The sequence below is a fragment of the Sycon ciliatum genome, chromosome 13, assembly GCF_964019385.1.
Source record: "Sycon ciliatum chromosome 13, ocSycCili1.1, whole genome shotgun sequence".
In the NCBI taxonomy this organism is placed as follows: Eukaryota; Metazoa; Porifera; class Calcarea; order Leucosolenida; family Sycettidae; genus Sycon; species Sycon ciliatum.
The window spans coordinates 20298444-20370532 of record NC_088655.1 but is presented as its reverse complement, the minus strand read 5'-3'; the positions used below and the strand labels follow the sequence as shown (position 1 = coordinate 20370532).

The 72089-nt window shown below is 48.4% G+C and overlaps 3 protein-coding genes across 3 annotated transcripts; all 3 read left to right on the top strand.

Moving 5' to 3' along the window:
• The first annotated feature begins 16713 nt into the window (after nt 1–16713).
• Nucleotides 16714–17652, top strand: LOC135829260 (antifreeze protein Maxi-like). The gene has a single exon (XM_065341663.1). The coding sequence runs from the start codon at nt 16714–16716 to the stop codon at nt 17650–17652; it is 939 nt and encodes a 312-aa protein (XP_065197735.1).
• Nucleotides 17653–24418: 6766 nt separating this feature from the next.
• Nucleotides 24419–63659, top strand: LOC135829740 (uncharacterized). The gene is made up of 10 exons (XM_065342130.1): nt 24419–24432; nt 24994–25182; nt 25868–26170; nt 29768–30034; nt 35287–35387; nt 51357–51482; nt 52042–52143; nt 59640–59735; nt 60224–60322; nt 63463–63659. Exons 2-10 carry the CDS (start codon nt 25038–25040, stop codon nt 63574–63576), a joined length of 1353 nt encoding a protein of 450 aa, XP_065198202.1. The 5' UTR covers nt 24419–24432; nt 24994–25037; the 3' UTR covers nt 63577–63659.
• On the top strand, nt 63658–67095 carry LOC135829259 (actin-binding protein Smlt3054-like). Its single transcript, XM_065341662.1, has 4 exons — nt 63658–63717; nt 64049–64147; nt 65435–65533; nt 66934–67095. The coding sequence occupies exons 1-4, from the start codon at nt 63658–63660 to the stop codon at nt 67093–67095; spliced, it is 420 nt and encodes a 139-aa protein (XP_065197734.1).
• Nucleotides 67096–72089: the final 4994 nt, after the last annotated feature.

The window sequence follows — 72089 nt, the reverse complement described above, 5'->3', positions numbered from 1 at the left end:
TCGCAAGATTTAACGAAGTCCTTCACAGTACTTCTCATGCCTGGCCAATAGAAGTATCTGCTCAGCTTCAGGTAGGTCCTGTCTCTCCCCGGATGGCCGGCCGTCAGGCAATCATGATTCTGTTTGAGCAGTTGCAGCCGTACCGGACCGCGAGGAATGCAGAGGCGAGCATCGCCCGATGTTACTAGGTACAGCCGCCGGTCCACACTGTTCCAGACGTATCGCTCATGCATGGCGTCTTCGCTGCAAGCCATCAAGCGCTTGATTACTGGCAAAAGCTCTGGGTCACTATCATACCCTGCTGAGATCTGATTCGCAATTCCTTGATTCACATCCAGAGAGAACTCGATTCCATTCAGTTCCAAGTCTGGTCGACGTGACAACGGGTCTGCTATGTTACACTTCCCTGGCTTGTGATGTACCGTGTAGTCATAGTCGGCCAGGAATTCAATCCATCGAGCCTCTCTCTTGGTTAAGTTTGGTTTGGTCCTGAGGTAGACAACTCCCATGTTGTCGGTGTAGAGTTGAAAGTGGCGAAATAGGTAGACTCGCCAGCACTGCAGGGCGTACACTACAGCCAAAGTTTCTCGCTCGGCGGCCGTGTAATTCCGTTCGGCAGAAGACAGCTTTCGGCTCACGTAAGCCACAGGATGCCAGGACTGGTCCTCTGCTTGCTGCGTTAAGACTCCTGCCACAGCAAAGTCACTTGCGTCAGTCTCAACGCGGAAATCCTGACTGACGTTTGCTAGTCGCAACACTGGTGCATCCAGCAGAGCAGACTTCAATCGCTCAAATGCCTCCTGTCGAGTCTGATTCCACTCGAAGCGCACATGTTTCCCTGTCAGTTCCTCCAGGGGTTTGGAGATGGCCGAGAAATGGTTAATGAACCTTCGAAAGTAATTAGCGAATCCCAGAAACTGTCTTACGTGCGTGACCGTCGTCGGGACAGGCCAGTTATGCACGGCCTTGATCTTCTCTGGATCTGGAGAAATGCATTGGCCGTCTATCCGGTGCCCAAGAAACAGAACGTCTGTCCGGCCGAATTCACATTTAGACGGTTTGCAATATAGCTCATTCCTCCTGAGGGCGTTTAAGATGGTTCTGACATGATCGAGGTGCTCCTCCCATGATTTGCTGAATATGAGGATATCGTCTAGAAACACCACAACGAATTTACGCAGGTATGGCTGGAGGACACTGTTCATCAAGGTTTGGAATGTTGCCGGGGCATTTGTTAGGCCGAAACCCATCACTGTGAACTGAAAGTGACCGAATGGGGTATTTATTGCTGTCTTCGGAATATCTGTTTCTTCTATTCGAATCTGATTGTAACCGGACCTCAGATCTAGCTTGGTGAAATACGCACTGCCTTGGACGGTATCAAAGAGGTCGTCAATATTCGGTAGGCATGCCTTGTTCTTAATGGTTATGCGGTTTAGCTCACGCCAGTCGCATACCATTCGAAGTGTTCCATCCGCCTTCTTTACGAAGAACACAGGGGCTCCGTATGGGGATTTGCTGGGCTGGATGAATCCTCTACGGAGCAGCTCGGTGAGCTGAGCTTGAAGCTCATCCATCTCTGGTTTTGGTAAACGATATGCTGCACGAGATGGCGGTTTAGCTCCTTCTTCCGTTTTTATCTCGTGATCTGCGCCTCTTCTGGGTGGCAGCTTGTTTGGAAACAAAGCATGAAAAATATTCTAGAGCCTTTCAACGTACAATAGTACTCCGGCCTCCTGACCTCACACAGCTTTCCAAACGGCTTGAAAGCAAAAAACCTCGTAGAAGAGGGTTCCGTTTCCGCTTAAACCTTTCAAGCGGCTTTCAAGGGCTTTTTTCATTTTCGCAACCGTCACCGTGGCAACATTCACACGTAAGTCACTTGTATGCGGTTTTTCAAGTAGTGTGAGTACAGCCTGGCAATGCAAATATGCATTTGAATAGAGAAAGGCGGCGAAATGCCATTCGTTGTATGAATTGCGACCTTGCCGAAATGGCAGAAGATGTAACAGATTCACTGTTACTACTAACACTAGGAATAGGATACACTTATCACCTGCTATTATCACGCTGCTGCTGTTAGGTGTTATGTCCATCATTGCTTGTTCATGTATATAAGAATGCATTATGGCAAGGATCATTGCTTATTCCAAGAATGACTACTGAAGTTAGTTGGACTGTTACACTGGTAGCGAGAGGATGGTTTTTCTTTTCGTCATGTTCGGGCTATGCGCAGTGGCCGCATTAGTCGCCTACGGTATATTCGAGATTCAGAAGCGTCTGAATCACCTTATCGCACTCGGTCAGTGCGATGGATCAGATCAAACGCCAAGACGTGCTCAAGCTCCCAGCGGAGAGAGGCCACGGATGCGCCATGTTAAGTCTCCGCCTGTGTTTCGTGGAGATACAAGAGAGTTCAAGAAGTGGGCCTTCGCCATCGAACTCGCCATGAAGTCCCTGCAGCTGGACAACGCGGAGGAGCGCTTGAGCTACGCGGCGAGTTTTGTACCGACATCATGCCTCGCGTAGTGTTTTCTGACGACTTGGAGAAGAAGCTCATCGAGCTATGGAGAGAAACCTCTTCATCCGTCGACGTCCACGATGTGCTACTTCTTTGCGAGGCATGGCGAATGAACTCCACGATCCAAGCAAGATATAACTGTTTCTATTTTTTTCTGTTTCTAAATTTCAAATAAGTTGATCGAGCGCAAAAAAATTGAAGGAACGTAGCCTCGGGATTTGCAAAACTACCACATGACAATCATGTTTCTCCATGGTAATTTGCTGACAAAAATGTTTCAAGTCGTCACTGGAGTGCAGTGTGCTTGGAAAGGCTTTTTCAAGTACTTTTTGTCTAGTTTTGAACGCGACATTCGCGTCAAACTTTCAAGTAGTGTGAGTACAGCCTTAAAAGCCAACGCCTGCTGGCATGCTTTCACCGTGGCTTGTACGGTGAGAGTCTCTTTCCCAGCTTCCTCTAGTACGTAGGTCAAAGGACCTACGGCGTCCAAAAGCCTGTTGTTTCGACAGGGCCTTGTCTCGCGACTTGGTCGCAGGGTGTAATCGGGACTTCGACATCTTGTCCATGATGGGCGCAGAGGCCACATCTACTTTGGGGCGCCCAAAACGACTACGCCATTGGCGCCGAACTTCGTTCGAGGTAGTTGTTGTAAATTTCTCCCGAAAGAATTCCAAAGTATCCGAGGACACTTTGAAATCCTGAGACGATTTGTCAAGCAAGCTTGACTCGTCCATTTCCTCTTCTGACTCACAGTCCGAGGGGTTGGGGATCTCACGGGTTTTACCCGGTGTTGAAGAAGCTCTTGGCGCCAGAGCGGAAAACGAAATAGAGGCACGTCGTGCCGGGTCAGGGCGGGATTGAGCCGCTTCCAGAGCAGACAATCGTTCCGCAATACTTGAAACGTCTGAGCCGATTTGCTCCATCACCTGCGAGACCTTTCTAAACTGGCTCATCATGTCCGCCATGATCCTCGGTGACTGACCAGCAGCATCGGGAGAGGTAAAGGAGCTTGCAGACGAGTCCATCCTTGAGAGTGGACTTGACAGTTTGATGATTGAAAGGCGGTCTACAGTAAGCACAGAGACACACCAAGTTAGAAATACAACCAAGAGGAAGTACTGTACAAGACAACAGTCGATAACGAGATCGAACAGCTTGCCAAGAAACTTACTTCGAGCGAGCTAGAAAAAAGGCCGAAGAACATAGAGGGAACAAGGGCTTTTATCAACGAAACCTGGTGCTCCACGCATGCGTTAACACCAAGGATTCAAATAAAATCACACAAAATTCATGAATTTTCACTACAAAAAAAGCTATCAAGAGTTAGGAAACTAGGCCAAACACATTGATATGGAGACAGAGCATTCTGAAGTATAATCGTAAACCTACGACTTCCTGGTGCGTCTACTTGTACTTGTACTCGTAGAACATGCACCACTGTATGGGATTTGATGCGAACAGGCGGATTATTCCAATTTATGCGATTCATATGCAATTTGCCTCGAATTATGCGAGTATTCGATTTTGGTAGGAATTATGCGAAAAATTATGCTAGCATAATCCGTCAAGGCCTAATGCAGTGGTCCTGAGTGCACGTGCGATTCACGATTTCTGTGCTGAGTTTCCCAGGTGTTTTCTTGCACTTTTTTACGACTCGTACTTTTTTTGCAAAATAATAATAATAATGGATTTCCACAGGTGTGCGTCATGACCAAAAATTTTCTTGCACTTCCAAGTGCAAGAAACTGTTAAAACTAGGTTGTACGGGATCTATGGTCAAAATGAGAATTTGTCCACAATAGGTCCAGGCCACGGCTGATGTTATGTATAGTCATGTACAATGTGCATTGCATCACTAAGATTAGTACTTCAGTAATATATTTAAGATGATGTCAACTCTGAATTCTGTCGGCACATCGAATGTGACGGACCCGTACTCATTATTTGCGCCTTCAAGTGTACATGATAGATACAGCAGGGTTGTATTCAACCCTGCTTTGGGTTCAACTCTCTTGGGGTCACTTTGCACTGTTTTCCAGCATAACTTATTGGCATGTTATGCAGGGGCGCGTTGGGCGTCGGAACCTGTGCGGCAGGTGCGGCTTTGGCCGCACCAATCAACTTAAGGGGGCAGCCTACCCATAAATTTCATATGGCATTCAATTGACCGTAACTTTGGTGTTTCTCAATGGATTTGAGTGAAATTTTGACCACACACTCCTGCCACTATGCTGGCCCTCAGGACATGATTTACAAGTTCTTGCGCCTCACTGACAGGCTTTTCAGGCCGGAAAAACTTCCGGCATAGTGCCACGGTGTGCGAGCCACCCAGGAGCCAAACAAATGCATTTGTTATGTTGTTGTTATTTCTTTATTTTACTTCACCAGAATTACAGGCAGTAGAATGCCTTCTCACTAGACCAGGTCTAGTTCTCACAAATGATGAAGAATGTGAATGAACATGCTAAAGCTAATGAAAAACAAGAAATAGAAAAAGATGAGAAAATCTTGTGTTTTATATTTTATGACGGTATTTGTATGTGAGTGACAGTGATTAAATGACAAGGGAAAGAAAAGAAAAAGATAGAAAGAAAAGAGTAAGGAATAAACGAAGCAGATGTATGAAATAGAAATAGAGAAGTTGAGGTATTTGAGGAGAAAAGTCAGTTTGTCGATTAGAGACCAAACCAAAAGATCAAAATGCACATGTCTGACGAATGAGTCAAGACAGAGAAAGCGTGTCAAGAACATTTGGGCACAGCAGGGCTTTGAAACCCAGAATATCTTCATGGCAACGAATATTTGCCGGAAGCCTGTTCCAATACACGCTGCCCACGAATTGCATGGACGCTCGAGATGCTGGTCCACGAACGAATGGAATTTGGAGAAGACGTGAGATCTGGCCACGTGTAACACGGCGTGTGCTTTGCTCAAGACCAGGTTCAGCGATCAACAGAAAGAAAGGCGAAAATAGCATGTTTGCATTGGAGGCAAGACATCTACGGACAAAAACAACAATCTTGAGCTTAAAATGGTGGATCAGTGGGGAAATATTTAATCTAGAAATAAGAGGTGCGGTCGGTGTTTGACGAGGGAGCTGAAACACAGCTCTGACTCCAGCCTTGCTGATCTTGCCCAAACGGTCGAGAAGCTGAGCTGTGAGGCTTGGGTAGAATGCTGCTGAAGCATAACACAGCTGGCTGTTTACCATACTGGTGTACCACGGCCGTCGAGCTCTAAGCGTTAGTGAACGCCCGTGTCTCCACAATTGCCCTATGGTTTGTGCAGTTCTACGTGACACGTAGTCGACATGTGGCCTCCATGACAATTGGTCGTCAACGATCACACCAAGGTATTTTGCGGTGGCCGTCACCTCCAGTTGCTCGTTGTTGCAGAAAACATCGGGTGTGGCAATGGCTGCGCTACGAGGCTGAACGAACATGACCTGAGTCTTGCTGGCATTGATGACGAGGCCGATGTCATTTACAATTTTTTTCACATTTTCGTGCTCATTCTGTTCGTGCGCGGGACTCAAACCTAGAACAAGTCCAGAAGCAGCCATGGGTGATGGGGTAGGGCCCCTCAACGAGGCCCTGGAATCTGTCACAACGGAACGAGTGGGCGTTCTCTCACACACTCCCACAGACCCAAGTCAATTTTTGAATTTGTTTAGGTTTAGGGTGTGCTACGAGGTCGTACCTTTGATACAACATCCACTGCTGGGACCTCCACAGCAAGTCATTTCCACAGCGCTGCACACCAAATCCAGGATACCCTCAGAAACCGGCAAAGACTACCACTCACGTTTCACTACTGCCTAGTACTGAATCCTACCTGACTTCCTGACACGACTCAAACTTGCCAAAGTCACTAAATCAATGTCAACTACAATAATCAAGCCACATATCTGCAACGTCACGAGGGTGCTGGCAAAAGTCCTGCTGCGAAGCCCGCCGCCGTGCAGCCCAATACGTGGCTCAAAAACCTGATTTTTTTGACTTGGAGCAAAATTCTGCACACTTTCACGTGTTTCCATGATACGACAAGTTGCGCACGGTCTGCTCACATTCAAATACAGTGCTGCCAACAAATGACAGCGTGCAACAAAAAAATCTTTCCTTGCAAGGGTACATTTTCGGCCATAACTCTTGAACGGCAGGTCAGATCGGGACACAATTTTCAGAGAATTTGCAGCTATTCATGCTCTTTCAACTGACGTAGCACTCAATATGAATTTACAAATTCGATTTTTCAGCGAATTTTTGGGTAGTCTGCCACCTTAAGACTTTTCTGAAGCAATAAAATATGGCCTATTGGGACCAATGTCCCTAAAATAATTCACGAAGGAGGACGCCGGACCCTCCACCTATTCATATTGCCGCACCAATGTCGAATACGTTCCGATGCCCCTGTTATGTGATCTGATGTGAAGTTCTGCCGTTGCAGCACTGAGGCTGTTATGCAGACAGTTGCATGCTCCCTGGGGGTTATGTACTCTCGGCTTGACGATACCCATTTCTGCGTTGCACATGACATTGTATTCCTGCAAAATTGTATTGTGTGGATGCGCAAAACTTCGGAGTTCAAATTTAACTTATATAAGAATTACCGAAGGATGTACCCAGAGTGCTGACTTATATAAGAATTATTAATTTTCGTGAACTGCATTCTGCATAAAATGCAGTTCGCATTATGTGCAAAAACGGTTTTATTTTAGCACCAGCCCGCCTCCGCTCCGGAGCTGCGGTGATAGTTTTGGTAGTACGCGGAAGTCTTCAGGTACTATTTTGGTCTGTGCACACTGATCACTTACCAGTGGTTTGAGCGGGAGACTTGAACCGGCCACCGCAGCCATGCCATACACTCATTGCCGAAGATGCGTTGCCATGGTGCAAAAATGGCGTTGGATGGCTACGCCTGAGCGCTCGCGCTGTCATCGCAGCCCACGACACGTCTTCCTGCTGTGCTTTCTTGACAAAATTATTTGTTTCGCTTTGTCCTTGTTGCTGGAGGGTTTGATTCTTTGAGATACTGTAGAGCGATTTGGAGTTGGTCAGCCGAGAGTAGTCGTGAGAAATGGAGAAAGAACGTGAGAGAACCTGAACTGCGGATAAAGTCGCTCTGTTCCAGCGGAGGCGAGCAGAGGGTTACGATCTCAGTGCCCAGGCACGTCGCTCCTGATTATTTCGAGTGGCTCGATGTGCAAGTGGCACTCGAAACCAGCACTGTGCAGAGTACCGATGTTCCTGCCAGTGTCGCTGCTTTAGCCGGGCTGGCGCTGGCGTCTCCAGCGCAAGCAGTAGCTAAAACCATTCCTGAACCGGTTCCAGTCGAACAAACTGTCGCTGCAGCTAGTGTTGGTGTTGTTTCTTCGCCTTCAGTGTCCGTGGGGTCAGCCGCAGTGGAATCTGGCACTGACAGCCAACCTGCCAAGAAGCCGAAAAGAACTTCAGGCAAGGGCTACTACTGTGCTGTTCCGCTCTGCAGTAATCGGTCTCTAGATTATGTCACTTGCATTTCATCGTTTTCCCAGTGATGCAGAAAGGTGCAAGTTATGGCAATTTGAAATTAGGAGGGACGTGGGATCAAATTTCAAGATCACATCAAACACCAGAGTATGCAGCTCTCATTTCAAACAAGATGATTACGTCGGCAAGCTTCTGTCTGGTGAGGAGCCAGAAAGAAAATGGCTCAACCCCACCGCTGTGCCAACCCAGTTCCAGTGGACGGCAACTCCTAAACCAGCGAGACGAGTTCTGAAGAGAAAACGTCAAGAGTCTGAGGAGCCACAAGATATTGATGATGCCGGGGTCGTTTCTGTGGTGTCTGGTGTCTGTTCGGCTATTGACCCAGCACCGACCCCTGGTCCTGTGCAGGGTTTGCCATGTGATCACAGATATATCAGTGTAAGTGACCCGAGTGAAGTTGATGATCACATGGCTGGCCTAGAAAAAAGACTTCAGTGAAATTAAAAAAGAGTACGAGAGCCTGAAGTGTCGTTCGATCGATTTAGCCAGCATCAGAAACAATCCTGACAAGTTCAGGCATTTCACCGGGCTGCCTAACTACGCAGTGTTCTCTGCCCTGTTCAAATACCTCGAACCCAAAGCCAAGAGGATGCAAACTTGGCGCGGCCTATCTACCCTTAGACATTTGTATGCCACTGGTCCTCAGCGATGGCCATTAGACGTTTCACCGACACTGGCTGACCATCATCATCACAGAATATGAATTTGTTCCAATAAATACTGCGTGAATGTGAAAAAGATTGTTACATATATTCCACCGGAAATACAAGTTCTATCAACCAACCAAGTATTCCACTTAGCTCAATCTGTGCATTCAGAAATGATTCGTTCCAGTAATAATCTAACATCAGTCCGAAGTTCATTATTCAGAAATGTCTTGTAAGTCAATGTTTTACTATGATGACAGACCATTTTGATGTCTGCCAATTTCTGGTTTGAAGACATAAAAATGATGATTATTGATCCAGAAAGTCGTTAAAAAATCAGTGCAATCGATGACAAGTTTTCGGTTGTTTGTGAGGGGTTGAGAGGTGAGGTGGAATGAAATGTTGCTTTCGTTCACAGTGTACTGTGTTTATGTTGGACAAGATGATATAATTCACAAACATCAACAGACATGACGAGGAAAGATCAGAAGAGAAGCCATGATCTAGAAAAACAGTCAGAAGCACAAGCGTGCATGCATACAACATGTCTGTTACGGAAGGTCCAGACAAACTCTGCATGCCATGGCTGCAAAAATCATCCTGCGCAAACAGCAAAGCCGCGACATGTGAACAGCACTCTCCTTATCCGGAAATGCACTGGCAGTATCCACCTTAGCACACTGGATCGTCCCTGCTGATGCAGACGATACACGTGTAGGCTTGCTTTGATGTATCTTGTGATGGCCAGCATTTCGCACGGACGAAACAAAAGTTTGTTCCACCTGCAAACAGGTTTCCCTCCAAATGGTGAAGGTGGTGCTCATCAAATAATTGGTACGCACGAACTTGCTTGTAGCACTGCAAGCTCTCCTTGTCATAATCTTTTTTCCGGGGAATTTAACAGATAGTGCTTGACAGCCTCAGTAATGAAGAAAGGGATTTTAGTTAGGCGAGATAGAGACCAGCCAGATGTTATGTGTGAAAAGCTTGGTAGCTTCTTGTACGCTGCCATTACTGGCTTTGGTAATGCAGGCTTGTCTGCCTCCTCGTCTGGAACCCCTTCGCCAGCAGTACTCAAGTGGAAATGTTCACAGATGAGAAGGTAAAGATCACGTCTGGATACACACCCTTGGTAGGGAATACTGTCTTTGCAAAGTTGGCGCAGCCCTTGCATGCGTAAGCGCATGATATCCCCACAAGAGGTGGGAGCGCGCAGGACAGAGCTGGACAGAAGTGAATACGTGGCCCTTTCAGTAGCAGCATCAGCTGCTGTTTGCACTGGCCCTGAGCGGCGGGTTTTACAGCAGGTTCAGGAGTGGTTTCAGCTACTAGGTATACTGCTTGCACTGGAGACGCCAGCGCCAGCCCGGCTGAAGCAGCGACACTGGCAGGAACATGGGCACTCTGCGCAGCACTGGTTTCGAGTGCCACTTGCACATCGAGCCCCTTGAAATAATCAGGAGCGACGTGCCTAGCGCCTGGGCACTGAGATCGTAACCCTCTGCTCGCCTCCGCTGGAACAGAGCGACTTGATCCGCAGTCCAGGTTCTCTCACATACTTTCTCCATTTCTCACGACTACTCTCGGCTGACCAACTCCAAATCGCTCTACAGTATCTCAAAGAATCAAACCCTCCAGCAACAAGGACAAAGCGAAACAAAATAATTTGTCAAGAAAGCACAGCAGGAAGACGTGTCGTGGGCTGCGATGACAGCGCGAGCGCTCAGGCGTAGCCATCCAACGCCATTTTTGCACCATGGCAACACAACTTCGGCAATGAGTGTATAGCACTGAGGTAGACCTGTTTGACGATGACAGCTGAGCGTGTACCTTTACAAGCACAAGGCTACGGCGTCGGGTCACGTCCCGGTACGTGAAGCCTGTGGCCCCAGCAAACCCCAACATCCTCACAGGCGTAGAAAAGTCGTGAAATCTGTGTTCTACGTGGGCAATGTCCACCGGCATGGAGTGGAGCGCTAACGCAATCACTGACTGGTGCAAGGACCGTGAGGTTGAGGTGCTCAATTGCAGTATTAGCGAATCCCGTACCTTTGGTACAGCACATGCACGACTGACTGTCCTAGCGACGGATGAAGGCAAAATACTGCAGCGCTGTGGAGTAGGAGGCACTGTTCTGCAATGGTTCTCCAGCTATCTGTCCAGCCGACCACAGCAAGTGAAATGCCTCCGACAACCACCTGGAACCCCGTACACGGTCATTCACGGTGTCCCTCAGGGCTCTGTCCTGGGACCGGCACTGTTCACGGTGTACACCAGGCGCCTACCAGCCTGCCTACAGTCATCCCTCTGCCTCCTGTATGCAGATGACACCAACATCTACGCTGCCGACCCGTCCCCTTCCACTGCCACACAGACCTTGGAACATGATCTGACCCGTGTGAGCAGCATTCTGGAGGCCCATGGACTACAGCTGAACCCATCCAAGACGCAATTCCTGCTGCTACGGAAACCCAATGTACATGCAGACTGTGCCCTACAGTTTTGCAACAGCCGTATACAGCAATCGCAGCAAGCCAAGTACCTGGGCATCATCATAGATGAGCATCTGTCGTTTCAACAGCAAGTAAGTCACATTAGAAGTAAAGTTAATGCCAAGGTCAATGCATTTCGCCGTTGTCGCCACCTTCTCAGTGCTAGAGCCAAGCGAACTTTCTATCTTGCATTTGTCCAATCTACCCTGGAGTACGCGAGCAATGCGTACGTGCACTGCCTGCGACAGACCACCTATAACGCTCTTATTAGCATCGCGAATCGGGCGATCCGCACTGTCTTTGGCTTCCCTCCCTCTGCCTCCATCCAACCCATCTTAGCTAGACAGCACCTAACACCGTTAAATATTCGCTATGCTGCCAACCTCTATGTGTTTCTACATAGATGCATAAATGCTCGTGCTAGTCCCCTACTTTGCCGACTTTTCACTCCTCGTGCTGTCTCATCATCCCGCACTGCTAGAATTAGCCGTTCTCAGGAATTGCTCGGCCTGGTACTGCCCCATGCCAGATTGTATTTTGGCTATCACTCTGTATCTTATCTTGGAGCTGACCGATGGAACGCCCTCCCTGCCGCGATTCGCACCATATCCCTACCTGCTGCATTTCGCTCCGCTATCTTCACGTGGCTAGGGCACCCTGTAAGAAGACCATACGTCTGTGGGGACTGCCCTAGTAAGATATGAATAAATAATAATAATAATAATAATCTCCGACAGAAACTCACTGCGGGTATGCAAATCCCCAGCCAAATCATGGCAGATATTCGGATTGCACGCACGCAATCCTTCGTTTGTACGTAGTACGAACGTATCAGAGACACGTGATATGAGTTTTCGCCGTCGGAGACTCCATGTGCAGAGTTGCACACTCTTGGGGGGTTATATACTCTTGGTAACATCAAGAGTACATAACCCTGGGGTTATGTACTCTTGGTAACATGTTGTCTGTGGACTCCACAATCTGCGCAGTCGACTACGTATTTGTGCTACTGTCAGAGTCAGTACCGTACCGAGTGCTCAGAGCATGTGGGGTACGAGGTGATTATGCATTTCTAAGCATTTTTCGTTTCTAAGCAAATGCGTAAAATCAGCAAACCGTCTTGTACATATTATATGACTCCAAGCTATCCTTTTCCGCCCATCTCCGGTCAGTTGCTGCCAGGGCAAACTCACGTCTTGGCCTCCTACATAGAGCTGCTCGTGTTCTGGACTGCCGTGGCATGCTGGCCGTGTATCACGGCTTCGTCCGGCCCCTGCTCGAGTACGCTCCCCTTGTCTGGATGGGAGCTGCTCCCACTAACCTTGAACACCTTAACAGAGTGCAGAGGCGTGCCCTCCACATCCTGGGACCCACCATCTTGCTACAGAGCCTAGAGGCCCGACGGACAGTGGTGGCACTGACTTTCGTCTACAAGCTGCTGGGCCAACCAGGTCCTCCTCTGCTGAGATCCATGGTCCCCCCTTTCGTCGTCCACCATGCCGCACCTGTAACCCGGAGACAATGCCAACAGTCTGCTTCACACCCCTTCCAACTGGAAAATGTTCTCCCTCCAGGCGCTCCTAACTACCTAAGACGCGCCTTTCCATACAACATCATCAACACCTGGAATGCGCTGCCATCCTCCCTCTTCACCAAACCACCATCTCCTAAGGGCCTACAATCCTTCAAAGCGAACGTCCACTACCATCTTCGCCGAAGCCAGTGGCTTTGGGCCACAGACTCCCTCTAACAGTTCAGAACTATTTCCATCCTGAAGCTCCCCCCCCTCTCTCTCTCTCTCTCTCTCTCTCTCTCTCTCTCTCTCTCTCTCTCTCTCTCTCTCTCTCTCTCTCTCTCTCTCTCTCTCTCTCTCTCTCTCTCTCTCTCTCTCTCTCTTTCTCCACCCCCCCTCTCTCTCTCTCTTTCTTTCTCCTCATCCATTCTACCTCACCTTCTCTTGTCTTTATCGCACTAAATCACCCCCCTCTTTTAGGCTATGGTGCGCAAGCTCACGTTAACGCCGAGACCATAGGTCGGTGTTGTGGGCTTGCCTCACCAGCACAGGCTTGCTTTGCAGCCCCTACTCTCCCTGCTGTTTTGTCATTGTATACTCTGTTGTCTTCTCCCCTTCTGACGAGTAGGTTGTGTACTTAGTAAAAAAAAAAAAAAAAAAAAATCCAATGCATGCGGTACAATATTCCAAATATAGCACAGTGAGAGACTTCCCTCGGTCTTCATCTTCATTTCCCAGCATGTGTTTTGTTCAAGAAGACTAGGTTTGTCTTCATTTTAGAGCAGTTTGTTGCTCTTCGCGATCGATTCAGCAGCAGAAATAATGTAAAATCGCCCTTTTATGGATCCCGTTTGTGAGGAGCCTAGCCTGCCGAACCAGGCCCAGAAAGCTCATGTATTAAATACTAGTAATAGCAGTAGTAGCGACAGCACTGGATCTGCTAATGGAGAAGAAAGCCATAAAACGACTTCTGATACAGATATGGCACCAAAGAGCCGGATGAACCCAGCACAGATTCAGCTAGCAAGCGAGCAACGCTCGCTGTCAGAGCATTCTATTCTCCTGTAACGAGCAGTGCATTTCGTTCGAAGGCCGCTGCGGCAAATGCATTTGACGGGAGTCGGCAGATGTTCTGACATATAGAGAAGGAACTGGAGGTGTCTGGCGTGTTGTCAAACATCAAGAGTGGGCACCTTCCTCCTCCACCTCTGCCAGATGTTCACGACAATGGTTCAGTGACCACACCATCTGCACCTGGTGGCATAGAGTTTGACATGGCAACAGTGGAGGCTGCCATCAAAGCCAAATGCACACGTCCTGGTGACAATGTCAAGTATGGGACACATGGATTGGTGGGCATGTATCGTGAGGGCGTGAAATGGGCCGTGGAGTCAATGCACACGGGCAATCTGCGGAAGGATGGGCGCAGAGCATCTGAGCTGTTAGCCTTGATGAACATCAAAGTGTCTGACACGAAACTTCACCTGAAGTTGAGAGAATATGAGGCTTCGCTGGAACCTGATGTTACCGTCGTGAATGGCCAGACACCATGCAGAACTGGCCAGAGAGCGAAGTTGCCAATGCGATATGAAGTCCAACTTGTGGAGTTTTTGGTTTCAGTGGATGCTGGGAAGCCACTTCTTTAGGGCTCTAATTGCTTGCGGAAGACTTTGGTTTTTTTGGCATTAGTACTTGTCACTGTTCTAGCATGTACATGTATGTGTGTAGAATGGAAGAATGCGATGAAATAACACTAAACATAGTCATTTTACACAATGCTTACAATCTAAAACGTTCATATTCATAGCATCATATCAACCCAAATGCAATCCATTCCTTGGGGCGTTATGATAGTCATATTCAGTTGAAACTTGGTGAAGATAGAAAGAAAGGGATCATCTTCTGAGTGAGGCCAAAACATGTATACACATGCGCACTGACACCCCGATATTGTACGATTTTACAATCATGCTTAAAAATGCATAATCACCTCGTACAGGTACACACTTCACACGACCTTTCGACCGCAATGCATGGCATGCATCGCACATTTTCGTTCCACAACCCTGACCTTGAGTCGCAAGTAGGCACATCTGCGTCGCAAACTGCCATGCGAAGTAGGCGCATCTGCGTCGCAAACTGCCATGCGATATGGGATAAATCATGCCCTGCCGTGCTAACTTATATTTTTGGCAGAACGATTATTTTTGTTTTTAATCAATGATAGCCGTATAGGCTAAGCTAAACCAAATGAGTACATGAGCAAGACTGTGCAAATCCTTATACAATCATGTAGGTGGCTTTTTATGATGCAATCTATTGTGACTATTTACTATTGTTTCAAGTTATTGAGCAGCTAGCTAAACCCTCCTGGATATTGTTTGCTCTGTACTTTGCAGGCGACAAGACAAGGAGCCAGATGCCAGTTCTCGACTATGTAGCTGTCATTTTGAAGACGGAGATAAAAAGAAGGACCCCACTATATTTCCACGAAATAAGGATAAGGCGTTTGGTTTTCAGGACCCTGAACCAATGCATAGAAGGTATGTAGTCCAGGTCAATGTAAGAGATTTGTATATTGAACTTGATGTTCTCCTGAAGCGATTTCTAAATTAGTTTTGCCATCCTAAATGAAGTGTGCTATGTGAATTCTAGTAGATGGACCAGATCAGTATTTCATAACACTGTGAACCATCGACGGGCAATCTTTCATTTTTGTTTTGTTTCTCACTGTCTCTCCATTATTTTGTGCAGGAAACGGACTGTAAAGGCATTAGCTGTTGATGATACGGACAAGGATGGTAGCGAACAAGTGAAGCTGACCCATTTGAAGCTGAACGTGAAGCTGCTGAACGCGAAGCTGCTGAACGTGAAGCTACTACTATGCAACGCCTGCTTGAACTTTTCCAACGCATCAACACGTCAATCCTCGAAGTGAAGTATGATAAGCTGAAGGCTGAAGTTAGTGCCTTAGAAAAGCGAAAAGAGAAGGTGGAAATCCAGTTCTGTTTCGAATTTATTTCCCGGAAAGCTGAACTTGTCCGGCACTACACCGGCCTGCCGTCTGCTGACGACTTTCGTATCCTGTTTCGTCTTTGCACGAGGTTCCCGATAGAGTATCACCAGGGCTGGCGAGTGGAGCTGGTACCAATGGAGGACCAGCTCCTCATCACCCTCATGAAGTTGCGGTGCAACTTCAGTCTGACTGACCTCGGCTTACGTTTCGGCACTTCGCACACCACTGTATCTAATATCTTCCATACATGGCTTTTTGTCCTTCATACTGTACTCTATCAAGGCATGCTCCCGTCGCAACTTCCGTCCGTCACGAAAAACAAGACTTCTCTACCCGTCTGCTTCTCTACGTTCTCCAGTTGTCGTTTAATACTTGATTGTACTGAAGTCGAAATTGCAATTCCAAGCCGTATGGACACTCAGACGTGGACCTATTCCCACTACAAACATAAAAATACATTCAAAGGTCTTGTGGGTGTCGCACCGAACGGTGTTGTCAATTATGTCAGTCCTCTGTACCCATGTTCAACCAGCGACAAAGAAGTCGTTCGCCACTGTGGAGTGCTGTCAAAGTTGACAGCCGGTGACATGGTACTCGCCGATAAAGGATTCCTGATCCATGACTTGATGCCGGCTGGTGTTTCTCTAAATCTTCCTCCTTTTCTCACTACTCCTCAGTTTACCGCTGCTCAAGCAAATGTAACTGCCCGCATCGCAAGAGCTCGGATCCATGTGGAGCGAGCCATACAACGCATAAAGATCTTCGCCATTCTCGACTACATACCCTACCAATACCGTTCTTTCTCCAGCGAAATCTTCCAAGTCTGTGCAATGCTAACTAATCTTTGTAATCCTCTCCTGAAGGAGATTGAAGCTGGTGACCTTAGCGCTGATCCTGCATCAGAAACTTCTGAGCACACCGACATCACACTCTACTCTTACACCACTGCAAACCCCTGCTGCTACGCCATCACAGAAACTGCCCATCACACCCGACATGGTGAATCAGTTATTCGCAGTCCTGTCAGCTGCAGACCCGTTAGCCAAAGCACCAGCACCGTCAGCATCAGCCGCAGCACCGTCAGCCAAAGTACAGTCAGCATCAGCCACAGTACAGTCAGCATCAGCCGCAGCACCGTCAGCCACAGTACCGTCAGCATCTGCCGCAGCAGCAGTACCGTCAGCATCTGCCGCAGCAGCAGTACCGTCAGCATCTGCTGCAGCAGCAGCACCGTCAGCATCAGCCATCACACCCGACATGGTGAATCAGTTATTCGCAGTCCTGTCAGCTGCAGACCCGTTAGCCACAGCAGCAGCACCGTCAGCATCTGCCGCAGCAGCAGTACCGTCAGCATCAGCCGCAACAGCAGCACCCCCAGCATCTGCAGCAGCACCGTCAGCCGCAGCAGCAGCACCCTCAGCATCAGCCGCAGCACCGTCAGCCGCAGCAGCGGCACCCTCAGCATCTGCTGCAGCCGCAGTTTCACGGGTCTCCCTGTACACATTGCATTATTTGCCACATGACATGTGCCAGTCCCGAATGGATGGGCGGCAATGGAGCAATGCCTGCACCATCATTGCATGTCTACAGGCCTGGAAGTACCTGACTGTGCCCTACCCCATACAGCCATTGTCATCTGCCGAAGTCACGAAGAGATTTGTAAACAGCATGAGAGAGGGCAATCGACTGTATGATGATGCCAAGTTGGGGAACAATCTCCTTGCCATTTATGATGCGCTTGATGTCATACCAGGCAAGCCACTTCGGGTGGCACCTCGTTCCGATTTTGGTGCACGAAATGAGGAAGGTTTATCAAAGTTGTTAGAGAAGTGTAAGGATCAGGCTATTCTTTCCCAATCTGTTCTTCCTAAGAAAGGTTTGCTCCCCACACCGGAGCTCGCGCTATTCCGCCGACTTTACTTGACACTTGACTGACTCACGACTGCCATCCAGAGCACACGAGAAGTCCATCGAACCTTCGACTCGGCAAACCTGCAAGAAAGCACCACTCCCTGCTCAATACACAGTGTTTCGGGGAATTCACCCCTCATCAGTTGAGCTTGAGTAGGCTGAGGAAGATTGTGCCTGAAGAGCACCACTTATATAGTGCTCTCCAGGCACAAACATCACCAAGGATACAAACTTACAGAGACGCTCTGTTTCCAGCGCGACAAACACCTCGTGAACACCAGATAGCAGCGTGAGTCAGTGTCGCTCCTGGACGGTAAGACAGACGTCGAGGACCCTCGGTCATTCGCAACGCTGTCACCTCCAAACCAACTAGTCGCAAGCCCGCGCTGGGCACAACAGTACGAAGTAGTGGTTGCGACTTCGGCGATGACTTGTAAGAAAGGTTTGCTCCCCACACCGGAGCTCGCGCTATTCCGCCGACTTTACTTGACACTTGACTGACTCACGACTGCCATCCAGAGCACACGAGAAGTCCATCGAACCTTCGACTCGGCAAACCTGCAAGAAAGCACCACTCCCTGCTCAATACACAGTGTTTCGGGGAATTCACCCCTCATCAGTTGAGCTTGAGTAGGCTGAGGAAGATTGTGCCTGAAGAGCACCACTTTTATAGTGCTCTCCAGGCACAAACATCACCAAGGATACAAACTTACAGAGACGCTCTGTTTCCAGCGCGACAAACACCTCGTGAACACCAGATAGCAGCGTGAGTCAGTGTCGCTCCTGGACGGTAAGACAGACGTCGAGGACCCTCGGTCATTCGCAACGCTGTCACCTCCAAACCAACTAGTCGCAAGCCCGCGCTGGGCACAACAGTACGAAGTAGTGGTTGCGACTTCGGCGATGACTTGTAAGAAAGGTTTGCTCCCCACACCGGAGCTCGCGCTATTCCGCCGACTTTACTTGACACTTGACTGACTCACGACTGCCATCCAGAGCACACGAGAAGTCCATCGAACCTTCGACTCGGCAAACCTGCAAGAAAGCACCACTCCCTGCTCAATACACAGTGTTTCGGGGAATTCACCCCTCATCAGTTGAGCTTGAGTAGGCTGAGGAAGATTGTGCCTGAAGAGCACCACTTTTATAGTGCTCTCCAGGCACAAACATCACCAAGGATACAAACTTACAGAGACGCTCTGTTTCCAGCGCGACAAACACCTCGTGAACACCAGATAGCAGCGTGAGTCAGTGTCGCTCCTGGACGGTAAGACAGACGTCGAGGACCCTCGGTCATTCGCAACGCTGTCACCTCCAAACCAACTAGTCGCAAGCCCGCGCTGGGCACAACAGTACGAAGTAGTGGTTGCGACTTCGGCGATGACTTGTAAGAAAGGTTTGCTCCCCACACCGGAGCTCGCGCTATTCCGCCGACTTTACTTGACACTTGACTGACTCACGACTGCCATCCAGAGCACACGAGAAGTCCATCGAACCTTCGACTCGGCAAACCTGCAAGAAAGCACCACTCCCTGCTCAATACACAGTGTTTCGGGGAATTCACCCCTCATCAGTTGAGCTTGAGTAGGCTGAGGAAGATTGTGCCTGAAGAGCACCACTTTTATAGTGCTCTCCAGGCACAAACATCACCAAGGATACAAACTTACAGAGACGCTCTGTTTCCAGCGCGACAAACACCTCGTGAACACCAGATAGCAGCGTGAGTCAGTGTCGCTCCTGGACGGTAAGACAGACGTCGAGGACCCTCGGTCATTCGCAACGCTGTCACCTCCAAACCAACTAGTCGCAAGCCCGCGCTGGGCACAACAGTACGAAGTAGTGGTTGCGACTTCGGCGATGACTTGTAAGAAAGGTTTGCTCCCCACACCGGAGCTCGCGCTATTCCGCCGACTTTACTTGACACTTGACTGACTCACGACTGCCATCCAGAGCACACGAGAAGTCCATCGAACCTTCGACTCGGCAAACCTGCAAGAAAGCACCACTCCCTGCTCAATACACAGTGTTTCGGGGAATTCACCCCTCATCAGTTGAGCTTGAGTAGGCTGAGGAAGATTGTGCCTGAAGAGCACCACTTTTATAGTGCTCTCCAGGCACAAACATCACCAAGGATACAAACTTACAGAGACGCTCTGTTTCCAGCGCGACAAACACCTCGTGAACACCAGATAGCAGCGTGAGTCAGTGTCGCTCCTGGACGGTAAGACAGACGTCGAGGACCCTCGGTCATTCGCAACGCTGTCACCTCCAAACCAACTAGTCGCAAGCCCGCGCTGGGCACAACAGTACGAAGTAGTGGTTGCGACTTCGGCGATGACTTGTAAGAAAGGTTTGCTCCCCACACCGGAGCTCGCGCTATTCCGCCGACTTTACTTGACACTTGACTGACTCACGACTGCCATCCAGAGCACACGAGAAGTCCATCGAACCTTCGACTCGGCAAACCTGCAAGAAAGCACCACTCCCTGCTCAATACACAGTGTTTCGGGGAATTCACCCCTCATCAGTTGAGCTTGAGTAGGCTGAGGAAGATTGTGCCTGAAGAGCACCACTTATATAGTGCTCTCCAGGCACAAACATCACCAAGGATACAAACTTACAGAGACGCTCTGTTTCCAGCGCGACAAACACCTCGTGAACACCAGATAGCAGCATGAGTCAGTGTCGCTCCTGGACGGTAAGACAGACGTCGAAGACCCTCGGTCATTCGCAACGCTGTCACCTCCAAACCAACTAGTCGCAAGCCCGCGCTGGGCACAACAGTACGAAGTAGTGGTTGCGACTTCGGCGATGACTTGTAAGAAAGGTTTGCTCCCCACACCGGAGCTCGCGCTATTCCGCCGACTTTACTTGACACTTGACTGACTCACGACTGCCATCCAGAGCACACGAGAAGTCCATCGAACCTTCGACTCGGCAAACCTGCAAGAAAGCACCACTCCCTGCTCAATACACAGTGTTTCGGGGAATTCACCCCTCATCAGTTGAGCTTGAGTAGGCTGAGGAAGATTGTGCCTGAAGAGCACCACTTATATAGTGCTCTCCAGGCACAAACATCACCAAGGATACAAACTTACAGAGACGCTCTGTTTCCAGCGCGACAAACACCTCGTGAACACCAGATAGCAGCGTGAGTCAGTGTCGCTCCTGGACGGTAAGACAGACGTCGAGGACCCTCGGTCATTCGCAACGCTGTCACCTCCAAACCAACTAGTCGCAAGCCCGCGCTGGGCACAACAGTACGAAGTAGTGGTTGCGACTTCGGCGATGACTTGTAAGAAAGGTTTGCTCCCCACACCGGAGCTCGCGCTATTCCGCCGACTTTACTTGACACTTGACTGACTCACGACTGCCATCCAGAGCACACGAGAAGTCCATCGAACCTTCGACTCGGCAAACCTGCAAGAAAGCACCACTCCCTGCTCAATACACAGTGTTTCGGGGAATTCACCCCTCATCAGTTGAGCTTGAGTAGGCTGAGGAAGATTGTGCCTGAAGAGCACCACTTTTATAGTGCTCTCCAGGCACAAACATCACCAAGGATACAAACTTACAGAGACGCTCTGTTTCCAGCGCGACAAACACCTCGTGAACACCAGATAGCAGCGTGAGTCAGTGTCGCTCCTGGACGGTAAGACAGACGTCGAGGACCCTCGGTCATTCGCAACGCTGTCACCTCCAAACCAACTAGTCGCAAGCCCGCGCTGGGCACAACAGTACGAAGTAGTGGTTGCGACTTCGGCGATGACTTGTAAGAAAGGTTTGCTCCCCACACCGGAGCTCGCGCTATTCCGCCGACTTTACTTGACACTTGACTGACTCACGACTGCCATCCAGAGCACACGAGAAGTCCATCGAACCTTCGACTCGGCAAACCTGCAAGAAAGCACCACTCCCTGCTCAATACACAGTGTTTCGGGGAATTCACCCCTCATCAGTTGAGCTTGAGTAGGCTGAGGAAGATTGTGCCTGAAGAGCACCACTTATATAGTGCTCTCCAGGCACAAACATCACCAAGGATACAAACTTACAGAGACGCTCTGTTTCCAGCGCGACAAACACCTCGTGAACACCAGATAGCAGCATGAGTCAGTGTCGCTCCTGGACGGTAAGACAGACGTCGAAGACCCTCGGTCATTCGCAACGCTGTCACCTCCAAACCAACTAGTCGCAAGCCCGCGCTGGGCACAACAGTACGAAGTAGTGGTTGCGACTTCGGCGATGACTTGTAAGAAAGGTTTGCTCCCCACACCGGAGCTCGCGCTATTCCGCCGACTTTACTTGACACTTGACTGACTCACGACTGCCATCCAGAGCACACGAGAAGTCCATCGAACCTTCGACTCGGCAAACCTGCAAGAAAGCACCACTCCCTGCTCAATACACAGTGTTTCGGGGAATTCACCCCTCATCAGTTGAGCTTGAGTAGGCTGAGGAAGATTGTGCCTGAAGAGCACCACTTATATAGTGCTCTCCAGGCACAAACATCACCAAGGATACAAACTTACAGAGACGCTCTGTTTCCAGCGCGACAAACACCTCGTGAACACCAGATAGCAGCGTGAGTCAGTGTCGCTCCTGGACGGTAAGACAGACGTCGAGGACCCTCGGTCATTCGCAACGCTGTCACCTCCAAACCAACTAGTCGCAAGCCCGCGCTGGGCACAACAGTACGAAGTAGTGGTTGCGACTTCGGCGATGACTTGTAAGAAAGGTTTGCTCCCCACACCGGAGCTCGCGCTATTCCGCCGACTTTACTTGACACTTGACTGACTCACGACTGCCATCCAGAGCACACGAGAAGTCCATCGAACCTTCGACTCGGCAAACCTGCAAGAAAGCACCACTCCCTGCTCAATACACAGTGTTTCGGGGAATTCACCCCTCATCAGTTGAGCTTGAGTAGGCTGAGGAAGATTGTGCCTGAAGAGCACCACTTATATAGTGCTCTCCAGGCACAAACATCACCAAGGATACAAACTTACAGAGACGCTCTGTTTCCAGCGCGACAAACACCTCGTGAACACCAGATAGCAGCGTGAGTCAGTGTCGCTCCTGGACGGTAAGACAGACGTCGAGGACCCTCGGTCATTCGCAACGCTGTCACCTCCAAACCAACTAGTCGCAAGCCCGCGCTGGGCACAACAGTACGAAGTAGTGGTTGCGACTTCGGCGATGACTTGTAAGAAAGGTTTGCTCCCCACACCGGAGCTCGCGCTATTCCGCCGACTTTACTTGACACTTGACTGACTCACGACTGCCATCCAGAGCACACGAGAAGTCCATCGAACCTTCGACTCGGCAAACCTGCAAGAAAGCACCACTCCCTGCTCAATACACAGTGTTTCGGTGTTCACGAGGTGTTTGTCGCGCTGGAAACAGAGCGTCTCTGTAAGTTTGTATCCTTGGTGATGTTTGTGCCTGGAGAGCACTATATAAGTGGTGCTCTTCAGGCACAATCTTTTTCAGCCTACTCAAGCTCAACTGATGAGGGGTGAATTCCCCGAAACACTGTGTATTGAGCAGGGAGTGGTGCTTTCTTGCAGGTTTGCCGAGTCGAAGGTTCGATGGACTTCTCGTGTGCTCTGGATGGCAGTCGTGAGTCAGTCAAGTGTCAAGTAAAGTCGGCGGAAAAGCGCGAGCTCCGGTGTGGGGAGCAAACCTTTCTTACAAGTCATCGCCGAAGTCGCAAACACTACTTCGATCTGTTCTTCCTGCCTCTTTAATTCAAAATCCCTACACCATTCTTCTGGTATTTTTCCCATCTGGTTATGCTCAAGTCTTCGACAGCCATGCCCATGGCGAGCGTGGTGCCCTAATCGCTATTCTCCCAGCTGACATGAAAGTTGCAGCGAATTTTCTTTCCACGCTTGTTGGGCACATAAAAGATAGCCATCTCTGTATATTGGCCCGAAAACAGTAGTTTATCCTTTTGGTGCGTTTTGCCAAAATTATCTTGACCCACTGATTGTGACGAGAAATGTAGTTCTGGAAACTATAAACATTTCAGCCATGTGTTATGGCGATCGCATGCATTCCCCCGATACACATCGCATACATACTCATCCTTCCAAGTTGCTTCACGTTATGATCTTGCATTTGAAAGCCCTATTTGAATATTGTGGCCAGCTGTCTTTGGTACGGTACGACACAGGTACGGGATAGCGTGAGGCATGCCGATGGCACAATCAAACACACACAAAGTTAAAGCTGTGATGACCCTGGCTAGCGTCAGACGTTACTCAAGTAACGTCTTTTGCATAGCTACAGTAATAATAATTATAATATTATTGTCAGCTCGTAGGTGCAATTGTGTGGAATGTTCAGGTGGTGTTGAAGGAAGAGGAAGGTGTAGAGTTATGATTGCAGCCATGGCACAGGTGACTAAAGCAAGAGGGGTGCTGTTTATCATGGGCCTACAATATTCATGCATACACGAACACGCACATGCACCCACACATACAGAATTGTACACCCACTAGCAGCACCCGGCCAGCGTTGCCTGGCCGAACGTGGCATGCGGGTGAAGCAAGTACATGAACAGCACACGTGCTCAGCACGTGGTGGTGGCTACACGATTCGCACGCTTCGCGTGCTCAGTGCTTCTGTGGCTGCGTCCGCTAGCTACACGATTCGCACGCTTCGCGTGCTCAGTGCTTCTGCGGCCGCTAGCTACACTGTTCGCACGCTTCGCGTGCTCAGGGCAGCGCTTCTGCGTAACACACAGACAAACACACGTCACAGGTGCCTCTTCTTTATAGTATACTAGCTCAGACACCGAAGGTAAGGTATGTAGGGCATGTCTTACATGGACATTTAGGACATATTGGATAGTGCAAATCCGTGGGCCTGGGATCCGGATTCGCAGTCTTTGGACCTGTTTGATTGTTAGAATCCGGATAAGGTGGCATGGATTCGGATCTGGTCAACCCACCCCCCCAAAGAGGGAGTGGACAGTCAACGGATCCATTCTTGCTCTGAACCCAAACTTGCACCAGGTGAATATTGATATCAATTAGCCATTCTACGATATCAGCCTTATTTGACGAGAGTGTCTTATTCGATACTGCTGTTTGAAGGAACTGAGTACCAACGGAAGTGTCACATTAAAACCAGGTCATGTCTGACTGGAACCAAGGCTGACCAGAAGCTAATCATATGCTGGTATATCACGGCTCAGATTCGCCTTGTGTGACCAAGAATTCACCTTGATGCTAAATTCTTGGATCAGGAATATTTTGATTCCCAATATTGTGTATTGGCTACTCAGGTTTGCAACAAATTAACGGCGAATGTATGTTGTGCTTTCTTCCGTATCAATTCCTCAACTATGTGTATGACCAGAATGGACAGAAGATGATCTGCGCAATGCTCGAGTCACGGTTTTTATGGACAGCAAATTCAGGACATTTGCTGACTGTGATGGAATTATCTTGGACAGTTTATCTAAGCAGCACTTCAATGAGACTAATATCACTATCAAATCTAAGAGCAGAAGAAGTGATCCTGCACTCACACGTGTTGAAGGAAAAGGTTTGTAATATCCTGTTCTCTAAATTTGTCATGTTTAATTGAAAGTGTACGGCTAAGTAGGACAAATTCTACTACTGTACTCAGCCACAGGCTGGTAGACCAATTATAGTGTCTGCTCCAGGATGATTTCAAACCAACCATGTACATGTGTACCTGATGTTTAAGTATGGCTACTGCATGTGCACTCATCGATGCATGGCTGGTGATAGTAGATATACAAATCATAATCATCTTGTACATCAGCCAGGCATCTGTACAGAGAGAACACTGCATGATGGTGCTTTGAAATCACTATGTACATCAAGTGCAGTCGACGGGAAAACACAAATTCAAGCATTGCAAGCAGTTGTTGTATCAATGCAATCAGTACCCGGACTCAGAAGTTACTAAAGGTGGTGCAGACCACATATAAATGTAGCCATCTTCACGATGAGGTCAGCGCCACCCATGTGCCAACCAGAATTGCTGCTGGCTTAGGTGTCTGGGTGGGCATGTGCGTGTGCAGACCTACATTACTCACAATACATGTCTATATGGGTGTGATGTGTGTATGTGATCATGTGTCTGTTTGTGTGTGTGTGTGTATGTGAGCATGTGTCTGTTTGTGTGTGTGTGTGTGTATGTGTGTGAGCATGTGTCTGTTTGTGTGTGCGGTCATGCATGTGAATCTACATGTGTCCTGCAGGAGGAGATATAAGGACATTGGTCAAAATTATCATCAACGGAGAACCTGACGACTACACTAAACAAAGGATCCGAAGTGAAGTGATTGAGGACCTGGAGCGCCTTACCTTCTCCAAGAATCAAATTCAGGTCATCTACAAAGGCGACTGGGATTCCATCCAGGTGGTACTGCTGCTACCAATGAGGACACTGGGTCATCTACTCTACCTTGCAGTACACTATCCTGGACTGCTGCGAGGCCTGGATATACTTCAAATCATTGACATCTCCTCATTGACCATAATTGACTTTCGAGAGATAACAGGTATTTTGCTATTATGTGTTGTGTGTTTTTCTGTGTCTCAGGTTGTGTGTGTGTGTGTGTGTGTGTGTGTGTGTGTTTGAGGTTGTGTGTGTGTGTGTGTGTGTGTGTGTTTGTGTGTGTGTGTGTGTGTGTGTGTGTGTGTTTGTGCACACGTGTATGCACGTGTGGGTGCATGTCTATGTGTGTGTGCATGTATGCATGCATGTGTGTATGTGTGTGTGTCCATCCGTGTGTGTGTGTGTGTGTGTGTGTGTGTGTGTGTGTGTGCATGCGTCCTTGCTTGCTTGCCTCTGCGTACATGTGTGAGTGTGAGTGTGTGTCCTAGTGTATACCTGAGTTTTAAAACACCTGCGCTAGTCAAAGAAACTGTTCTTTCAGCTGCCATTCCTCTCTCTGTTCTTTCAGCTGCCATTCCTCTCTCTGTGCTTTCAGCTGCCATTCCTCTCTCTGTTCTTTCAGCTGCCATTCCTCTCTCTGTTCTTTCAGCTGCCATTCCTCTCTCTGTGCTTTCAGCTGCCATTCCTCTCTCTGTGCTTTCAGCTGCCATTCCTCACTCTGTGCTTTCAGATGCCATTCCTCTCTCTGCGCTTTCAGCTGCCATTCCTCTCTCTGTGCTTTCAGCTGCCATTCCTCTCTCTGTGCTTTCAGCTGCCATTCCTCTCTCTGTTCTTTCAGCTGCCATTCCTCTCTCTGTGCTTTCAGCTGCCATTCCTCTCTCTGTGCTTTCAGCTGCCATTCCTCTCTCTGTGCTTTCAGCTGCCATTCCTCTCTCTGTGCTTTCAGCTGCCATTCCTCTCTCTGTGCTTTCAGCTGCCATTCCTTTCTCTGTGCTTTCAGCTGCCATTCCTCTCTCTGTGCTTTCAGCTGCCATTCCTCTCTCTGTTCTGTTAGGTACCACCTCCCGTACATTTCTAGCTGGCCTGCATGCCCTTGCGTACGCACCTTTTGTCTCCTTTTGCTCCGTTGGCCTGGGTAGCTACTTGCGCGCCCATATTTGCCATAGCTACCCGGGCCCTTTATCTTGCCGTTTAGACTTGATCTCACTCTCTCTTTTCCTCACTCTTCAATGTAGTCGTTTCGTTCGTCTTGGTCTCTTGTCTCGTCGTCTACTAGTATAATAAATGTCGTTCCCACTAACTTACTTGTTCCCGTTGTATTGTCTGGATATGTCGTCAGTCGTCTTGTTCCGAACTCAACATTGGCGCCCGATTATTGATCGACCCACGACCCTGAGATCATCCCATGCCCAGCCGTCCTCAACCACCATTCGTCTCGTCTATGTCAACCTCGTCTCGTCCATGTCAGTCTCGTCTCTCCTACGCCAACCTCGTCTCGTCTCTATCAACCTCGTCTCTCCTACGCCAACCTTACCTCGTCTATTCTCGTTCAAGCCATGCAGGTCAGCTACCTTTCTCTCTTTCTTTTTTTTTGTATGCTTCTTCGTCAAATTTATTTTCGTGAATTTTTTGTAGTGTGTGCGCGCGCGTGTGTTCGTAAAACATAACCAAGTTAGGGGTCCGATCATGGTGAGCCACGCTCTAATTTTTGGATGTTTAGCAAAAGTGTAACTAGGCTGTATTAGCCGTGCAAAATACTAGTAATTCACGTTCCTCGTCAAACTCCAATTGTTATTTCACACAATAAGTAGTACAGGAATGATCTGTACGAGTGCATTTTAGTACACACTTTCGTGAGATCCATGCGCGCGTGCAGTATGTGTGTGTGTGTGTGTTTTCTCCTCCAGTTCATTTTTTAAAATCTTTTCCTCTCTTTTTTTTCTCTCCGCGAGGACGCGGGATTTTTTCATGGAGGGGTGGTATGTTAGGTACCACCTCCCGTACATTTCTAGCTGGCCTGCATGCCCTTGCGTACGCACCTTTTGTCTCCTTTTGCTCCATTGGCCTGGGTAGCTACTTGCGCGCCCATATTTGCCATAGCTACCCAGGCCCTTTATCTTGCCGTTTAGACTTGATCTCACTCTCTCTTTTCCTCACTCTTCAATGTAGTCGTTTCGTTCGTCTTTGTCTCTTGTCTCGTCGTCTACTAGTATAATAAATGTCGTTCCCACTAACTTACTTGTTCCCGTTGTAATGTCTGGATATGTCGTCAGTCGTCTTGTTCCGAACTCAACAGTTCTTTCAGCTGCCATTCCTCTCTCTGTGCTTTCAGCTGCCATTCCTCTCTCTGTGCTTTCAGCTGCCATTCCTCTCTCTGTGCTTTCAGCTGCCATTCCTCTCTCTGTGCTTTCAGCTGCCATTCCTCTCTCTGTGCTTTCAGCTGCCATTCCTCTCTCTGTGCTTTCAGCTGCCATTCCTCTCTCTGTGCTTTCAGCTGCCATTCCTCTCTCTGTGCTTTCAGCTGCCATTCCTCTCTCTGTGCTTTCAGCTGCCATTCCTCTCTCTGTGCTTTCAGCTGCCATTCCTCTCCCTGTGCTTTCAGCTGCCATTCCTCTCTCTGTGCTTTCAGCTGCCATTCCTCTCTCTGTGCTTTCAGCTGCCATTCCTCTCTCTGTGCTTTCAGCTGCCATTTCTCTCTCTGTGCTTTCAGCTGCCATTCCTCTCTCTGTGCTTTCAGCTGCCATTCCTCTCTCTGTGCTTTCAGCTGCCATTCCTCTCTCTGTGCTTTCAGCTGCCATTCCTCTCTCTGTGCTTTCAGCTGCCATTCCTCTCTCTGTGCTTTTAGCTGCCATTCCTCTCTCTGCGCTTTCAGCTGCCATTCCTCTCTCTGTGCTTTCAGCTGCCATTCCTCTCTCTGTGCTTTCAGCTGCCATTCCTCTCTCTGTGCTTTCAGCTGCCATTCCTCTTTCTGTGCTTTCAGCTGCCATTCCTCTCTCTGTGCTTTCAGCTGCCATTCCTCTCTCTGTGCTTTCAGCTGCCATTCCTCTCTCTGTGCTTTCAGCTGCCATTCCTCTCCCTGTGCTTTCAGCTGCCATTCCTCTCTCTGTGCTTTCAGCTGCCATTCCTCTCTCTGTGCTTTCAGCTGCCATTCCTCTCTCTGTGCTTTCAGCTGCCATTCCTCTCTCTCTGTGCTTTCAGCTGCCATTCCTCTCTCTCTGTGCTTTCAGCTGCCATTCCTCTCTCTGTGCTTGTGCCAATCTCAATCGTGCTTGAAAGCGTTGATTTCAGAAGTCGTCGAAAGTCGAAATCTAACCTAAATTACCCACTTTTGTATACACTCTGCTCATGGCGAAGTATAGGATGTAATGAGTGGACCCCTCGTGTTGCATAATCATGACAATAGGTGTGACATTTTCTATACCAGGAGTGGGGCTCTGTCCGGGAGAGCCCAGTGTAGTCACTTAGAATAGATGTATCACTGTGCTGCGTAGGAGAGCCACCCAAATGTGTAAAATCCATACAAAAAGGATCCTAGCTGATCCATAAGTCTGAGTTGTCATGGCCACTGGACTGGCTGTGACGTAGGACTTTCAAGCCCTAATGCTTTCTGAGAACTCCTGGTAGTCTACTGCTCAATTTAAACTCAGAAAACAAGAATTTGATATTTGAGTCAAAAACTGGTCCAAACCAGGTTTGGCATAAAAGTAATTCTGTCTATGTTCTTGATATGAAGTATGTCTTTCTGCTGTTGTACTCTTAGGCAGTGTGGTCTTAGACGAATTGGCAGATGATAATGAGGATCTGTCAGAGGACGATGATGAGGATGAAGATGAGAGCGAGATAAATGAGCTGGAGTTTTTGAAGCGCACCAACATGGCTGACATTGCTGAGCACCATATTTCGCAACGGGAATATGATCTGCTCAACAATCGAAGTACCGGTTTCCAGTCGGTGCTGGCAGCCATAATGAGGTCACACAGGAAAGACAAGAATTTCATGAGAGCAATTAGCGCTGGCATTGGCAACAGTAAGTTCATAATTCAAGTGACTAGTATGAGAATGGATTACTACTGGATTACTAGTATTTGTGATAATGCACTGCTCATTTCAGTGAAGGCAATTTGCCTGCAAACAAATTATTTATAAAGAAGCTGCGGGAGGCGTCCTTCAGAATTTTGAATATGAGAATGCTTATTGTATATGGCCCAGAATCTGCGAAAACCAGGTTACAGGTTTGGGTGGACTCATAGTGATATCAAAATAACTCAAACACAGCAGGGCATTGTGTTAAAAATCCGAAAAAAAACATTAAATCGTTATCTGCAAATAATCGACGCGGAGACAACAATTTTATAATAGCTATAAAGAGAACAAATTCTGCTGTCATCGCCACACTACAACAAAGTCATGAAGGTTTACCAAAATCGATTTTCTTGTCACAATCATCAGTGGAAAGCCGTGACTGAAGAATAACCATGCCAAATCAATAATTTATATACATTCAATAATGTGTTACGAGAACAAAACAAAGTGCTAAAAATAGAATGAGGGAAGGTGAGACAATAGAAGTAAAGTGAGAGCTAAGTGCAACAGGGGTGAGGAACGAATTGCAACGCTAGAACTGTGTAGTGAGACAAACAATCATGCTGTGCACCTACGAAAACAATCTTAACGCAACTACATGTTTCTTCTGCTTACAAAGATCAGGCTTATGCAAACGAATACAAACAGCCTCAAGTACTTTCAACTGACTAGCGTACCGTGCACGACAAAGAAGAGAAAAACTAAAATCATCATACACATGCAGACACTTAGGGTGAGGCAACAGATGAAGAAAAACGGCAGACTTCTTACGATCACAATCACCATCCGATTCCTCGTCTCCACCAACCGCAACCTCGTCCCCCGTCTCATCTTCCAACTCGTCCTCAGTGTCGTCCTCCGTGTCATTCTCCTCATCACCACCGATCGGTCCCAGGCTCGCTTCATGTTGCTGAACCTCTGTTCGTTGACTCCTCCTTTGATCTTGATGGACACAATGCACCATAACAACACAAGAAAGTGCACCACAACAACATCCAGCTCAAGACCAAAGTGGACGCTGCGGCGAGGTGATCATGGTGATGCCCCCATCGCCATCGTTGCCGTTGCCTCCCCCAGAACCGCCACCTGCATCTGCCATCGGCAGTGCTGGGGCTGAGTCTGTGGTGTCGCTGGCACGGGCAAATATGGATGAGGTAAGCACTGAACATGAACAAGAAGAAAGAAGGCTGAAGGAAACGGAATTCAACAGAGAAAACAACACGATCAACATTCAAAGACCTAGACGATCAACGGCTAATTATTCAATGAATTATTACAGTACTGGATGTCAAGCACCGGCGAAGACACTGGGAACAGAAGATTTAGCAACAACAACAATGACAACAACAACAATGGTATCAAATTACCATCAAGATCAAAGGAGGAGTCAACGAACAGAGGTTCAGCAATGTGAAGCGAGCCTGGGACCGATCGGTGGTGATGAGGAGAATGACACGGAGGACGACACTGAGGACAAGTTGGAAGATGAGACGGGGGACGAGGTTGCGGTTGGTGGAGACGAGGAATCGGATGGTGATTGTGATCGTAAGAAGTCTGCCGTTTTTCTTCATCTGTTGTCTCACCCTAAGTGTCTGCATGTGTATGATGATTTTAGTTTTTCTCTTCTTTGTCGTGCACGGTACGCTAGTCAGTTGAAAGTACTTGAGGCTGTTTGTATTCGTTTGCATAAGCCTGATCTTTGTAAGCAGAAGAAACATGTAGTTGCGTTAAGATTGTTTTCGTAGGTGCACAGCATGATTGTTTGTCTCACTACACAGTTCTAGCGTTGCAATTCGTTCCTCACCCCTGTTGCACTTAGCTCTCACTTTACTTCTATTGTCTCACCTTCCCTCATTCTATTTTTAGCACTTTGTTTTGTTCTCGTAACACATTATTGAATGTATATAAATTATTGATTTGGCATGGTTATTCTTCAGTCACGGCTTTCCACTGATGATTGTGACAAGAAAATCGATTTTGGTAAACCTTCATGACTTTGTTGTAGTGTGGCGATGACAGCAGAATTTGTTCTCTTTATAGCTATTATAAATCGTTATCACAGGAAATAAATGAAGAGAGATCCACGTCCACCAGATTGAAGGAGGAGACATGGATGATTTTTGTTTGCATGACAAAACAAGGTAGATATGTGGGGGCAGGCTTGTTGTGGCCCCTTGGTGCTGCAGGCGGTATTGGCCATGGACAGTTCGGCATGAATTTACTTTGCTCCTCACTCAGCACATCCTGGGGCTGAATACATGTCCTGGCGTGCTCTGGCGCGACACACCACAAGGAAACCTGACTCCAGTTGACATCATGGTACTTTTTGAAGGGTGAATCTAGTACAACTGTTCAGAAACAAGCAAGAATACGGCCTTTCAAGCTGTCCCACTGTTCATAGTATTCACATAGTGTGCTGGCGTGCTGCAGTGTCTGCTTGGTGCTGACCAGCAAGTGAAATCTTGGCACGCTGTTCCGGTGCAGCTAGATTGCTAGTGAGGAAAGTCTCGAGTGGGGGCCTCTCAATCTGCTCGCTCATTTGCCTGGCATTCAGTGGCACTTCATCGCCAAGGACTTCCATTGAAAACAGTTTTCACACTGCTCTTGCAACTTTTTTCCTCGTGAACTTGCTGCAAACGCATCAGCTCTGCTGCGCGTTTTCGCTTTGCGTGAGGCCCAGCAACAGCTAGTGCCTCCGTACTTCGATTGGCTAGATCGATGTCGTCCAGGCTCTGCTCGTTGTCGCCATCACGACTCTAACTGGAGACGATTTCTTTTCCATTTTCCGCAGCAGCAGCTAGCGCAGAAAGTTCGTCATCCTTGAGTGTAGGAGACGAAATCGGTTCGGTCAGCTCAAATACTCTTCGTCGTGACTGGAGGAGTAGCAGGGAATATCCTACTGGAAGTCCTTTGACTTCCCTGACTGCTGAAAACCTTCCTGCCATGACTGCTCCTTCTTCAAAAAAGCGAGATTCTCTTTGGTGCCACTTCGCTGCACCCGAGCACCCACGCGGCACAACCTTTTTACAAAACATCATTTTTCTAAAGAAAATGATTTTCACCCTCAGCCTGGTTTCGCAGAAGTGGGGACCATATTTGAATGTACGCAGATCTCTTATACAGGTGATGAAAGAGGACACTGTGCAGCCATGCCTGCTTTGGAAAGTGGTTGAACAAATGACCTTACTAACATGACCTTTCTGTTTTGATTTACATTTTATTAAACCTCGGATGTTGAGCCAATAGTAATATATAAAGAGAAAAGGACCTATAAGTTACTAGTTATGACAAACAGCTCACCAAGGTAACGAGATAATATACAGTCAGATAGTGCGACAACGAGGCATGAAAATGACAAGGATATTGAGACATTTGACGACCTGACACCTAGCTCCAACACATCTATGAAGCGCAAACCAACAACCTTCCAACTTGGAAGGCTCAGGTGCGGAAAGTTTGCGCTCTGCGGCCGACCACGAATATTTCCCACAACAGCAACAAGAGGTTCGGAGTACTGAAAATATTTTAATTCCTTCTGACAGCTGTTTCGGTCATCAGAGACCTCATCAGAGAAGGTAGAATGTTGAATGACTTGACAAAGAAATAAATAACCTATTAATTTTTATACTGACACTTGCAGCAAGATGGCGCGTCAATAAGCGCGCGCATGATACTCAAAGTGTGAAAATAAGGTGTAAAACTCAAGGATTAGTTGTTATTGTTAAAATCACAGGAACGTCAGGATAGAGGGGATCGTTATGCCGGATACTGCAGCACAGCACAGATACAGTAGTCATGCGAGTGGCCCATCTGACATCTACTTGATTCACTCCCTCACCATACTGCACCGTCGGCTCACTCCGTGCGCGTCCAGCTGAGTTCACGTTCATACTACTAGTACGCAGTCATGATTGTAGAATTGTTGGCTGTTGTGTTGAAAAACACACGCACACAGCTGTCACGCGGGACGCCCATGGGACCTTGGCTCCATGACACTGCACTACGTTGTTTTCTTCACTCTTCTTCTCCTCTCCACTCCACTGCTGCTTGAACGGCACACAACTTGAATTACGTAAGAAGAAAGTAAGCAGCAGCACACGGCACTTGAAAAGGCGATGCGCAATGAGTGAGCCAACGGTGCAGTATGGTGATGGAGTGCATGGAGTAGATGCCATATGGGTCACTCGCATGACGTCTCTAGCTGTGCTGCGCTGCAGTATCCGGCATAACTATCCCCTCTATCCTGACGTTCCTATGATTTTAACAATATCAACTATTAATGTAGCAATGCACTTGCCACGACGTGCTTTTAACTTCTCTAACTTCTCTACGCGCGCTGTCACTATAGGTTCCGCGCTTTGCTTCCTTCTTTTATACTACTGTTTTTTTTCATGTCCTCTTCATTCCTGATGATGGTCATGAAGACCGAAACGTTGAAACGATACCTCTAATGGATTTGTGTGAAATGCAGTGCTCTCTTGAGTGTAGGCAGGTTGCCTGCAAACAATAACAACTATTCATTGAGTTCAAACCTTATTTGAGCCATACTTTGAGTATCAAATGCGCGCTTCTTGACGCGCCATCTTGTTTCAAGAGTCAGTATAAAATAGGTGATTTCTTTCTTTTTTGAATCATTCGACATTCTACCTTCTCTCATGAGGTCTCTGATGGCCGAAACAGCTGTCAGAAGGAATTAAAATATTTGCAGTACTCCGAACCTCTTTTTGCTGTTGTGGGGAATGTTCGTGGTCGGCCGCAGAGCCCAAATGTGGTGGGGATGAAGTGGACGTAGTAATTTATAGGTCCTTTTTCTTTACGTGTTACATTTCATTGAAGATCATTCCCATCACAAAGAGACCCATCAGGGATTGGGTACCTGAGTTCGGTTGGGTTGCGACGAGGGAGAGGATAGTGAATCTGCTCTCAATATATCCAGCTCATTGTTGTCGAACTTGATAAAACGCTGTTTAACGTACAGCTATAAACACAAAATCCTGTTGGCCAGCAAGGGTACTTGGTACATAATTAGAATCTGAAGGTGATAAGTCTTGGACATGGGAGTCCACTTGGACGGCTTTCAATGGGCCACTGTGTTGACAGTAGCCTGTGTACAGGCAATGTTCAGGTCGTTTTCTCCTTCCTTCCATCCATGTTCCTAACAGTTTAAATTATTTACTTTGCTTGTTTCTCTATCAGAAATGCCCAGCTCAAAAACACAAAATCTGATTGCACTCACGCACAGACGAGAGAAGGAACTTGCAGCATTCCAAGTCGGGCTCTTGACATCGCCGGAACGAGTGAGTTAAGATTTGCTTTGCTTTATCTTTCACCTGGGCCTTGTCCCTCACTAGCTTATGGAAAGAGGCAGAAGTTGGTAACAATAGAGGTGTGTCTTGTTACTGAGCAGATACTGGTTAAATAGAGCACTCCTACTAAGGTATCCTGGGTTTGTCCAAAGAGGTATGGAACGGGTGCAAGCCGGTATAAGTCAAGTTCATTTTTGCATAGTTTTACATGTCAGCTGGTTGTGAAAAAACGGAATCTTCATCATGAAATCATCAGAATGGTGTGACAAGAGTAGAAGGTAACAGGAGGGTTTGAGAACAAAGTTGACCCGGAAGTGACCTTGTCATGTTTTTGACAGGCTGTGGTTTGACCCTGTCAATTTGTGGTTTGACCTTGATTACTTTACCGTGACATCCGTCAAATAGTGTTACCAGATCACGTGTAACACCCGTGTACTGCGATCTACCTGTGTTACCATAACTTTTGAAGAAAGTGTGACTTTAACTTTGAAAAGTGTGACTGTAACTTTGAAAAGTGTTTGTTGTGCTGTTACAATAATTTTTTGAAACTGTATCCACGAAATGTCTTTTATTTTTATTACAAACTCTGTTTTATCATTATTTTGTTAAACTGTGTGCGTGCAACAAACTCTGTTTTCCCTCTGGAGTGTCACGGCGAGCACCACCACCAAACCTGATACTCCACGAGCAAAGCAATGCATCACCGTTGTAAACATGCTCGACTCTGCATGAAGCAGCAGCAGGTTAGTGTAACAAACTCTGCTTTCTCTCTGGAGTATCACGGTGAGCACCACCACCACCACCACCACCACCACCAAACCTGATACTCCACGAGCAAAGCAATCCATCACCGTTGTAATCCTGCTCGACTCTGCATGAAGCAACAGGTTAGCCGGCAATGACAAATTGAAGAGAGGTACCACTGCGAAGAAGACGATCACTTGCGCGCTACTCGAAGAGAGGTACATGTACTCAGGATGTAGCCCTGTGAAGAAGACGATCACCTGCGATACATCTGAAATGAATGAATGATGCGATGCATCAGCTAGCCGTCTAGCGTCGTGTTTGAGTAAAGGTGAAGTGATGTGCGCTCAAGTGCATGGATCTACGCTAACTATTCACGGTCTGCGAGTACTTGTCATGCACAAACTTGTCGGACAGGTAGAACAATGCCGAAGACAAGGTGTCAAGTCTGTCCGTGTAGTTACTTTTTAAAAGTGCTTGACTGTGTTGTACATGTACATGTAAGGGCTTAGAGGTTTTCGGTGGAAGCATACAGGATTGAAAGAGCGTTTGTACTAGTTTGAGAACAAATGTGCACGGAGGTATTGTCTCAAGCTGTTTGTGGACAATTGCCTCACCTCGTGATGGAAAAAATGCAAGCACATGCATACTGAGGCCACGAGCGCTCACCTCGTGATGAAGAAAATGCCTTCGCCTGCACCGCCTCCGAACGAGGAAAAGTGTTGGCACAACCATCAGGTTGTGAATGAAGGACAGTACGTGTGTACGACTTGTGGACTGGTGCTGGGTAACGTCTTAATGGCCGAAGTGAACGTCTTCGATCGTTGTGTACTCCCGAGATCGTACGCCGCTCGTGAACGTCTGAGTGCTGTGGACAAGCATCTGATTAGATTCATGGAGCGCACGGGAGTGCAGGTGCAGCTTCACGGTGTTCAAGAGCGGCTGCAGTTCATGAAGAAGGACAGCGGCTATAAAAGTCTGAACTATGCCATCGCTCTGAGCTGCATCTGTCATGAGGATAAAGCAGCCTGTTAGGCACTGAGATCTTATCTACCGAAAAGCAACGTGTCATGGGCACGGTCCAGTCGACTCGTCAGCTGCATGCCTAGACAGTTTTCTGACATTTGGCTGCGGCATCTCTTGATCAATGCCAAGCCCTTGACACGCCGTCAGTCCTCCAGATTGAATGAAAACCTTGACAAGTTCTGTAGGGAGCAGAACGACGCAATGAGACTCCTGATCGAGTCTTACGGCTGTGGCAGTGACAGGCATGTTGACTCGCTACCGGACGATCTGCGATGTGCTCTTTATAGATTTTCCTGCGCCGCGATCAAGCCCCGTGCGATCGCGAAAAGGAGGAAGAAGACTGGTGCTGTTCCATCCACGTCTCCTTGATCACATCGAGATATTATAAGATCACGATGATCGTTTGTCCGGTACTCATTTGTTCTTTTACAGTTTAGTGAACAACCTATACTTTCTGTCCGCCTCATCATGAACGCTATGGACATCGGTATTTGGATGCTGCTGAGCAAGCACGATGAGAGTAGTTGCGTGCTCCGATCGCTGCTGCATTGTGTGGCTCTGAAAGGCCTGTGCCCCGTCGAAGACCTCCAGACGGTGGCAAAAGATGAGCGTCTGGAGGTGATCTGGAGACTGGCTCGTAACCTTGCCAGGGATCGCAGGGTCGACTTGATTGCCGCGACGCAAGTGCTGCTTTCTGAGCAAGTGTTGGCGGATGGAGGCGCACTGCTGCCGCACTACCTGGAGCGGATATTCGCAATCATGGGCGAGCGTTGGATTGACGATGGAAGGCTGGGACTTCTCATCACCCCCCTCGCTCATCTGATCGTGATATGTGAGCAGGCGGTAATCACGATGCAACCTGCCATTGCCAACAAGATCATCGCGTGCTACGAGCGCGAGCTACATCGAGTAGCCGTGAGACAGTGCCGGCAGCACGGCGGATCAGGGAACATTTTACTTTGCACTATGCAATTTGTATTTTTTGTATCACTGATTTATTTACATTGTAATTGATGATCAATATCGTCATGAGCATCATCATCATCATCATCATCATCAGAAACATAATCAATGTTCTTGATAAATGAAACGATATGAATTGTAAATGCGAAAGTTTTTGTATACTCCTGTGATGGTATCATCCATTATGAGCACAGCTTGGTGATGATGAATGGGGCGAATCCTGAACGCAAGTGTGCACTTGTTCTTGCGAGGTATCTCCTTGTGTGAGATCCAGTAGCGCTGTTCGTTCGCTCCAAGCTCTTCTGCGTTTGCGGGGTATCCCACCAGCATGTACAGTCCAACGGGTATGATAGTACCTCCATCCAGTGATTTTTCAAAGGGAAACTCCACAAGTACGAGCGATGTGTTGGCATGATTTTCCGGTAGGGTACCCTCCACGATACGCACCGTAGGAGCTGCACTCCTCTCACCAGGCGGTCCACGTTGTCCAGCTTCTCCAACAGGCCCTTGCAGACCTTGCTCTCCTCGTACTCCTTGCAGACCTTGTGGACCCGGGGGCCCTTTCAGTGACGCAGTAACCACCCACTCGGTATCGTTTAGCTTTTCGTAGACGAGTCCACTGTCAGAGTTGTGGAAAAAGTCACCCACCCTGCCATCGTGCAAGGACGGTGCACGATCGCCCCCGAGCCATCCACGTCCTGGCTCACCTTTCGGGCCCCTCATTTTGCGCACCTCCTCCACCTCCTTTCTCAGCTGGCTAGCTTCTTCTCTATCGAATTTGAGTGTCTTTAAAGATTGCACATCGTGCACGATGGTATGCTCGGTTTTTTCATTACCAACCAGCACCTTCAATTGCAGGAGAGCATCTCTGGTCTCTTGCAATGCTCGTTGAGATGCAATCTTTGAATCGCTCTCGTGGAAATGAGATGCCCAAAATGCCATGATGCTCTAATAAAGAGAAGATATATTTTTTCTTCCATAGAACAAGAATGTCGTCTGTGATTCTCACCGCTGCCAATAACGTCTTTGCGGTGAGCAGCGGGCAGTACACACCCAACTTCACTCTAAACGTTAAGGAGCTCGACACGCGCAGGAAAACGCTCCATTTGCAATCGGCACAGTTCGAGTTGCACGTTGAGAACGTGAGCGAGCATACCAACAAACTGTATGTGACGAATGTGGAGAGTGGAGTGGAAGATCGAGTATCCATCACCACCGGTACCTACACGGATGCGGAGGAGCTCGTCGTCGTCGTCAATGCAGCTCTGTCAACTCGCGGACATCAGGATGTGGTCTTCACCTACTCGCGGTTGACCAGTCGACTAACGATATCCACACCTGTGGGAAAGCTGTGCACGCTGAAGAACGACTCGCCGGGTGTCCTGTTGGGGGTGGGTGCAATCGAGACTCGCTATGACATGAGCGGTGTGCGCACCCTCCCCCATGCCGTGGACCTCACCGTTGGACGCAGACTGGTTCTCCTCTATACGGATCTGATTGCACCATCCATCGAGTACGAGGACAACATGGACTCGAGAGTGGTGAAAACGTTTCTCGTGCAAACCCTCAACGGTGTGAACAACTACATGTTCTCTCAGAAAGACAAGCGTAACATGCTTCGAAACGAGAGCGTGCGTCAGATGACTTTCTGGCTCAAGTTTAACACCGGTGAGCTGATCACCACGGGCTATCCTATCTATTTGGACATGCGCATTGAAAATATTTCCTCTGCATAGTAAAGTCGACAATGGATCTTGACAGCAGCAACCGCAGCAGCAGCAGCAGCAGCGATAGCAATGCAACACCGACGAACCTCTCGCCTGTAGAGACGGGAAGTGCCGTCGAGCAGTTCCGAGTGGATCATCTTCGACAGCTGTTGAGAAAAATCAGAGACCGAAAGGAACTGGAGAAAAACAAGATCGCTGCTGTGGAAAAACGCTTGTCACATGGAAACATAGTACTCACCGTGCTTCTCGGTGTTCAGCTTGCTCTCAGTGCTAGTCAGACAACGGTGTTTGCCGATGTGGATAAGCGCATCGTTGGCGGGCTCTCTCTGGCGAGCACGTTGACCAGCTTGGCTCTGGGATGCGTTAGCAAGCGCGTATCCTCGCAACGTGGAATGCAGAAAAAGCTCCTACTCTCTCAACAGCGATGGGATAAGGCCGAAGACGCTTTCACCATAGAACTGGGTGCATGCATGCATGACGGAGTGCTAACCAGCGAGGAGCATCTCAAGTTGAAGGGTATTTATGAGGAGGCTCGCGACTTTGTGGACGGCTCTCTGGACGACCAACGTGAAAATATTTCCCCCTCATATGTAAAGGCAAGCGAGGAGAACAAGCATGGCGCAGACGCTCGTCTCTCCGGCGATCCCCGAATCGTTTAAAGGTCTGCTCACCAACGCCAAGGTGGTGCAGAACAGTATCCAGGAAAGAAATGAAAAAAAGTACTCCATGCTAGAAGGCAGACGCAGCGTTTTGCTGTATTCCAGTGCAGATCGATCACCGCCGTCCCTGAATCATGAACTGGACATATCATCGCCCAACTTTATGGCTTTGAGCGAGAGCTACTTCATAGTTAAATTCAAATACACCGTCAAGGACAGTCGAAACGGTGGCAACAGTCGTGATTACGAACACTGGATATGCACCACATCACCTGCATTTTCCTGGTACAAGAACCTCAGGGTGGAGCTGAATGGCACGGAGGTGACGCAATCAAGCAAAATCACCGACATGCAGGATATACAACACGTGCTAAGCCTCTTGGAGAGCGACGTATCCAAACTCCAGTATTCCGACTCTGAGCTGTACGGACTTCAGAAGCTGGACCCACGACATGCGCTGAAGGATGTACATCTGGGCGAGTATCGATACGGTGTGAAGCGCAAACGCGCCTTTGCGTTTGCCACGAACGACTCGGATGGCGATGACTTCGATGGTCATAACGCATTGAAGCGAAAACCTACGGTGCCCATTTCGGACACGGAAAGCTTCAGCAACACTGTTCAGGAGAATGTCATACGCACGCAATCGGGTCATTTCCAGTACAAAATGCGCCCCTTCATCCCCTTTTTCAACGTGGATGATTCGTGGCTGCCGCCGAACACGCAGGTGAAGATCAAGTTCGATCTCCCACCGGCCGAGATGTCTCGATACGTGCTTCTGACCGACAATGGAGGTGGTGACAACAGCGCTCGTGGCGTAGGTGACGTTAGGATCGAGCTCACTCAGCTCGAGCTTGTCGTGCCTACGTATCGCATGGATCGCACCTACACTGATCAGATGCGTCTCTCCAAGCAACTGTACTTCCACACGTGGGGTGCCAGACAAACCCAGAAGAGCATCACGGACGATGCGGGAACCATTGAACTCCTGCACAACACCGACATCCCACGCAAATTCCTCATCTTCTTCACGGATTTAAAAAGCAGAGACGAGCCTGCTCTGAAAACGAACAATCCCACCCATTCGTCCAACCGACTCGCCATGATTCATGCAAACATTTCACAGCTGCGCATCACGCTCAACGACGAGACGCTCTTCGACAGCCCGCTCAAGTTCGAGTGGATGTGTAGTCAGAACGAAGATGGTACCTACTTTTACGACTACAACAGGTCGTCCTACCTGCGCGGCTACAACCTCGTCCGCGAGTTCTTGGGCAAGTCCTACGGAGGTATGGAGATACCCATCACCGCGTCGGACTATTGCAACAACTTCTTCATGATACCGATCAACTTGAACTTGGATAGACACGTGGATAATCAGAAAGCTCGTGGTAATCTCACAGTCGACTATCAGTTTGCCGCTGTGGCCAACTCGCCCATCAATGTACCCAGTCACGCGTCCACATCCATCAAGATCAACATGATCTGCATGGATCAGTACATGTACACCATGGACAAGGAGAGAGGCATCAAGAGCGAGATGGTTTGAAGAATTTTCTCTGCACTAGAGCAAGGAAGAAGCAATGTGCGAGCGATGGATGGCGGTGACTTAGCGACGCAACAGCGATTTGTGAAAGGTGGTGACTTGAGCACCACCCATCGCCAAAGCGGCGGCTTTCTTGGCTTTATCGGTAACCTGCTCGGACTCGGTCCGGCTGAGCTGCAGAAGCGCATGTCACAACCCTCCAAAAATGAACTGCCTATGCAACGTGGTGGTTTTCCCTGGGCTTTAGCTGGACTCTCTCTACTCCCTATGCTGATGAACGGAAAAGGTAAAGATAATGACGGTCTCGGTGGTAATGCTATTCAGAGACAGATGATGATGGCTCGCGATCCGCTCATGCAACGCGGCGGTCTGTCCATACCACCTGCCCTGCTAGCGAAAGGTCTACCGCTGCTGAAGTCCATCGGCATCCCTCTCGCCATGGGTGCATTGGCCTCTGTGGGTGACAACGTGGTGGACAAAGTGTTTGGCGATGGTACCAAGACTCGTACCGTACGTCGAAAACGTCAGACACATGTGAAGCATGCAAAAAGGTCACCCGGCAAGCGCACCAAGCGGAAAAGATCATCGCCATCGTCATCATCATCATCGTCATCATCTCGTCGCACCGTGCGTGGTAGACGAACCAAAAGGACCGGCAGGACTAAGAAGCAGCGAGCAGAGCGTCTCGTGAGCGAGCAGTTGCAATCCACCGGCAGACGGTTGTTTCAAAAGGTTAAAAGCAAGACCAAGTCCAGAATAAAATCAAAAATCCGCGGAACACTGTCGAGGTCTTCATCCAAACGACGAAGATCACCCACCTTCACCGCTACCGCTCCTGCTGCTAGCACACATGACACACCCTTTGCAAGGAAGATACGGGAGAATCTGAACAGAGCGAGCATCGGCAACAACTCGTCAGCAGCATCATCAGCGCACATGACCCCTTCGTTCAACATTTGATTACATTTTTCCGCCTACAGCTAGAGAGCCATGGATTTCCGTACGCTATTCTCACGCCGCCGGCCTGTCTCTTCGACTGCGTCGAGACGCAGTGCGGGCGATTACCCTCCTCCCCCTCCTCCCCCTCCATCTCCGGCTATTGCACCTGCATCTGCACGACATGATCCGCACTCGCCACCTGTCATTCCCGGGATCGAGTATCAGCGAAAGGACTGGTTCGATGAAATCATACCTGCCCTTCGCGGGTGGGGGCAGAATGTGATGTTCTTGGGTCAGAGTAACATGGGCAAGTCCTACTTCCTGATGAAGCTATTGAACAAGGTGCAGCCCGAGCGTTTGGTGATCATTTCCAACACGCCCGCCGAGCAGTATCGCTTGGCGGGGCTGAAGAGCTTCAAACACTACAGCACCCTGCCCGAGAGCATCGAAGAGATGAAAATCGAGCAGCATACGTACGTGATCATCGACGACATCCGCGTCATGTCGCTCAAGCATGGTAATCAGCGTGAGTGCCTGTACAAGTTCTTCACCATGTACAGTCACCACTACAAGCTAAACGTCTTCTTCCTGTCGCAGAGCTTTGATAACATTAAAGACATGAAGATCAATGCCAACTTTCTCTATCTGTTTCGCTTCACGGACAAGAGCAACATCAGACGCTACCTGAGCACTCTGTTTGGCGGCCAGTGCATCAAATCCAATCTGATTTTCACACTGTACGAGAAGCTTCTTGCTGCATGCCAACGCCCCATCCTAGCCATTCACTGCTCGCGCAATGAATATTCCACTTATTGCAATGACTATACTTACAAGGTACAGTTTGAATAACTCCTGTATTCATGCATGTGTGTGTGTGCGCGCGCATGCGCGCACACACACACACACACACACACACACACACACACACACACACACACACACACACACACACACACACACACACACACACACACACACACTGGCATTATACGAAAGATTCATGTACGGCGCTTTATGTGTAAAGTATATTTCACATCACGCCTCAAAGCCTCGGTGTTGTGTGTGTGTGTGTGTGTGTGCACGCAAATGGATAAAATCCAGCACACTTGGAGACGGTTCGTGTAAAACCCAGCGATTTGGACAGGGATGGCATGAAAATAAATCCCCCCAACTAGTGAGAGAGAGAGAGAGAGTTGACGATCGTACGTGCAACGTGCGTGTGCATGTGTGACTATGGAGCGTCTTGTGGTTAGATTTAGCAAGGGGCTGCCGAAGAGCATTAGTCGCGTTGGTCGGGATGCACGTCCGTTTTCGATACCGAAAGCGAAGCGAGCAAAGGCTCTCCAGTTCATGCAACGGCAGCCTCAACACATTGTGAAAAGAAGAAAGACGTCGTGGGAAGTAGTCGGTATAGCCCCTCATCAGCGCTCTCGAGATGTCGAGCTCAAAGGTTCAGGCAGCAGCAGCAGCAGCAGCAAGTACGGCGACTTCTTGAGAAACGCCAAGAAAGCTCTGGAGCACATACCTGAACATGCACTGAGCAGACTGTCTCGAGGCGAACTTCAAAAGCACCCGAGCGTCAAGGGCTTGTACGAGCGTCACTTCAAGCACAGTCCCGATCTTATCAACTACGAATCGGTCCTGAACGTGATCGCATCTGATCTGCTCGACTACGATGCTCGCACAGGAGCGGTTCGGGGGTCCATGGCCGACGTGAGGATGCAGAAGAAAGCTCCCGTCTCCACGCTCTCACTGAGCATCACACGGGATTCGGACTTCGATCGCATCATGCTGCAGATCTTATCGGATGAGCTAACACGACGGAGCATACCCATGGTGTTTTTGAAAAGCAGTTATTTCACAGCCAGAGTTCAGCTGCAACAGCTCTTCGACGATAATCCATCCACGTTTGCAGGCGAGCTGGAAAGTGTACGACAACGCGTCGAGTCCACGATCTGGAGAGACTATGTAGCCTTGACGAACGAAACTAATCGCATTTACCTGGCTAAATACCCGTTCGAGAGGGTGGCACTGCGTGACCTCGGCCTCACGGCGCAATTGTCAGGTTTCTCGGGATTTCGAACCAAACTGGCCACCATCCTGCAGCTCTCGCTCACCGTCCCCGGCTCGGCAGGTAACAAGTTCAGAGGCCTGGAAGAGATGTCACAGACGTACGCAAGCACGGTGGAAGCGCAGCTCATGAACCCGGATCACTTCATGCACGGCTTGCACAGGGTTCTCACCACCGACAAAGACTTTGTGATTGGCGTGCTGAAAAACAACAACCACTCCATTCGAAAGGTTTATGCAATTCTCAGAGGAAATTCTCTATAGAGTATGAGGTTCACCGCACACACACACACACACACACACACACGCGCAGTCCACACGCTCAGCAGAATGGATGAACCGCTGAGCAACGAAGACGTCGAGGATCGTCTGCGGCACGTGAACGGATTTGTAGGTGTGTGCAGCTACGATTTGCTGGCCGATCTGCGCGATGGCGAGTTTTGTGTTGCCAACACGGATAACGTTTTACCACTGTACGATCCACCTCAGGGTGGACATCACTGGCTGACGGTATGTCGAGAGAAGAATCGCGTGCTGATCTTTGACAGCTTTGGTCGCACGCTCGCTCGTATGGAGCAGGACTATCACGAGCCCGGTCTGGAGCGCTACTTTGCAGAAGCCTATTCCGATTGCACGCTCTGCACCAACACTCAGGTGCTACAGGACACAACGACTGCGGTGTGCGGGTATTATGCAGTTTTTGTCGGACGTCTCTTTTCCGAGGGTGGCATCGAGAAAACTCTACATGCACTGTCAAAGCTCTTCGACAGCGACACGCTTCACAACGATCGCAAGATTCTGGAAAAAGACGTCGCTCACGAGATCTCAGTCGGCGGCGCTAGCAGCACCAGCAGCAGCACTCGCGATAGCTGGACGGATCGTCTGGCACGCGATCTGCACAGACCTCGACGCGTGCACTTTCCCCGCAGACCAGTGATTGTGCATGAGCTTGACAGTATTTGGAGTGCGGATCTAGTCGACATGCAGGCCTATGCGAAGTACAACGAGGAGATTCGACACTTGCTCACCGTGATTGATTTGTTCAGCAGATATGCGTGGGTGATACCTCTGAAGAGGAAAACCGGTGCCAGCGTGAGAGACGCTTTTCAAAGAATCACGAGTGGCAGCGGACGCTCGCCCCGAAAACTATGGGTCGATGAGGGAACCGAGTTTTACAATGCAGTGCTCAAACGATGGCTGGCGGAGCGGGATATCGACATGTACAGTACGCACAACGAGGGCAAGGCCGTTGTCGTGGAGCGGTTCAACAGAACGCTCAAGTCGCGCATGTGGCAGCACTTTACCGCTAAATCGACCAACGTGTACATAGATGTACTGCCCAGACTGGTGCACGACTACAACAACAGCAAGCATCGCAGCATCCGTATGACACCCACGGAAGCTTCATTGAAAAGAAATGCACCGTTCGTACAGGATCACCCCCAAACGCATCGACCACGTGCAGACCCTCGCTACAGCGTAGATGATGAGGTAAAAATAGCAGTGAGCAAGCGTCATTTCGAAAAGGGCTACACGCCAAACTGGACCGAGGAGGTGTTCCTTATCGACCGTGTGCTGCCAACCCAGCCCGTCACCTATGGCATAAGAGATCTCATGAATGAACCCATTCTTGGGAGCTTCTACGAACAGCAGTTGCAGAGGACCGTGCAAACACAGTTTCGCGTGGACAAAGTCCTGCGCAGGCAGCGCGGACGGTTTCTGGTCAAGTGGAAAGGCTACCCGGACAAATTCAACTCATGGATCACCAAGGATCAATTTGAAAAACTCTGAGTCTTATATTCACCATCATCATCATCATCATCATGAATAAAAAATCACTTGTACAGACATGTCAACATGCATACTAGTACTAGTACGATCATCATCACTTCACTCCGATAAATCCCATCAACTGAACAATGTAATGCATATTCCGTAATTGTTTATCATCATACCAATAATGAATGATATGTATAACGTTTCACTGTGGAGAAACTGATGCTGCTGCTGCTGCTACTGCACGTCTGACTGTGCAATGCGATGGTGACCGTATGCCAGCGTAGATACACCATCAGGCAGGATGTAGCGCTTGCTATCAAAAGGAGATAGAGACGTTTTGGTCATAGTCTCGGTGTAGACGCGGTGAGCATGACTCCGAATAGCTGTCATCGGATGAGCAGAGACGGTCCGGTGTGTCAGACATCGCTCATAGTCGCTCAGGGTGAACTGCTTTGTCACACTTCTTTTAACGCCTTTTGCACGCTGTCCGCTCTCCTCACCGTCATAGGCATACATCTTAGAGCGAAGCGCCACAAACCCAGTCATCAGACGTCCGCCCAGTTCGTCCTTAAACTTCCCGACGGTTTTCTTGTTCTGCTGGCTGTAAAGCGGGTTTTCAGACGGGTAGTTGCTCGTGTCATACTCGTCGATGGTGCTCATCATATCCTCGTACAGATCGTCCGCTTGCCTGCATCGTGTGTAGCCATGTATCTAATACAGTAGAGCATACGCGTGCGCACACACACACACACACACACACACGCGCGCGCACACGCACACACGCGCACGCACACACACACACACACATAGTAATTAGTAGGTGTGTGTTATTTATGAGCTCGCAAGTATTTACACCACAAGTATTTATACATGTATAATTGCAATATAAAACCGAACAGAGTTACTTATACGCTTGCATGCGAGCATACCTGTTATTGGCCTTGGCATGACGATGAGAGGCCATCGATACCCCGCCTCGCAGACCACGCTCGATAAACAGGTGCATGTCCACGCAGCTCAGAAGAGATAGAGAGATACCAGTGAACTTCAGCAGTGCATCCCAGGCGAAACCCGGCAGGGTGTAATAATGCGCTGGGTCGAGACCGTAGGTACCTATCGCCGTGGCTCGGAAGGTCTCGAATACATCCGCGAGGAGATTCACGTCCGTGTCGAGATACAGGTCGTGGTAGTCTCCCATTGTCCGACACTGGAAGGCTGTCCATACCCGCTGAGCATGCTCGTAGTCGCTGTCGCTGATATGCTTCTCCGATAGCGCAGAGAAGAACTTCTCCTTTGGAGGGAGCGACGTATCTCCAAACCTCATCGTACAATCCATGTACTCGTATGGGTATACACCCTTTCGACGGAGAAGCTCAAACAAGTCGTCGGGGTTGACAGGAGTATCATCATCAGCATCGTCATCATCTCTGCCGGGATGGGAGACATCATCAGTGTCAGCGCAGACACTGACACCGCTGTTGACGCTTGTGTCGGTGGTGACGCTGCTGCTGGTGACGGTGCTGCTGGTGCTGGTGACGGTGCTGCTGGTACTGCTGCTGCTGCTGCTGCTGGCGCTGTTACCTCCATTCATCCGCCTTGCGTGAATCGCAGAGAGAGATCTCAGATGTTTGAACGACTCCTTGCATCGTCAATCCAACGCTCGCCCATGATTGCGAATATCCGTTCCAGGTAGTGCGGCAGCAGTGCGCCTCCATCCGCCAACACTTGCTCAGAAAGCAGCACTTGCGTCGCGGCAATCAAGTCGACCCTGCGATCCCTGGCAAGGTTACGAGCCAGTCTCCAGATCACCTCCAGACGCTCATCTTTTGCCACCGTCTGGAGGTCTTCGACGGGGCACAGGCCTTTCAGAGCCACACAATGCAGCAGCGATCGGAGCACGCAACTACTCTCATCGTGCTTGCTCAGCAGCATCCAAATACCGATGTCCATAGCGTTCATGATGAGGCGGACAGAAAGTATAGGTTGTTCACTAAACTGTAAAAGAACAAATGAGTACCGGACAAACGATCATCGTGATCTTATAATATCTCGATGTGATCAAGGAGACGTGGATGGAACAGCACCAGTCTTCTTCCTCCTTTTCGCGATCGCACGGGGCTTGATCGCGGCGCAGGAAAATCTATAAAGAGCACATCGCAGATCGTCCGGTAGCGAGTCAACATGCCTGTCACTGCCACAGCCGTAAGACTCGATCAGGAGTCTCATTGCGTCGTTCTGCTCCCTACAGAACTTGTCAAGGTTTTCATTCAATCTGGAGGACTGACGGCGTGTCAAGGGCTTGGCATTGATCAAGAGATGCCGCAGCCAAATGTCAGAAAACTGTCTAGGCATGCAGCTGACGAGTCGACTGGACCGTGCCCATGACACGTTGCTTTTCGGTAGATAAGATCTCAGTGCCTAACAGGCTGCTTTATCCTCATGACAGATGCAGCTCAGAGCGATGGCATAGTTCAGACTTTTATAGCCGCTGTCCTTCTTCATGAACTGCAGCCGCTCTTGAACACCGTGAAGCTGCACCTGCACTCCCGTGCGCTCCATGAATCTAATCAGATGCTTGTCCACAGCACTCAGACGTTCACGAGCGGCGTACGATCTCGGGAGTACACAACGATCGAAGACGTTCACTTCGGCCATTAAGACGTTACCCAGCACCAGTCCACAAGTCGTACACACGTACTGTCCTTCATTCACAACCTGATGGTTGTGCCAACACTTTTCCTCGTTCGGAGGCGGTGCAGGCGAAGGCATTTTCTTCATCACGAGGTGAGCGCTCGTGGCCTCAGTATGCATGTGCTTGCATTTTTTCCATCACGAGGTGAGGCAATTGTCCACAAACAGCTTGAGACAATACCTCCGTGCACATTTGTTCTCAAACTAGTACAAACGCTCTTTCAATTCTGTATGCTTCCACCGAAAACCTCTAAGCCCTTACATGTACATGTACAACACAGTCAAGCACTTTTAAAAAGTAACTACACGGACAGACTTGACACCTTGTCTTCGGCATTGTTCTACCTGTCCGACAAGTTTGTGCATGACAAGTACTCGCAGACCGTGAATAGTTAGCGTAGATCCATGCACTTGAGCGCACATCACTTCACCTTTACTCAAACACGACGCTAGACGGCTAGCTGATGCATCGCATCATTCATTCATTTCAGATGTATCGCAGGTGATCGTCTTCTTCACAGGGCTACATCCTGAGTACATGTACCTCTCTTCGAGTAGCGCGCAAGTGATCGTCTTCTTCGCAGTGGTACCTCTCTTCAATTTGTCATTGCCGGCTAACCTGTTGCTTCATGCAGAGTCGAGCAGGATTACAACGGTGATGGATTGCTTTGCTCGTGGAGTATCAGGTTTGGTGGTGGTGGTGGTGGTGGTGGTGGTGCTCACCGTGATACTCCAGAGAGAAAGCAGAGTTTGTTACACTAACCTGCTGCTGCTTCATGCAGAGTCGAGCATGTTTACAACGGTGATGCATTGCTTTGCTCGTGGAGTATCAGGTTTGGTGGTGGTGCTCGCCGTGACACTCCAGAGGGAAAACAGAGTTTGTTGCACGCACACAGTTTAACAAAATAATGATAAAACAGAGTTTGTAATAAAAATAAAAGACATTTCGTGGATACAGTTTCAAAAAATTATTGTAACAGCACAACAAACACTTTTCAAAGTTACAGTCACACTTTTCAAAGTTAAAGTCACACTTTCTTCAAAAGTTATGGTAACACAGGTAGATCGCAGTACACGGGTGTTACACGTGATCTGGTAACACTATTTGACGGATGTCACGGTAAAGTAATCAAGGTCAAACCACAAATTGACAGGGTCAAACCACAGCCTGTCAAAAACATGACAAGGTCACTTCCGGGTCAACTTTGTTCTCAAACCCTCCTGTTACCTTCTACTGACAAGGCCAAAATCTATGGCGGGACACTGGCCTGGAAAAATCAATCATATGCTTAGGCTATAACACCGGTTGGTTTCAGCTCAGTACAGTAAGGAGTTTTCTCAGTTGGTGAATTGTCGTCAAGCGTTTTATTCCACATTCACTCGCAACGATAGAGCTCTTCTGCCGCTCCCCAACCGCCACATACCGAGCAAAAGTTGTTCATATGGCAAAGAAAAAGAGTTCAGGAAGAAGACTATTTGAATGTTTGCACAACATGTAAACGTCAGTGGCATGACCTGCACGCAGTGGCGCACACAGTGGTGAACACCTCGTACACGCCAACTACAAAAGGTGCCCTTAGACTATGTAGAGGTCGTAGAGGTCAAAATGGAAAACAGAAGTACTTAGCATCATTTTCATCATTTTCAACTTGAAAACAAGGATTTGCAAAATCTGTACGCCTGGTAACGCCCAAGGCTATACCCCTAGGATGTGTATAAAGATCACCCATAATAACATAAAAGATGTATTTCTCGGACATCCTCTACCCTAGCAAATCCTCTTTGTTGCACATAACAATTGATTGGCTTCATACAGATTGAGAGGCTGACAACAGAGCTGATGCAAAGTTCATTTGAGCTGCAGGATGAGGAGGAAGAGGTAATGATGAGCCCTGCAAAGATGCCCAGGAAGACTTGGCTACCACCAGAGCAAAGCACGAAGGTGAGTGACTGTTCTCTCTTTACTGCACACTCCAAACAAAGGGACTACTACAACTGACCAGTTCAGCAGCTGGCACATGGCAAGAAAGAAAATAAAGGAAAAAATTCACAGTCAGTTCGAACACAACGTAAAAGTAAGTCTGAGAGAACGATTATCAGGTAGAAGAAGGAGTGATATTGCCTTCACACAGAGCTGGAAGGTTCGATGGACTTCTCATGTGCTCTGGATGTCAGTCGTGAGTCGGTCCAGTGTCAAGTCAAAGCGATGGAAAAGAGTGAGCTCCAGTGTGGGGAGCAAACCCTTTCTTAATTCAGAATTATGTATTATAAGAACATAACGCATCCATTATGACCAACAGCATGATGATCAAGATAATCTTGAGTATGTATAGTTCAGAATGGGCATTGTAGGAACTGGTAGGAACTGGTAGTGCATCTTTAATTGAAACGAGAGGATGCAAAGAGCTGAAGAAGTCATGTGATAACGTTACTACAATATGGATCATGCAAGTGGTTTGAAAATTGTTCTGTACTTTCGATGATTTCCTTTTCCCTTGTAGATGTCTGACGATCTTCTATCTGCATCACGACAAGATGATCTGAAGAAGATCGCTGCACTTCTGGAAAGTGGAGCCGACGTCAACTGCCGTAGCCGTGACGGGGTAAAGTAGCACAGGAAGATATCATGTATGGATCATTAGCTCTGATGCTAACTAATCACGACCAAATATTTCCCTGAAGAGTAGCCAGGATGAGCAGAGTCAGTTTTTGGTCGATCCAGCCATACCGTACTCTTTGCTACTTTCTGTATGAAATAGTGGAAACACATGACATCCTCGGCAGCAGCCATGCATTGGTGCCCAAACAGTTGGTCCGTCTGTAGTCTGACCAACTGGGTCAGTTCCGCCGTTCCTGTTAGAGGATTTAAGTTGGTACAGGACCACAACAATAAAGTTACTAGCAGTACTTTTCTGCTGTGAGCATATCTAATAATAATATAATGCCTAGTGAACTTTCTCTGTCACTCAGCAAACTATAAGTATCACGTTACTCCACTGTTAGGGGGCGGGGCGTTCATACTCAAGAGAAGGTTTGGCGGAATGGGACGTTTCTCAATATTGCAGGGTCTCGTGACCCCGGCACTTTTCCAAGCTATTCTCCGCCGGTTTCCATCGAACACATTGGCGCGAGGATCCTCCCAGTTATTGCATCGGTGCTTGGAAGTTTCCCGCCAGCTTTGTTATGTACACTTCCGTACACATATCCTGCTTCTGTGTGTGCACTAAGTTACATCTACTGAGCTTGGCTTACACACTCTTTCGGCTCAGGTCGTCTTGCTTGCGCATTGTTTAGAGCTACTAGGCTTTTCTTATGGTACTTTGCATGTAAATACCGAAAGTAGGGCCAATGGCAAGACCTGAAACTCCAGGTTTCTGGCCACTGTGGTCCTTTGATATTTTGGAAATGGTTGCCAAGACTATTAACCACGGGGTAACAGAATTGGTACATTCTCCAAAAAGAGGAACGCAGCACAGTAGGGGATGCAATCTTGCTCAAATTGTGTGAAATACTCAAAATTCATGCAATTGCAGCAGAAATGAGTCATATCGTGACCTGAACACAATTTGTATCCACGAATGGAAGTTGGTTAGTTTACCCATTCAGTGCCAAGGACAAGATAACTCGTCCTGAAATAATCACCCAGAATTGCCGAGGATGAGGTAACTCGTCACTCACACGGAGCATAAAGAAACGAGCATAGATCACGGTACAAATAGCTATAACTTCGGCCTCCCTACTTCAAATTCAACAAATGACGGCCCATTGGAAAGCTATTGAATGCAGCTTTCCAAAGCTGTATAATTCGAAATAGCGGGAGTAAAGTACACAAGCGACGAAGCTCGAAATTCGGGAAACGGGTGAATGTCAAATTTCAAGCGTGTGACTGTGACCCACTTCATGCTAGCCGTAAAGTTGACGAGGTGTTTGATCACGTTTCCCCAGTGCACAGCCCACGCGTAATATACACTAACATGAGCGCTAAAAAAACCTGCTGGAGTTTGAATCATTGCTGTGCGTTGAGTGCGACTGCAAATCGAAAGAACTTGTCTCTGAGTGTAGAATAGCACTACCAGGGCACGTTGGAGCGGATTTTGACACCAATGGCAATCATGCAATGTAAACACTGTCGTCGACATGGAAATCCAATTGAATGACTGGGAACGGTGCTCTCAGTGTGTACAGAACGTTGCATGCAGTGCACATGTGGATCCGATGCGACCAGCTCACTGCATGTGTGCACCTTAGACTACGCGTACCGAATCAAGGCTGCATGGGCAGCGCCCAGGGGCCGCTAGACGTGCGACCGGATTTCCTTGTCCACGGCAGTACCAGACAAGTAGTACCATATCAACCAATTGTTGAATTCCACTCTGCATTGTTTTGCTTTGATTTACAATTGTGTTTGTGATCTAAAATCAGACTCATTGAGAACGTTTTCGTGTACTGTTGTTTCTTGCCTGTGCTTCCAGCTTGGCAACACTCCGTTGCACGAGGCCGTCTTCAGAGGTAGAATCGAGGTGTGTGAAGCGCTTCTCGCAGCAGGGGCAGACTGCAACATCAGAGATGGGGTAATAATAATAATAATAATAACAGCTCGCATGTACTCCATGGGTGAGATCACCCATGGGGCTAACGCATCTGTCGGCAAAAGAGTTAGAGAAAACGAGAAACACATGACATACACACCTTCTTCATTCTGTTATTGCAGGGAAAAACTACCTCGATTCCACCATGAGCCTAGGCATGAGGAATATAATACTAAGTACAGAATGTTATTTACCAAAAGGATATTCAAGTAAGCGCAGATATTTTTTTAGCATGATAAGTTAGTACATTGATTCACAATGCCGAGCCAAGCTTCCCTGTCTTGGGAAATAGCTTCCGCTTCGGCAATGGAAACGTTTATTATCTTTAAGTCATTCTTGATGTTGTCGATCCATCTGGTGACGGGGCGTCCCCTGGGCTTCTTGATGTCTTTGGTGTCGATTGAAAGTCTTAGAGCTTTGTAGGATGTCGAGTCACTGCCTTCTCTGATTACATGGCCGAACCATAACAAGCGCCGTTCCCTGCATGTTCTGGTGATAGGCAATTGGTTGGACAGCTTGTATAAGTTTTTATTCGATATTTTTTGGGGATACACTACGCCGAGAATGGATCGTAGTTTGCGGCGATGCCACGTGTCGAGCCTGTTGCCGAGTGCTGCTGTCAAGGTCCACAGGCCACAGTTGTATAGTAGAACCGGAAGGATAAGAGTGGTGAACATAAGCATTCTAGATAATAAAGTGTGTCTCTTCCAGGCTATAGTGCCAAACGCTCGGTTAGCGGCATTGATACGGTTCTCGATGTCACTTCCAGATCCCAAGAGACTTCCAAGTAGTTTCGTCTTTCTCCATGCGTCATCATCCTTGGAAGGAGTTACAAATTGAGTTTTTGTTAGATTTAATCTCAGGTCATCCTGGGCGAAAATTGGCTCACATTTCGCTGCAGCGGCCACCACAGCATCACGATCAGTGTCATGTATTGTGGTGTCATCTGCATACTGTGAGAAATGAGTAGGCAGGCATGAAGGGGAGGTGCAGGCTGCTCTCACCTGCCTCATCGCACCTTCTGCGTAGACAATGAACATGGCCGGAGACATCGGGTCCCCCTGAACCACGCCGATGGGGTAAGGAACAGTAAAGTGTCATGAACTAGGATGATCATGTTCTGTGCTTACACTGTACATTTTAGAAAGAATAAATCATGTATTCCCCTGACCTTTACCCAATTGGAATCCTGTCATGACGGGACAATTTGTTATCGAATGCAGCTCCTCACCACTGTGATGTGCGCAGATCTTTACCCCAGGGTGTTGTGTCTATTTCTCGTAAAATAGGCGACATTGCCATTGCATACAAGATTGGGGTTTTTCATCAGAGACGCCGTCACGCCAGAAACTTTCACCTGAACAGGTGCAGATGGAACAATATTTATGTTCCATCCATTACACGTATGAACTGCTAGCATGTCAAAGTACAAGAACTCACAGGAACTTGAGAAGGAGTAGACAGGAGAACTTCCGGCACATGAGCTGGAAACGGAAAAGCGTTCCGAGCTATCATGCAGTCCTGCGGGCTAGTACAGCACAGGCCCTGTCCTCTTGGATAGCAGCTTGTGCATACAGGACCTCGTGCATTGCAGCCCTGCCTACAGGATTGCATGAACCCACACATTGGGTTTGGGTGCACGAGCAAAGCACAGAGGCATGGGAAGCTAAAATGTCTGTGCACTTTGTTACTCCCGTCGTTTCTTGCGCCAATCTATGTCAACAGGTCCCAGACATTGTGAGTGCCTTTAAATTCCGAGACTGTGTAGGGAAATCCGCTTCCTTTGGCCCGCATCAACTTTTCTGAAGATCATAAGTAGTACCGTACCAGGAATATACTATGAATCCGCGGCCGTGTGAATTTGGCTGGGTTTCACTGAACCTGGATTACGAAAGCGATAAAAATTACAGACCCGGGATGAAGAGTTACAATTTGGTTTTTGAAAACGGCAAAACACAAATCCCAAAATTTCTCCTGAATCATCCTGGAGGGATCAGATTAAGGCTGTCACCAAGTACAGTTGTGATCACTGAAAATCGGTACCAAAGTGCAAAACTGACACCCTGGACATGTTCCAATAGATGACTTGCACAAAGATTGTCTGGGTTCGAGACGGGGCAAGTGGACCTTCTGACTCTGACTTCCCTACCTTTTGAGTTCGTGACTTTCGAAGTTTCGCTTTTTGCCTGACGAACACTGAGCTAGTTTTTTTGGCTAGAGAGTAGAGTTGTTTTGATTTGGCTTGTATCGTCATGCCGAAGCGCTGCTACGCTCCTGAATGCACTAGCAGACGAGAGATGGAACTGAGGCTCCCATTCCATACGTTCCTTTTCGAGCCGGCCGGCCGGGAGGCAGAAAAAATGAGGGAATATTATTTTAGTATCATTGGTGTAGGCTGCAACAAGCACGTCGTGGTCCTGAAGTGTGACTACTTTCCCGCGGTGGAAGTGAAGTCAAGCACAACGAAAGTTTGTGGACGTCTGAGAAAGAACTCGACTCCCTTCGATTCGGCTGCACTAGCTCCAGAGCGACCCCAGTCTCCTGAGGACAGACTGCGGAGAGGCCAGGAACCTGCCGAGTCAAGAGTGGAAGCCCAAACCACGAAAATGAGGGGTGGCAGGACTGAGTGTGAGAGCCAGATGGCCTTTAGTAGTACTTCAAGTAGTATCTGAGTTGAAGGAGAGAACAAGTGTGCTGGAGAAACGCTGCGAAGTCCTCAGGCCTGATGTGTACAGTACTAGCTACTGTTGAAGTCTCACTTGTTCCGATATGAGCACTTCATCAGCCCCGACTCTGAGCAGCTGTATCTAGACTTGGACTTAGGCCAGAGACATAGCATTGTAAACCTTACTGAAGCCATTATGTATCCAATGCCTGGCTCTAGTGAGAAAGCAGTTTGGCGCAGGCTCGCAAACTATGATTGAATCAGGGAGTGGTGGAAAGTCACATTATACCTCCCCATGATTAGCTGGTAATGACGACGATGCGGCTCCGGCTGGGTCTCAGTCTTAGAAAGGATTTGTTGGAGCATCATCAAACAGTGCATTCGCCTTCATCATACACTGGCTCCGTTGCCTACAGTAATTCACATTTTGATGGGGCGCGCGGGGACGATACGGAAAGAGCGGCGGGAACCATTGTGCTCATGATGCTGGTTAGCGGAGACCGATGTGTCAGGAACGGGAACGCAACCGCACTACTGTACAGATCAGGAAGCGATGGAAGAGTTGAATCTGCTCAGCCTTCCATGCCGTGTACAGGGACACAAGCGTAAAAATGGCTACATTTCAAATGTGAACTGGCGATGGCATTGTGTGGCGACGAACACAACTGCAACTGTTCAAATTTCAGCATTTCGAACATTATGCTTCCCATGATAACTCACCGAATGGCTCACATGACGGAGTTGGGCATTACCAGGCTAGGATTATCATTTGCTGTATTTATGGATAGTCCTTGAGTTTTCAGATGAAGTGCTTTATCTTTTACCTGTCGTTCCTTTAGTATGGCACAATGTCCATGGCTGCTTCCTTGTCTTCATAACAGACTGGTATAATCAGCATGATTCTGCTTTTTTTTGAGAAGAAATAAAACTTTCCTTTCGGAAAGGAAGCCCAGAAACGCCAACCCCCATGGACTGTGCTTTATGACTCTCGTCCATCAACGTTAACCGTCGCAATCAAAATAATAGGAGATCTTCCAGATAGGCGTTAGCCTTTGGGTAATCCTGAAATAAAGATTATTATTATTAATAGACACCCTTAGCAAACAACGTTATGTTGTAACGGTATTATCGTAAGGGGGAAAATACCGTGATTTGGGTTCGACCTTTAGCAAGATGCACGCTATTTTTAGTACGCTGTTGCCACGAGAATAGCTTCGATTTCGTGCGGTACAACCATTTTGTTCACCATATACGCGATACAAGGTGAAATGCGTACGGACTATGCAATATTTGGCTAAAACACGTACCGTTGGTCACAACGATAAATCAGCCCCCATAACGTTTATACGCTGCAGCTTCAACGCTATTTGGGTGATCAAGGTACGAGTACCGTAAAAAATAGCGTTACCGTTGTTTGCTAAGGGTGTCTATTAACTGCTGCATGTATGTTGTGCTGTGCGAACCGTACAAGATTTTACAGCTCACCCACGCCTTCCTAACAGGCTCCTATATCCCGTACCGTTAGCGTTACATTGAATATGAACTAGGCTAGCACAGTTATCCTTCGTTCTTTTGATGGCGGCCGGTAGCATGGAACTTGACATGTTCTTGGGATCCTCGTGCAACACTTGCTGTTCCCGGATGCCATATTATTGGGTGCATCGAGGTTGCTTCTATGCTCACTGTTGTTTAGTAAGACAATTTTTTATAACTATTTCACCGAAGAATAAGGCAAGAGTATTTTGGGTTGGTTTGGACGCCTGGCTTCTCTTCACATAATAATACAGTCATGTACTTCCACTCAGGGAGTAGTACAATATCTGCTTCCACTAACCCTACAAGTGCACATGCATGACTCATGAGCTGCTGAAGACAGTGACGGTACTGATCATGTACATGTACATGCCGTGCACCGTTCATTCATGCTGACCAGGGAGTCGTATGGTCTATACGACTCCCTGATGCTGACAAAAAAAGTACACTACACTAGTCTACAGACGGTGTAGGGTGCCCACAGTGTAGCCTGGGTGCACAGGGTGCACTTGCCCCGTCTCACTCGCGGCTCGGATCTTTGTGAAAGTCATCTATTACAACTCCGCACTTGCATATGTGTATGTCTGATCGCATTCGTTCCATATCCTGGGCATTGATCCAATTTGTAAAGCGACACAATGATCAGAAAATATGACATACATGTATGTCTGTACACTAATGGCAATCATGCAATGAAAATACTGTCTTGTCTTGGACATGGAAATCCAGGAGAATGACCGGGACCGGCGCCCTCAGTGTGTACAGAACGTTGCATGCAGTGCACATGTTGATCCGATATGACCAGCGCACTGCATGTGTGTACCGTAGACTACGCATACCGAATCAAGGCTGCATGGGCAGCGCCCAGGGGCCGCTAGACGTGCGACCGGATTTCCTTGTCCACGGCAGTACCAGACAAGTAGTACCATATGAACAAACTGTTGTATTCCACTCTGCATTGTTTTGCTTTGATTTACAATTGTGATTGTGATCCACGACAAGACTTATCAAGAGCTTTTCCTGTACTGTTGTTTCTTGCATGTGCTTCCAGGATGGCGACACTCCGTTGCACAAAGCCGTCAGGGGTAGACTCGAGGTGTTTCAAGCACTGCTCACTGCAGGGGTGGACTGTAACATCAAGAATACGGTAAAGAACCGGATTTAGAGTGCCATGAACCATGCTGATCCTGTTCTGCTTTACTCTGTAAAATTAACTGCTTCCAGCATGGCAACACTCCATTGCACCATGCGGCCTGGGCAGAAAAAATCGATGTGTGCCAGCGCTGCTCGCTGCAGGGGCGGGCTGTAACAGGATGGCGAAACTCCGTTGCACAAAGCCGTCTGGGGTGGAATCGAGGTGTTTCAAGCACTGCTCGCTGCAGTAGCGGACTGTAACATCAAGAATACGGTAAAGAACCGGATTTAGAGTCCTATGAACCATGCTGATCCTGTTCTGCTTTACTCTGTAAAATAAACTGCTTCCAGCATGGCAACACTCCGTTGCACCATGCGGCCTGGGCAGAAAAAAATCGATGTGTGCCAGCGCTGCTCGCTGCAGGGGCGGGCTGTAACATCAAGAATGCGGTCAAGGACAATATAATAGGGTGTCAGGCGAGACCAAAAAAATTAATGATTCCCGGGCCCTCCCGCACCAAATTGGAGCCAAGGCCAATTTTTTTTTTTTTTTTTTTGAACAGTTCATAATACATGTACAGTACTAATCGTGTGAGTAGATCTGTGATGAGGAGTCACACAAACCCGAGCTCGTCTTCAATCAAATCTTTGCACTTTTCCCAGCTGAATTGTTTTGCTTTGATCTACAACTGTGACTGTGATCCACAATCTAACTCATTAAGAACTTTTTCCTCTACTGTTGTTTCTTGCGTGTGCATCCAGCGTGGCGACACTCCGTTGCACGATGCCGCCAGTATAGGTAAACTCCATGTGTGTCAAGCGCTGCTCGCTGGAGGGGCGGATTGCAACATCAAGAATGAGGTAAAGCACAGTGACATTGAGTGTCATGAACCAGGATGATCATGTTCTGTGTTTGCACTGTACAATTAACGTGCAAACAATCGTCTGTTCCTTGACCTTTATCCGAGTGGAATCCTGTCCTAACCCGAAAATTCTCATCTACTGCCTCCTCACCCCATCAATGTGTGCAGGTCTTTGCCCCAGTTTGTTGTGTCTATTGTTCTCAAAATCGGTCACGCTCCCATTGCTTGGTATAGTGTTGAGTGACGCCATCATGCCAGAATCTTTCACCTCAGCAGGTCCCGACAGAACAATAATTATTATTGTTCTGAAGACAGTATGCGGTGGTGTGCGTTCTGTGTGTTTTCTGTGCGTTCTCTGTGCGATCTGTGCGCGCTCTGTTCTCTGTGTATTCCCTGTGCGATCTGTGTGTTCTTCATGTACTGTGCAGAAGACTTCAGATATTGTAGAATTCACGAGTGTCACTATTATTTATCTACTGTGTTTATTTTATATTTTGTTAATCCTTCGTTCTTCCGAGAGCACAGTCAAAGCGTTTACTAGGAGTTAGGTACTAGTACATCACTGATTGTTACAAGCAGTTTACAGGTTACAAAACAGCTGGTGTTGTTTCTAAGTTGATTATCTCGAATTTGAATTGTTACTTATCTTTGCATTCCTTCAGAAAGTCCGTTCTGCAGCTCTAGTCCGTCCTAGTGTAGGTTCTGCTCTGACAAGGCTTGCCTTCACCCTGTGGGTGCTAACACTCTCTGACAGGACATGGTTGAAATTGCTTTGAGTTCCTATCAGCACAGATCTTCGTTTTCCTTGTTCTTTGAACTTCCTTTGACTTCTACTTTCGAATTTCACTGTTTGTATTATTTTCTGACTTTTCTTGATTTTCCATTATTTTTGTCCACTCCGTGCCAGTACAGCTTGTGTATCGTCATGGCAGCGTGACATCATTGTTTTTCTCATATGCATGCACGTGATCTACGCATTTCTTCTTTGGAGCGCTGTGTGCCACGTAGCTTTGCGTGCGCCAGTAGGGAGGTTCCGGAGTACGATTTTTCGTGCCAAAATCCGTGGAGGCTCTACGGATTTTTTATACGTCGTTTTCGAGCAGTGAAAAGTTCCGGGGTACGGAACTTATGTGTTTGCCGTCACTAGGTTACGATCGCAAACACGTCACATTCCCGCGCTATGCCTTTTTATTTTTAAAATTTGTACCGAAATCAAAACTTCCCGCGAAAAATCGATGTTTCTCGTACCAAATTTGTACGCGAAAAATCTTTCTGCACCCGATGACGCAAAATCTCCATACGAAGCATGGTTCGTATGAAAGCCAGTCTACACGGATTCTCGTGCCGAAAAATCGTATGGAGCAGGCCTGGAAAAAATCCGTAGCGCCCATACGGATTTTGGCACGGAAAATCGTACCCCGGAACCTCTCTAGTGTCTTCGTTGTTGAGAGTTCTTGAGAAGACGAGCAAGTTGTCGTTTCGGTTTCTGATGTGCGGTGGAAAGCGTCTCCACGCGTACAATTATGTTCCATCTATTACACGTATGAGGGGCTAGTATGTCGAAGTACAAAAACTCGGAACGACTTCAGGAGGAGCATACAGGAGAACTTCTGGAGCATGAGCTGGAAACAGAAAGGTATTCCGAGCTACATGTATATTGTATCTTACATTGCTGCAGGCTAGTGCAGCACAGACTCCCTCCTCGTGGATAGTAGCAAGAGTGCATAAACAAGAGTATGCAACTGTGGTTATGGGTCAGTGCGCGTGTCGCGAATGCGATCGGATTTATTCGTAGTCACGAGCACAATGCATGTATATCCAAGAATTCACAGCTACGTAGGTCTACGTATACATGTATCCTTGTTCAGTGCATGATCTGTACGTTCAATCACTCGCATCCCTTTGTGACACCCTTTTTCTCATCTTGCACTCGTTTGTATATCTAAGGTTCAATTCTGGGCACCCTTTTTCTCACCTTGCACTTCGTTGCATTTCTAATGTTTCCGTTCCGGGCACCCTTTGATTCAGTTTGAACCCATGCACCTTGGCTTGCACACGCACCGACATCCAACACGGACTGTGTGTACGACTATCGGCATCTTTGATGGCCTTCACTATCCATTTTCATGCTCACAGTTGGACTCGTTGCACCGTGCGTATCTTTATGTGTCACCTTTTCAGCTACATGCACGTGGAGCTGTTTTAGTTCCACAACTTGGTGCTCTTCTTGCTTCTCTTTGATTCTTCGCTACTCCTTGGGAGCTTATTTCGATGCGTTTGTATATTTATCGCTTGTATATTTCTGCTGACGCTGTACGCAAGACACTTTCACGGCACACTACTGCTACAGGCATACACTCCGACTCACCTATATTATCGCTCTCCCCTTGTAAATATTCAGTTCAGTCTTGATTCACAAGAAAATTGGGCACTAAGGAAAATATGGTCTGCTTCGAGTGGTTTATGTAAAGGGTATGTCCATGGTTCGCGACAGCGCGGCTCTCTGGCTTTATTACGTAACTTACCTTCACCAAGCTCTGAAAGTATGCACTCAAACCCAAACAGTGAGCAAGTACGGTTGTGAGTGTTGAAATCCGAACTAATAAAGTGCAAAGCTGTCACCCTGGACAAGTTCCGATTACATCACTGCACTTGCATATGTGCACGTCTAGCCGCATTCCTACCACATCCTGGGCGTTGATCCAAGTTGTATCACAACACACTGATAAGAAAATATGTCATACATGTATGCTTGTACACTAATGGCAATCATGCAATGAAAATACTGTCTTGGACATGGAAATCCAGTGGAACGACCGGGAACGGCGCTTTCAGTGAGTACAGAGCGTTGCATGCAGTGCACATGTTGATCCGATGCAACCAGTGCACTGCATCTGTTGTACCGTAGACTACGCATACGAGTACCGAATCAAGGCTGCATGGACAGCGCCTAGGGTCCGCTAGACGTGCGACCGGATTTCCTTGTCCACGGCAGTACCAGACAAGTAGTACCATATGAATAAACTGTTGAATTACACTCTGCATTGTTTTGCTTTGATTTACAATTGTGATTGTGATCTACGACAAGACTTATCAAGAGCCTTTTCCTGGACTGTTGTTTCTTGCCTGTGCTTCCAGGATGGCGAAACTCCGTTGCACAAAGCCGTCTGGGGTGGAATCGAGGTGTTTCAAGCACTGCTCACTGCAGGGGTGGACTGTAACATCAAGAATACGGTAAAGAACCGGATTTAGAGTGCCATGAACCATGCTGATCCTGTTCTGCTTTACTCTGTAAAATAAACTGCTTCCAGCATGGCAACACTCCGTTGCACCATGCGGCCTGGGCAGAAAAAAATCGATGTGTTCCAGCGCTGCTCGCTGCAGGGGCGGGCTGTAACATCAAGAATGCGGTCAAGGACAGTATAATAGGGTGTCAGGCGAGACCAAAAAAATTAATGATTCCCGGGCCCTCCCGCACCAAATTGGAGCCAAGGCCAATTTTGTTTTTTGTTTTTTTTTTAACAGTTCATAATACATGTACAGTACTAATCGTGTGAGTAGATCTGTGACGAGGAGTCACACAAACCCGAGCTCGTCTTCAATCAAATCTTTGCACTTTTCCCAGCTGAATTGTTTTGCTTTGATCTACAACTGTGACTGTGATCCACAATCTAACTCATTAAGAACTTTTTCCTGTACTGTTGTTTCTTGTGTGTGCATCCAGCGTGGCGACACTCCGTTGCACGATGCCGCCAGTATAGGTAAACTCGATGTGTGTCAAGCGCTGCTCGCTGCAGGGGCGGATTGCAACATCAAGAATGAGGTAAAGCACAGTGACATTGAGTGTCATGAACCAGGATGATCATGTTCTGTGTTTGCACTGTACAATTAACGTGCAAACAATCGTCTGTTCCTTGACCTTTGTCCGAGTGGAATCCTGTCCTAACCCGAAAATTCTCATCTACTGCCTCCTCACCCCATCAATGTGTGCAAGTCTTTGCCCCAGTTTGTTGTGTCTATTGTTCTCAAAATCGGTCACGCTCCCATTGCTTGGTACAGTGTAGAGAGACGCCATCATGCCAGAATCTTTCACCTCAGCAGGTCCCGACAGAACAATAATTATTATGTTCCATCCATTACACATATGAGGGGCTAGTATGTCGAAGTACAAAAACTCGGAACGACTTCCGGAGGAGCATACACGAGAACTTCTGGAGCATGAGCTGGAAACAGAAAAGTGTTCCGAGCTACATGTATATTGTATCTTACATTGCTGCAGACTAGGGCAGCACAGACTCCATCCTCGTGGATAGTAGGAAGAGTGCCTAAACAAGAGTATGCAACTGTGGTTATGGGTCAGTGCGCGGCTCTCTGCCTTCATTACGTAACTTACCTTCACCACGCTCTGAAAGTATGCACTCAAACCCAAACAGTGAGCAAGTACGGTTGTGAGTGTTGAAATCCGAACTAATAAAGTGCAAAGCTGTCACCCTGGACCAGTTCCGATTACATTACTGCACTTGCATATGTGCATGTCTAGCCACATTCCTACCACATCCTGGGCGTTGATCCAATTTGTATAACAACACACTGATAAGAAAATATGTCATACATGTATGCTTGTACACTAATGGCAATCATGCAATGAAAATACTGTCTTGGACATGGAAATCCAGTGGAACGACCGGGAACGGCGCTTTCAGTGAGTACAGAGCGTTGCATGCAGTGCACATGTTGATCCGATGCGACCAGTGCACTGCATCTGTTGTACCGTAGACTACGCATACCAAATCAAGGCTGCATGGACAGCGCCCAGGGGCCGCTAGACGTGCCACCGGGTTTCCATGTCCACGGCAGTACCAGACAAGTAGTGCCATATCAACCAATTGTTGAATTCCACTCTGCATTATTTTGCTTTGATTTACAATTGTGATTGTGATCTACACTCAGACTTCCCAAGAACTTTTTTCCCGTACTGTTGTTTCTTGCATGTGCTTCCAGCATGGCAACACTCCGTTGCACTATGCCGCCATGAGAGGTAGAATCGAGTTGTGTCTCAAACTCATTGAGAACTGTTTCTTGTACTATTGTTTCTTGCGTGTGCATCCAGCGTGGCTACAGTCCGGTGCACTATGCCGCCCAGAGAGGTAAACTCGAGGTGTGTCAAGCGTTGCTCGCAGCAGGGGCGGACTGTAACATCAAGAATACGGTAAAGAACCGGATTTAGAGTGTCATGAACCATACTGATCCTGTTCTGCATTACACTGTAAAAGTAACTGCTTCCAGCATGGCAACACTCCGTTGCACCATGCTGCCTGGGCAGAAAAAATCGATGTGTGCCAGCGCTCGCTGCAGGGACAGTATAATAGGATGTCATGAACCATGATGATTATGGTCTGTGCTTACAATGTACTATCGAGAAAAAACAACTCATGTGTTCCACAAACCCTCACCAAATTGGAATCCTTGCATGAAGGAGCAATTTTCAATCTACTGCCTCCTCAACACTGCAGTGTGGGCAGATCTTTGCCCCAGGGTGTTGTGTCTATTTTGTTTTAATTGGCCTCACTCCCGTTGCGTACAAGATATGCAAGATTGGCATATTCTTGAGAGACGCCATCACGCCAGAATCTTTCACCTGAGCAGGTGCAGGCGGTACAATATTATGTTCCATCCAATACATTTATTAGCTGCTAGTATGTCGAAGTACAGGTAGACTCCGTCTAATTCGAACCTCAAATTGCCAGGCACTATATTAGAATTATCCGGAACTTCTAATTATACAAAATGAATTCCAATGTACTGATGTGTATGTCAAAATGCTCGAAATTGCGTGCTGATTATTTTTGCATATTTTATTTGCAACAACGAACATAAAAAAATAAAAAAATAAAGGAAATTATCGTGTCCGTTCCAGAAGGGTACTCACGACTGCCGCTAACACCCGGTGAACCCTAGCGGCAGATGCAGCGCCTTACAGTGGGGGTGAGTGGATAAGTATCACTACCACTGGCACAAGTGCCATAGGTGGTCATGAACAACGAAATCAGTTCATTTCCCCAAAACACTGGATCGACATGAAGTCATTGGACATTATTTTCATCTTCTACTAAGTTCTAGTGAAGCAGTTTTTAATCGCTGCAGTTGTCCTGAAACGCTATTCAATCTTCGACGGCCGACAGTAGATCTACTGTCAATCTGTAGTGTGTTCCATACGGACCATAAAAAAACTGTAGGTATTAGTTTGTAGTAGTAGTAGAAAACTAGGTAGGCATCTGATAGCGTTGGGTCACCTCCGCCATGCCTCCAACTAAATCTGCCGTTCGTGGACTGGCGGATTCCGAGGTAAAGCTGTTGTGCTCCCTCCCCGGGATCGAGTCGTCGGTAGTAGATGTGATGAAGACGTTAGCAGCATTGGTAACGGAGTCCGCAGACCGCGAAGAACGACTGAATAACAGAATTGACGACTTATCGAGGCAAATTGCAGGGCTGAACGAGGAGGTTGTCGCCCTCAGGGAGTCCGCCATTGCTTCTCCTCGGCCTGCCACAGCTGACGAACCCCAGAGAACTCGTACTCCGCAGAGTTGACGGCGTACCCGTACGCGCAAGGGCCAGGCCCAGGATGCCACGCGGGACCAGTCCCAGGATGCCACGCAGGCCACGACTGATGAGGGCGACGTGCAGCATGCTGGCCAGCGCAACTTGGAGCTGGAGGACGACGACAACGAGCCCCAGACCCTGGACATCATTGCTGACGACAGCTGGCAATAAGTTGCACAGGAACCCCCCAGGGCCAAGAAAACAGTAATCTTTGTGGGCAACCTAGGTACAAACTGCTCTGAAGAGAGCATCAAAACTTTCGTGAAGCGGCGCGCTGAGGCAGTGGGATCAACGGCCAGTGTTCACAACAGCAGCATCCACACAACGCAGACGGGAAAGGTGTCAGCTAGGATTTGTATAGATGCCACAGACCTGAGCCTCGTGACAACTCCGGACTTCTGGCCAAGGCCTCTATACGCCCGGCCATGGGAGTACTGAGACCGCCCGAAGCCCAATCGACAACCCCCTGCCGGCGCTGCGAGAGGTGACCCTACACTGGATGGTGCTGACAGCGCTGACAGCGACAGCACGGCATCTGCTGGCACCCCGCAATGATCAGTGGAGCTCCGCCGCTCCGCTGGCTGGTGACCAATGCATTTGGCCTCACCAACAAGCTGGGAGAGCTGCAGCATGCACTGCTCAACGATAACGTCGACATAGCGGTTATCACAGAAACGAAGTTCTCGGCCCAGACCGTAGCCTCTGAGACAATATTTCCAGGATACTCGCCTCCCATCCGACGTGACCGGGATGCATTTGGTGGCGGCATTGCTGTATGGGTGAAGTCCGGCCTCCCAGTAGTGCACCTCGACCAGATTCCCACTGATGACCACGAAGTCCTCTGGCTCGCCGTGAGTCTTTCCACGCAACAATCTGTTGTTATCGGTGCCTTGTATCGGCCTGGATCCTGTGCGGACAACGACACCTGTCTGATTGAGTATCTTGGACCTGCACTAGACGTGGCCCGCACTCACGGCACTCACATAGTGCTAGCTGGGGATTTTAATGTCCATCACGAGACTTGGCTCTGCAGCAGCAAAACAACTGTAGCAGGAGAGGCCTTAGAAGAATTGTGTGCTGAGCATCAACTCCACCAGCATGTCTTGCAGCCGACTAGGGGTCTGAACACCCTGGACCTCATCCTATCCAACATGCCCGTTCCTATCGACACCACTGTCAAAGCGCCACTTGGTCGCCCTGACCATGGGGTTGTTCTTGCCGACTTTTACCTCACCCCTGATGCTGAGCAAGCTACCTCCAGGACTGTCTGGCGCTACAATCAGGCAGACTGGGGGCGCCTGCGGGCCTTCTATCGCACTACTGACTGGTCCACCATTGTGACTGACGACCCTGAAGAGTCCTGCAGGAAGCTAAGTGACGTCATCTCCAGTGGCATGCAGAAATTTATCCCCGTCAAGCAGCTTGTTACTTGCCCAGCAGACCCCAAATGGTGGACTCCTGAGTGCACCACAGCATTGAACACTAAAGACAAGGCATGGAAGGCCTGGAGACACAATATTTTCAGCGAAGCCCACAAGGCTTGCTTCATGCGCTCAGTAGAAGATGCTATCCTCGCGAATGTGCGAGCTCGCACATCCTGGGAACTGAGAGTTCGTCGGAAACTGTCACGCGGAGGACTGAAAGACAAGCAATGGTGGTCGGTGCTCAAATCTGCTGCTGGCGCCAGTCATGGCTCGTCTATACCATGCTTGGTAGATGACGCTGGTCACCAACTCCGTATGAATGCTGCCAAAGCGAACTGCCTTGGTCGCTACTTCGCCAATAAATGTAGCCTTGGAGATGATGACTTGGGCCCGGGGGATCTCCCTCATGTTCGCCAACCCGGGGTCACCCCACTTAGCCGAATCCACTTCCGCCTGCAAACAGTGAAACGCCTCCTGAACCAGCTCGACGTTGGCAAGGCGTCCGGTCCGGACAACATCCCTGCCCGAGTGCTCAAAGAGTGCTCCCATGAACTTGCATCGCCTCTCACGTCTCTCTTCGCCCTGTGCTTCCGTAAGGGTGTCCAGCCAGAGGCCTGGAAGAGTGCTCGAGTTGTGCCAGTCTACAAGAAGGGCAGCCTATCCAACCCTAAGAATTACCGCCCAGTCTCCCTCCTCCCCATCATCTCCAAAGTGATGGAGCGTATTGTGAACTGTCAAATTGTGAATCACCTTGAAAAACATCATCTCTTGTCAACCAAGCAGTACGGATTTCGCAGTGGCCTTGGAACAGCGGACCTACTAGCAGTGCTTGGGCATGATTGGTCGCTGGCAGCTGGTTCTGGTGGCTGTGCCCACGTCCTGGCTGTCGACATTGCTGGTGCGTTTGACCGCGTGTCGCACCCCGGCGTCCTACACAAAGCGGCCACTCTCGGTATTGGCGGTAGCCTGCTGCAGTGGCTACGGGACTATTTGCGGAATCGCACACTAAGCGCAATCGTCAATGGACAGGAATCTGCTCAATTCCAGATTAAAGCTGGCGTACCCCAAGGCAGCATCCTGGGACCCACCTTATTCTTGATGTATGTCAACGATGCTGAGACCTGTCTTTCCCCATCAACACGAATGGGTGTGTACGCAGATGACACCACGCTGTACACCATCATACGATCCAGACATGACTCTGCTGGCAGTATTGCAGACATGCAATCTAGCCTGGATCGATTGAGTAGCTGGGGAGAACAATGGCGAATTCGCTTTGAGCCGACAAAGTCGCAGCTGCTGCATATTGGCCACCACCGCAACCCCTGGCCACTCCCAGACCTAACGCTCGGAGCCCATGATATTCCCTGTGGGGACGAGCTGAAGCTTCTGGGAGTGACCTTCGACAGCAAACTCACCTTCAGACGCCACCTCCGCAATGTTTCTCTTCGTGCCGTAGCCCGACTAGGATTTCTGCGTCGAGCATCAAGTTTCCTTGGTCGTGAAGGACGCTTGACAACGTACAGAGGCTTCGTACACCCTGTACTCGAATACGCACCATTGACATGGATGGGCACAGCCAACTCTCACCTGCAAAGTCTCGACCGAGTACAGCGGAAGGACCTTGCTATCATTGGTCCTGACGCCTTGCTGCAGAGCCTAGCTGCCCGCCGCCAAGTGTACGCTCTCACGTACATGTACAAGCTAATGTGCCTTCAAGACCATCCAGATCTCTCTGCGCTCGTGCCGCCTCGCCAGGAAGCTAGCCTCGTCCCGCGGACAAGGTCGCAGCTCCGTGTCCGCCACCAGCATCAGCTACAAGCAGTGCTCCTCCCTACGGCCCCCAACTTTCTCCAGCGTTCGTTCCCATATGGTGTAGTGGATGAATGGAACAGGCTTCCGCAAGACATGTTTCCGGATCCGATGCCCCAGTTGAAGTCTCTCCAATCCTTCAAGACGAAGGTCCATCGCCACTTGCGTCAAAAGAATTGGCTTTGGGCTACGGACTCCCTGTGAGGCTATGCCACCCGTCAATGAGCAACTACCCTCGTCCATCATCTCTTTCTTGTTTTATATTTATTTCTCTTCTCATCTCTTTCTTGTTTTATTTTATTTCTCTTCTCATCTCTTTCTTGTCTTATTTCTCTTCTCATCTCTTTCTTGTTTTATTTTATTTATTTATTTCTCTCTCTCTCTCTCTCTCTCTCTCTCTCTCTCTCTCTCTCTCTCTCTCTCTCTCTCTCTCTCTCTCTCTCTCTCTCTCTCTCTCTCTCTCTCTCTCTCTCTCTCTCTCTCTCTCTCTCTCTCTCTCTCTCTCTCTCTCTCTCTCTCTCTCTCTCTCTCTCTCTCTCTCTCTCTCTCTCTCTCTCTCTCTCTCTCTCTCTCCCTCTCTCTCTCCCTCTCTCTCTCTCTCTCTCTCTCTCTCTCTCTCTCTCTCTCTCTCTCTCTCTCTCTCTCTCTCTCTCTCTCTCTCTCTCTCTCTCTCTCTCTCTCTCTCTCTCTCTCTCTCTCTCTCTCTCTCTCTCTCTCTCTCTCTCTCCCTCTCCCCCCCTCTCTCTCTCCCTCTTCTCTCTCTCTCTCTCTCTCTCTCTCTCTCTCTCTCTCTCTCTCTCTCTCTCTCTCTCTCTCTCTCTCTCTCTCTCTCTCTCTCTCTCTCTCTCTCTCTCTCTCTCTCTCTCTCTCTCTCTCTTTCTCACTTGATCTCCCTCCCTCCCTAGCTGCATTCCTAACGATGCCTGGTCGTAGGCTATGATTCCGAGACCTCCGGTCGGATGAGCCTCGCCAACCACATCGGCACATCGCCCCTACTCCCCTTTGTCTTGTTGTCCAGCGTCATTTCAGTTGTCCTCTTCCCTGATTATTAGTAGGGCTGTGTTTTTTAGTAAAAAAAAAAAAAAAAAAAAAAAAAAAAACGATTTCAATGCAAAAGAACAGCGCTGCCTTCTCTGCGTCATGAAAGTCTGTCGGAGAGCAGCACGTCGTTCTGAAGAACGGAAGTGGAGTATAGGCATAGACAATTTTTTACGACTTTCAGTTGTTCAATCCTAAACCTCTTTTCTCATGAGCTGGCGCGGCATGACAAGCCATTGAGATCCGCAAAGGGAGCCAACCACCTGGAAGAAGTCGTCTTCAATCAAATCTTTGCACTTTGCCTTGCACAGGCTTGGATCAAATTTCGAGAGAAGGTGGGTTTCTTCAACGCTATTGTCGATCCTGGAGCGGACCAGGGATCAATTTCTGAGTTACTCTTTGCTAGAGAAAGAGAGAAAAAAATGAACTTCGAATTACGAGTAGAGCAACTCCATCTCACTTCGAAATAAGCGCTCGAAGGACATAGTCACTGTACTGTAAACTGCTCTTCTGTACGAAGACAGAGTTCGAATTATCCAGCGGGTGCACTTTTCGTACTTCGAATTATGCATTCGAATTTAACTTGAAGTGACTTGCAGAAGATCGGTATGATGAAAAAGTTCGAATTACACGGAATCCTCGAAACTATACCGTATTCGAATTAGAGGGAGTCTACCTGTACAAGAACTTGGAATGATTCGGGAGGAGTAGAAAGGAGAACTTCGGGTGCATGATCTGGAAACCGAAAACAAAAAGTTGCACACACTTGTTTCGAGAGCAAAGCACAAAACCAGGGAAGTTAAAGACTTCTGCAAGTTTTGTTTCTCATTTTGTTCCTTGCGCTGCTCTATATCAACATATTGGAGACGTTATGAATCTCCGACATGCTGA

Bases quoted from the DNA above. Each gene is read 5' to 3' on its own strand.
- LOC135829259 (XM_065341662.1), top strand. From the start codon at position 63,658: ATGCGGCCTGGGCAGAAAAAAATCGATGTGTTCCAGCGCTGCTCGCTG. The intron at 63,718-64,048 runs GTAACATCAAGA...GTGTGCATCCAG, and splicing joins GCTCGCTGCAGGGGCGGGCT to CGTGGCGACACTCCGTTGCA. The intron at 64,148-65,434 runs GTAAAGCACAGT...GTGTGCATCCAG, and splicing joins ATTGCAACATCAAGAATGAG to CGTGGCTACAGTCCGGTGCA.
- LOC135829260 (XM_065341663.1), top strand. From the start codon at position 16,714: ATGGTGAATCAGTTATTCGCAGTCCTGTCAGCTGCAGACCCGTTAGCC.
- LOC135829740 (XM_065342130.1), top strand. From the start codon at position 25,038: ATGGACAGCAAATTCAGGACATTTGCTGACTGTGATGGAATTATCTTG. The intron at 25,183-25,867 runs GTTTGTAATATC...TGTGTCCTGCAG, and splicing joins CACACGTGTTGAAGGAAAAG to GAGGAGATATAAGGACATTG. The intron at 52,144-59,639 runs GTAAAGTAGCAC...GGGCTGTAACAG, and splicing joins ACTGCCGTAGCCGTGACGGG to GATGGCGAAACTCCGTTGCA.